The sequence below is a fragment of the Grampus griseus genome (assembly GCF_964374135.1).
Source record: "Grampus griseus genome assembly, chromosome: 20".
NCBI lineage: Eukaryota > Metazoa > Chordata > Mammalia > Artiodactyla > Delphinidae > Grampus > Grampus griseus.
The window spans coordinates 50,672,494-50,731,224 of NC_139014.1; the positions used below are offsets into that span (position 1 = coordinate 50,672,494).

Here is a 58,731-nt window from a genome sequence, read left to right on the forward strand (position 1 = left end):
GTGAAAAGATAATTCAAAAAACAGGAGAAAAATTTTGCATATCATATATATGACATGGAACTTGTATCTAAAATATGTAAATACAACTCAATATTTAAATAGGCAAAGGATCTGAAAAGACATTTATACAAAGAAAATATATATGTGTTACAACAGGGATGAACCTCAAAAACATGCTAAGTAAAGGAAGCCAGTCACAAAGTGACAAGAGTCACTATTCTATGATACCCTTTATATGAAATACCCAGATCAAGCAAATCTGTAGAGACACAAAGTAGATTAGTAGTTGCCTAGGGCTGAGGAGTAGGAGGTGGGAGGAAGTGGGGAGTGAGTGCTAAGGAGTACAAGGTTTCTTTTGGGAATGATGAGAATGTTCTGGAACTAGGTAGAGATAATTGCACAATTCTGTAAATATACTAAAAAACATTGGATTGTATACTTTAAACAGGTGAACTTTATGGAATGCAAATTATTTCTCAATAATGCTGTTTAGAAAATAGTACAGAGAGTTCCTGGGTACTCTTCACACACTTGAGAACTTCTTACATAACGATAGTAGGACAATCAAAACTAGGAAATTGACATTAGTACAATACTATTAATGAAAACAAACATTAGAATTTTACCAGGTTCTAGAATAATGCCTGGCACATAGCGGACCTTATACAAGTGGTAAGGACTTCACTACAGTGACGATGATGAACATCATAAAGATGATGCTGCACTTTCTATTGCAGCCAGGTTGATTGGCTGCCTGTTTTCCTAACATGCCATGCTTGTTTCTCTTTCTAAACTCTAACCCTAGTAGTTACCACCACCTGGGATTCCTTTTTCCTTCCTCTTTCTCTACCTCCTCAAATCCTTCATATCCCCCACCTCCATCACATCTTTAATAATGCTCCTCTCTCTTCTTTGAACTATATGAACCTCCACACCAGTCGGTATTTGCCTGGACTCTCCTTTGCATACTTCTCCTTTTCTCTTTTGAGTCCCAAATTCCCAACTAGATGAAGAACCTGTATGGGTTACAAGTCCTCTGCATCCTCCATAATAAACTTGGTGTGAGTTCAAACAAACTTATCTGTTAAGTCAAAGTTGTTATCAGAAAATAGAGCAAGAGGCATGAAAATTAAAACAAGGAAGGCAGGAGATGGAGGGCAATTCAAGCAGCAAGACATAGACAGAGCCTGAGGGAGTCAAGAAGCATTTATAGGGTATTCATTATACACTTCATAGGGTAGTCGTTGCCAGAGAGAGAAAATAGGAATGGAGATGGAGGGGGAAAAACACCCTGCAAAGTTGTTCCCCAAGGCCTCTTTTACTTTGGTAGGTTCATTGACTAACTCCTCCTTGACATGATAGGCAGGGTTATATACCCTGGCCCCGAATTCCCATCACGGAATATTGTGAGAGCCTGGGTTCTCGTCTACCACTCAGTTTCCTGGGGAGCTCCTTGAGGTTGGCTTCCCCCTCCCACCCCCCCACCCCCGGCGCCCCCACCCCCTTCCCCTCTTCACCGCCCCACCCAACGCTCGATACAATAGTAGGCATTCAGTAAATGATTGTTGAATGAATGAATGAATGCATGAACAAAAGACTGATTGACTCGGAGTTAGTACTGCACCTCAAGTCTACATATATGAGACTAGACACAGAATAAGGTGCAAACTTCGACAAATTTAGTAAAACTCTGGAAGCCTGGGCTTCTGTCGGACGGTCGCCAGTCGCTGCTGAGGCCCCAGAAACAGCTCCAGAAACGCGGAAGGCGGGGCTTCCGCCTATTCCGACCACACCCCCTCGCGTCCAAATATTTCCGCCCGTGGGCCCGCCCCCTCCGGCACGAATTGCAATTCTAACTGGTGAGCTCGCTAATCCGTCTGAATACACCGGCGCCTATTGGGTCAACTGCTGAAAGCGGGTTGCGCACTTCCTGGCTTTAGCAACGCGGAGGGGACGTCGGCTTGCCGCCATTGCCCTGCAGGGAAGCGGCTGTCTGTGTGAAGGGCTGTAGGGGTACGTGGCGGGCTTTAAGGGCCGGGCTGCGGGAGGCGCGGTTGGGGTCGGGCCGAACGGCCGGAGGGATCGGGCCGGGCTGGACGCACTCTGAGCGAGGCGGGACTACAGGCCGTGGGTTTCGACGTGTTCCTGCTGCCCCTCTTGCGGGCCCGGGCCCCGTCGTTAATTTTTTTCTTCCGCTGCTCCCCAGATTCTCCGGGTATGGCCGGAGTATTTCCTTACCGAGGGCCGGGTAACCCGGTGCCCGGCCCTCTAGCCCCGCTGCCAGACTACATGTCGGAGGAGAAGCTTCAGGAGAAAGGTGAAGAAAGCGTGCGGGAGCGGCGCCTAGGGGCGGGTGTGCGCGTGCGCGCAGCGGGTTTGGCTCCTTGCCCCGTTTTGGCAAGTGTCAAAACATTAGGTGTTAGTGCAATTATTGGCCCCCATTTGTTTTTTACATCTAATCAAGTCTCTAAAACCATCTACTTAAAAAAAGTAAAAGCGTCTATTATTTGCAGGCACTGATCCAGACAATGAGGATACAATAGCAATACAGACAAAACCCCTTCCCTTGCAGGGTTTAAGTTGCAATGAGGGAGATGGACAGTAAAAAAAAAAAAAACTTTATGTTATGACAGAAATGGTAGGCAATGATAAATGTGATGAAGAAAAAAAAATAAAGCAGAGCGAGTAGACAAGAGAATTGTCAGGGAGTGCTTCTGCCCGGTGCCTGCCCTCTGTCATACATCCTGACAGGATATTACCCTAGGGCAAGAGGCGGGGGTGGTTAGGGTAAGGGTGTGCCGTTCTTTAAACTGAGGTGTCCTTGTAGCCCGAAAATGGCAGCAATTGCAGGCCAAGCGCTATGCGGAAAAGCGCAAGTTTGGATTTGTGGATGCTCAAAAGGAAGACATGCCTCCAGAACACGTCAGGAAGATCATTCGAGACCATGGAGACATGACCAACAGGAAGTTTCGCCATGACAAAAGGGTGTACTTGGGGTAAGGAACATGCTGGAAGTATTTCATTTGGGGTTTGGCGCCTTTCCCTTCTCCCTGTCTCTTACATTTCAGTCCTGGATAGCTGCTCTATCATTTTGGGACTTTAATGTTCTGTGACAGCTCATCTGAGTGGTTATCAAAGAAAGGAGAAAATAACTGGAATTTCGTCATAATTTCCAGATCTTCCAGTTTTGCTTTTTTTTTTTTTGGTAAATTAATCTTTATTGGAGTGTAGTTGATTTACAACGTTGTGTTAGTTCCTCCTGTACAGCAAAGTGAATCAGTTATATATATATATATATATATATATATCTCCACTCATCTTTAGATTCTTTTCCCTGATAGGTCATTACAGAGTATTAAGTAGAGTTCCCTGTGCTGTATAGTAGGTTCTTTTTTTTTTTTAAATATTTTTAAATTTATTTTGGTTGCGCCAGATCTTAGTTGCGGCACGCGGGATCTTTAGTTGCAGCATGTGGACTTCTTAGTTGCGGCATGCCTGTGGGATCTATTTCCCTGACCAGGGATCAAACCTGAGCCCCTGTGTTGGGAGCACGGTGTCTTACACACTGGACCAACAGGGGAGTCCCAACAGTAGGTTCTTATTAGTAATCTGTTTTATATATAGTAGTGTGTGTATGTCAATCCCAGCCTCCCAGTTTATCCCTCCCCCACTTCCTCTTTGGTAAGCATAAGTTTGTTTTCTACATCTGTGACTCTGTTTCTGTTTTGTAAATAAGTTCATTTGTACCACTATTTTTTAAGGTTCTACATATAAGCGATACCATATGATATTTGTCTGACTTACTTCACTCAGTATGACAATCTCTAGGTCCATCCATGTTGCTGCAAATGGCGTTGTTTCATTCTTTTTTATGGCTGAGTAATATTCCATTGTATAGATGTATCACATTTTCTTTATCCATTCATCTGCCGATGGACATTTAGGTTGTTTCCATGTCGTGGCTATTGTAAATAGTGCAACGGTGAGGATCAGGGTGCGTGTATCTTTTCGAATTATGTTTTTCTCTGGATATACGCCCAGGAGTGGGATTGCTGGATTATATGGTAGCTCTATTTTTAGTTTTTTAAGGAACCTCCATACTGTTTTCCATAGTGGCTGTACCAATTTACATTACCACCAACAGTGTAGGAGAGTTCTCAGTTGTGTTCTTTATTGCCCTGATTTTTTTTCCTGATCTGGGACTGGAGCTTTATTTTATTTTTATTTATTTATTTATTTATTTTTGGCTGTGTTGGGTCTTCGTTTCTGTGTGAGGGCTTTCTCTAGTTGTGGCAATTGGGGGCCACTCTTCATCGCCGTGCGTGGGCCTCTCACTGTCGCGGCCTCTCTTGCTGCGGAGCATAGGCTCCAGACGCGCAGGCTCAGTAGTTGTGGCTCACGGGCCCAGTTGCTGCGCGGCATGTGGGATCTTCCCGGACCGGGGCTCGAACCTGTGTCCGCTGCATTGGCGGGCAGACTCTCAATCACTGCACCACCAGGGAAGCCCTGGAGCTTTTAATTTGTCCTGTTGATGCTTTGATAAGATGTCTCTATCTTTGAGTGGGTTAAAGCCCAGAGCAGGACACGTGTACATTCCTGTTTCCTGTAATTCCTAAGTGACCAGAATCTTCAGGTTCGGGGGTAGTTAACTCCTGAGGTCTTTGTACTCTTGTTTTTCTGTGTCCCCAAGGTGGATGAGTACAGCTACAAATACCTTAGCAGATCCCTTTTCTATTTTTACACAAAAATGTTAGCCACTTGGGCTTCCCTGGTGGCGCAGTGGTTAAGAATCCGCCTGCCAGTTCAGGGGACACAAGTTCGAGCCCTGGTCCGGGAAGATCCCACATGCCACAGAGCAGCTAAACCCGTGCACCACAACTACTGAGCCTGTGCTCTAGAGCCCGCGAGCCACAACTGCTGAAGCCTGCGTGCCTAGAACCTGTGCTCTGCAACAAGAGAAGCCTCCGCAATGAGAAGCCCGCGCACCTCAACAAAGAGTAGCCCCCGCTTGCTGCAACTAGAGAAAGCCCCCGCGCGGCAGTGAAGACCCATCACAGCCAAGAATAAAATAATTAAATAAATAAATAAATAAATTTATTTTTAAAAAAATGTTAGCCACTTAATGAACTGGTCTAAGATAGCTGTGGAAGTTTTATTTCAAAAATATTTTTGAGATCTGTGCTGTGTGCCAGGGTTATAGCAGTGAACAGGAAGTAATGGTCTTTCTGGAGCTTATAGCCTAGTGACATAATAGGCAATGGTTAAAGTAAAGTGTGGTAAATATTTTATTATTTTTTATGGAAAGCTATGGAGAGAATAGACTGTGAGGTAGCCTAAAAGCTGTCTGTTAAGGGAACAGCTGTTGATTTAGAGGGACTGACACCCAGTATTGTGGGACAGTGATGTTTAAGAAGCAAAGTGGCACAGCTGGAGGTGGGGAGGCAGAGTTCCTGGTCACGGAGGGCCTGTGTACTAACTTTGGGGGTTTGGACTGTAAGACTGGTTTTCTGTGGAATGTGATACTGTGCTACCTTGTGGCATCTCTGCATGGTAGAGTGCAAGAACACCTTGTCACTTCGAATCCTCTGTCTTCCTGTTGTTGCAGTGCCCTGAAGTACATGCCCCATGCAGTCCTCAAACTCCTGGAGAACATGCCTATGCCTTGGGAGCAGATTCGGGATGTGCCTGTGCTGTACCACATCACTGGAGCCATTTCCTTTGTCAATGAGATTCCCTGGGTTATTGAACCTGTCTACATCTCCCAGTGGGGGTGAGAAGGGCTGGAACATGGTGTGTGGTGGTGGTGGTTGTGGAGGCAGTGGGTATAAACCGTTATGTGACATTGTCGACTTCCAGGTCAATGTGGATTATGATGCGTCGAGAAAAAAGAGACAGGAGGCATTTCAAGAGGATGCGTTTCCCCCCTTTTGATGATGAGGAGCCGCCTTTGGACTATGCTGACAACATCCTAGATGTTGAACCACTGGAGGCAATTCAGCTAGAGCTGGACCCTGAGGAAGATGCCCCGGTGTTGGACTGGTTCTATGACCACCAGCCATTGAGGGACAGCCGGAAGTGAGTGATGGTTGGAGTTACCACTCCTGTGAGGGTTTTGGAACTGAGTATTTTGGAACTTCAGAAGGGGTCCTGGGAGAGCAATGGGTAGTATGGCTTGGCTAGCTAGCGTATCTACCTGACGTGGGCCTCTTTTTTTCCCTAGGTATGTGAATGGTTCCACTTACCAGCGCTGGCAGTTCACACTGCCTATGATGTCCACTCTCTACCGCCTGGCCAATCAGCTCCTGACAGACTTGGTAGATGACAATTACTTCTATCTGTTTGATCTGAAGGCCTTTTTTACCTCCAAGGCACTCAATATGGCCATTCCTGGAGGCCCCAAATTTGAGCCTCTTGTCCGAGACATCAACCTACAGTAAGTTGGAGAGAGTAGAGATTTTAGGCACCTTGGATTAAATAAAATCTAATCTTTTTTTAAAAAAAGTTATTCATTCATTCATTCATTCATTCATTCATTCATTGGCTGCGTTGGGTCTTTGTTGCTGCACCAGGCTTTCTCTAGTTGAGATGAGCGGGGGCTACTTTTTGTTGCAGTGCACAGGCTTCTCACTGCGGTGGCTTCTCTTGTTGCGGAGCATGGGCTCTAGGCTCACGGGCTTCAGTAGTTGCAGCCCGCAGGCTCAGTAGTTGTGGCTTGTAGGCTCTAGAGCACAGGCCCAGTCGTTGTGGCGCACGGGCTTAGTTGCTCCACGGCACGTGGGATTTTCCCGGACCAGGGCTTGAACCCATGCCCCCTGCATTGGCAGGCGGATTCTTAACCACTGCAGCACCAGGGAAGCCCCATAAAATCTCATCTTGATCCTTGAGATCCAATTGTAGTTTCCAAACTGCCCAACTAGTCTGCTTATCTTTGATTTTGCACCCTAGGGATGAAGACTGGAATGAATTCAATGATATTAACAAGATCATTATCCGGCAGCCCATCCGCACTGAGTACAAGATTGCTTTTCCTTACTTGTACAACAACCTTCCACACCATGTCCACCTCACTTGGTGAGAGCTAGAACCCAGCTGGGGGAAAGGAGAGGTGGGCGTTTAGGTTGGGCCAGGGCAGGAGAACCTTGGCTGACTCTTCTTTCATTTTAGGTACCACACTCCTAATGTTGTGTTCATCAAAACTGAGGATCCTGATTTGCCAGCTTTCTACTTTGATCCTTTGATCAACCCAATTTCCCATAGGCACTCTGTCAAGGTGAGAGGAAGGGACGTTTGACATCAGCTCTTCAAGAGAGACTTCCTGTCCGGGCAGAAGCGTTACTAGATAAAAATTCAGCTAGAGGGAGACGTGTTTTCCATCCTTAAGTGTTCCCCTCTAGCTGTAAGCTAACGTGAGAGTTTGGCACTTGGCTCAGACCACGTTATTGGTATAATTTTGTTTCTATGATTATCCATTTGGGTTTTATCATTTCTTCTCTGGGACTCTGTGTGGTCTTATTCTGGTCTGTTTCCAATGTGTTCTTTTTTTTTTTTTTTTAATCCTTTATTGAGCTGTAATTCACTACCACACAATTCACCTGTTTAAAGTGGATAATTCGGTGGTTTTTCGTTTATTCACAGACTTGTGCAACCATCACCACGGTTAATTTTAGAACATTTTCATTTCCTCAGAGAGAAACCCTGCACCCATTAGTAGTCATTCTATTTCCCTTGAATCTTCCTTGCCTAGGTAACTGCTAATCTGCTTTTTGTCACTGTAGATTTGCCTATTTTGGACACTTCATATAAATGGAATCATACAGTATGTGGTCTTTTGTGGCTGGGTCTTAACACTTAGCATAATGTCTTTGATGTTGATCCACGTTCCATTACGTTCTTAACATGAACAGATCTCCTTCCCCAAGCCCAGTTTTCGGAGCTTGGACAGAAGGTGATTGCAGTGTTCACCTCTTCCTGGTATTGGGGGGTCCCCTAGGAGACGTTCTGCTGGTGAGCCAGTTGGGATGTGAGGAGTGCTGCTTGCTTTCCTGGTTGGCCCTGCCTTGTTCTCTGCTCCCTTGGCCCCCTTTGCCCTGGCCCTTCAGGGATTCTCTTGTCAGGCAGCTCAGCTTCCATGGCAGATGTAGCCACTGTACTTGGCCCCAGAGAGTTTCCCTCTGATCCCAAGTGTCTGCCCAGATCAGCGGGAGCTAAATAAACCCTCGGGGGTTCTTCTTTCAGAGTCAGGAACCATTGCCAGATGACGACGAGGAGTTTGAGCTTCCAGAGTTTGTGGAGCCCTTCTTGAAAGACACACCCCTCTATACAGACAATACAGCCAATGGCATTGCCCTGCTTTGGGCCCCACGGCCCTTCAACCTACGCTCTGGTCGCACCCGCCGGGCCCTAGACATTCCCCTTGTCAAGAACTGGTAAGGCTTCTACCTGGGGGGATAGTAGTGGATGTACAGGAGGAAAGACTCCAGCTGGGTGGGCGTACATCCTTTAGCAGAGCGGCTGGAAGGAGAGATGGGCCAGGCTCTGGTGGGCTTGTTTTTTCAGGTATCGGGAGCATTGTCCTGCTGGGCAGCCTGTGAAAGTGAGGGTCTCCTACCAGAAGCTGCTTAAGTACTATGTGCTGAATGCCCTGAAGCACCGGCCCCCTAAAGCGCAAAAAAAGAGGTGAGGTGCCCTAGGGCCCCTGCTCAGACTTTTTCCATTCCAGAGGTGATCAGGAGTCCAGCTCTCACTCCTTATTCCCACCCCAGGTATCTGTTCCGTTCCTTCAAAGCCACCAAATTCTTTCAGTCTACAAAGCTGGACTGGGTGGAGGTGGGGCTACAGGTTTGCCGCCAGGGCTACAACATGCTCAACCTTCTCATTCACCGTAAAAATCTCAACTATCTGCACCTGGACTACAACTTCAACCTCAAGCCTGTCAAGACGCTCACCACCAAGGTACCTGCGTTGGACCTTAGGGGTCTCCTGGGCTGAGGGATAGACTGGGTTTGCTCTGGCCTCTAAGGAGGGCATACATCCAGTCCAGACTATTGCTGACAAATGTTGTTTCTGTCCTTGGCCTCTTTTCCAGGAACGAAAGAAATCTCGTTTTGGGAATGCTTTCCATCTGTGTCGAGAGGTTCTGCGCTTAACTAAGCTGGTGGTGGACAGTCATGTGCAGTATCGGTTGGGCAATGTGGATGCCTTCCAGGTGAGGCTAGGAATGCCCAGTCCTGGCTCCAGGTGGGGAAGCTGGGTGAAGCCTGGGCTGATGGTGGCTCTGGCTCTAGCTTAAAGCCTGATGGGGCAATTGTGTTGCAGCTGGCAGATGGGTTGCAGTATATCTTTGCCCACGTGGGGCAGCTGACGGGCATGTACCGGTACAAATATAAGCTGATGCGGCAGATTCGCATGTGCAAGGACCTGAAGCATCTCATCTATTACCGCTTCAACACGGTAGGACCCTGCCCTCGTATATTCACGTTCTCAGATCCATCTTAATTTTTACATCGAGTCAGGACTCTTTCCAGGCACCTGTTTAGAGAGAGGCTCTGAGTGTTTCATTACTGCCCTCATCTTGTGAATCTCAACACTTCCCCTCAAAGCCCACTTTTGGGTCTAAATAGAGAATCTCAGTGACTGGTTTCTTCATTTACTCCATTTTAGATATGGAGGTCTCAGAGTTTTCCCATTTTTTCCCTTAACTGCCATATGTGTGCTCTTTGCCTCACCTCTGCCCAATTTTCTGTTGTTGTCTGAATGCATAGTTAACTTGTATTCTTGATTTCTGCTTGGAATCCTAGGGCCCTGTAGGGAAGGGCCCTGGCTGTGGTTTCTGGGCTGCTGGTTGGCGAGTCTGGCTGTTTTTCATGCGTGGCATCACCCCTTTGCTGGAGCGATGGCTGGGTAACCTCCTGGCCCGGCAGTTTGAAGGTAAGTGGTTTTCTCCGTGTCCAGCTTCTCCCATTATCACTTCAAGGGTAGATCACGTGTGTTCCTGTACTGTCCCTTGTCCTTGTTTGAGACTGAGAATCCCTTCCTGTTGGATTGCCTCTAAGACCCAGTCTCCAATGAGTCTGACCTCGTATTCTGGGTCTTGGGCTTCGCTTTGGGGCCGTGAGGCTATCGAGCATTTACAGGATGGAAATTCCTCAGAAGCGTAGTTCTGAATATCTGACGTATCTTGTCTTGCATGTGCTGGGCTTTGTTTATACTTACTGATTTCATTATAACCATGGTAAGCAACGGCATGCAGGTAGAGACGCTTATTAGGAGCAACAAATCTTGCTTTTACTCACTTTCACTTCTAGGCCGACACTCAAAGGGGGTGGCAAAGACCGTAACAAAGCAGCGAGTGGAGTCACATTTTGACCTTGAGCTTCGGGCAGCTGTGATGCATGACATTCTGGACATGATGCCTGAGGGGATCAAACAGAACAAGGCCCGGACAATCCTGCAACACCTCAGTGAAGCCTGGCGCTGCTGGAAGGCCAATATTCCCTGGAAGGTGGGCATCTCCCCAACTCCGAGGAGGCATAGACATCATCTTCCTGGGCTCAGGATTACCACTTCTGGAATGTCTTAGGGGGGCATGTGGCTCCCATCACTTTCTCATTGTGCCTTTTGCACTTTTAGGTCCCTGGTTTGCCAACACCTATAGAGAATATGATCCTTCGATACGTGAAGGCCAAGGCTGACTGGTGGACCAACACTGCGCACTACAACCGAGAACGGATCCGCCGTGGGGCCACTGTAGACAAGACTGTTTGCAAAAAGAACCTGGGACGCCTCACTCGGCTCTACCTGAAGGCAGAACAAGAGCGGCAGCACAACTACCTAAAGGTTGGGCAGAGTAGGCTGGGCTTGGTGTGTGGGGGTGGGCAGGAGGGTGGACTGCGAAGTTGGGACCATACCTTGCCCTGGTGGGATTGGGCTATGGTGGGAAGCTAATTCTCATGTCCACTTTGCAGGACGGGCCTTACATCACAGCAGAAGAAGCGGTGGCAGTGTATACCACCACTGTGCATTGGCTGGAAAGCCGTAGGTTCTCACCCATCCCATTCCCCCCACTCTCCTACAAGCACGACACCAAGTTGCTCATCTTGGCCTTGGAGCGGCTCAAGGAAGCTTACAGGTGAGGAGTAGAGTAGACAGGCTCCTGTGGGGAGGTCACGGGGGAAGAATGGCATCATCGTCAGAGTCCAAAGAAAGAAGGCCTTCTGGGGATGGCTTCCTCTTGGTTTTCCCTTTCACCTTTACTCTTGCCTTGTTAGTGTGAAGTCTCGGTTAAACCAGTCGCAGAGGGAGGAGCTAGGTCTGATCGAGCAAGCCTATGACAACCCCCACGAGGCATTGTCCCGCATCAAGCGTCACCTCCTCACACAGAGAGCCTTTAAAGAAGTGAGTCCGATACCCTCCACGTTTTCCTTTGGCTTTGTGGTTCATTCACGGCACCCGGGTGGCAGGTTGCCTCAGGTGATTGGTGGGTTGGTGTGAGCCAGCTTCCTTGTCCCACAGGTGGGCATTGAGTTCATGGATCTCTATAGCCACCTGGTGCCAGTGTATGATGTGGAGCCACTGGAGAAGATAACTGATGCCTACCTGGACCAGTACCTGTGGTATGAAGCTGACAAGCGCCGCCTGTTCCCACCCTGGATCAAGCCTGCTGACACAGAACCACCTCCTCTGCTTGTTTACAAGTGGTGCCAAGGTAAAACTTTCCTGGGCTTGCACTCGAGGAAGGGAGATGAATTAAGTTCTGTGTGAAATTTCTCATCCAGTCAGCATAATTAGTTTACTGTCTTGGTGCGTGGTACCCAGGAAACGGTGTTGAGGTTATGTTGAGCACAGCTGACTCTCCTAGCAATACAGATGAATGAATAGAGTGGTTGTGTGATCAGGTTATGAATGGGATATAGCTCCTGTAGGCACTAGTTCTGAAACGGAATTTCTAACCTGCTGGAGACCTGTGTTTCCTACTCCTCAGGCATCAATAACCTGCAGGACGTGTGGGAGACAAGTGAGGGCGAGTGCAACGTCATGCTGGAGTCCCGATTTGAGAAGATGTATGAGAAGATAGATTTGACCCTGCTTAATCGGCTGCTGCGCCTCATCGTGGACCACAACATAGCCGACTACATGACAGCCAAGAACAATGTCGTCATCAACTACAAGGTGTGTCTTGGGGGCAGGGTGGCAAGGAATTGGGGGAGGGGTAGTCGTCTGGCCCACTGAGTTGGGATTTGCTGTGGGGAGGGCAAAAGAGGATGGGCCCCGAGAAGCCTGGGACTTGGCCATGGTCAAGAGTTGTCTTTCTTTCTAGGACATGAACCATACGAATTCATACGGGATCATCAGAGGCCTGCAGTTTGCCTCATTCATTGTACAGTACTATGGCTTGGTTATGGATTTGCTTGTGTTGGGATTGCACCGGGCCAGTGAGATGGCTGGTCCCCCTCAGATGCCAAACGATTTTCTCAGTTTCCAAGACATAGCCACTGAGGCTGCCCACCCCATCCGTCTTTTCTGCAGATACATCGATCGCATCCATATTTTTTTCAGGTGAGGGCTTGCCTGGATTGTTATCCTTGCAGGGTGTTGAGGTACATGCCCAGCTTCTGGAAGCAGCTCTTGTACCTTAGTTGACTTGCTGCTGGGTTGGGGCTCTAAAATGGGATGATCCTGTGAGTAGGGTGCATGTTGGGGGTGGCCCCCGTCTGTGGAGCTGTAGGCCTCATGAGGTCGCAGTGTGCTTGGCCCTCAGCGTCGCAACTTGTCTGGTGTAGGTTCACGGCAGATGAGGCTCGGGACCTGATCCAGCGTTACCTGACGGAGCACCCTGACCCCAACAATGAAAACATCGTTGGCTATAATAACAAGAAATGCTGGCCCCGAGACGCCCGCATGCGCCTCATGAAGCATGATGTCAACTTGTGAGTCTAAGTTGGGGCCGTGGGAGCTGGAATCAACCTGAGGGACCCAGAGGACAATTAGAGGGAATTTATAAGGTGGTGTCCTGGGTGGGAGGGTGTACTCTGTTGGGATATCATCAGTCTGGCCTTTGAAGGGAAGTTCCTTCTAGGAGACTGATGTGACCCTATGTTCTCTGTGGGCAGGGGTCGGGCAGTATTCTGGGACATCAAGAACCGTCTGCCACGCTCAGTGACTACAGTTCAGTGGGAGAACAGCTTCGTGTCCGTGTACAGTAAGGACAACCCCAACCTGCTGTTCAACATGTGTGGTTTTGAGTGCCGCATCCTGCCTAAATGCCGCACCAGCTATGAGGAGTTCACCCACAAGGATGGGGTCTGGAACCTACAGAATGAGGTACAGCCTGGAGCGGGACCAGGGGGTAGTAGGAGTAGCATTACCATGCCTGTACATCCTGCGTAGGTGGGGGTGAGGTATACTGCGCACCTTTTCATTGTCAGTCAGTTGAGCTCTGTTGGGAGGGTAGGGCTCAGTGGTGGTTCTTGTCCCTGTGGCAGTTCCAGAGATAGTTAACCTTGAGCTTATGGTTTAGGTTACTAAGGAGCGAACAGCTCAGTGTTTCCTGCGTGTGGATGATGAGTCAATGCAGCGCTTCCACAACCGTGTGCGTCAAATTCTGATGGCCTCTGGCTCCACCACCTTCACCAAGGTACGTACAGCAGTAGTGTCCTTTGTCTGTGTCACATCCTTTTCAGCTCTTCCCTCCTTTGCTCTCCTTTTTTCCCAACTGTGTCCAGTGTACTAGTCTCCATGCTTTATGGTACAGCAGCTTAGAGTGTCAAATCACCTCACAGTTGTTTCCTGAGAATTCCCTGTAGGAAATCTATAGCCTACTTCTGTGTAGTTGTGATGATTCTAAGTTAAGGTCAGGGTAGAAATTGGATTTTTAAATTTGAACAAAAATCAGCATTTTTGCATTGTCCCCAGGCTTGTTATCCAGGTCATACAGTTCATCTTTTGACCCGTAACATAATGTGCATGTTAAAAAGCAAGTATAATGAGCTATATCTCAGTGTTTATTTCCCCTTCAGTTGTTTCCAAAGGCCCAGCTGAAGGCAGCTGGAATTGAAAAAGAGTAATCTGAGGATTTGTTAACTGTGTGTGCTTAAGTTTCTGCAAGGTTTAAAAAGTCGCCTTGCTCTTTTCTGCTGCCTCCCCGTTCCACTAATGGTGCACATGAATGTCCTGGCTGATACTCTCAAGGGCATCAGTAATGCCAAAAAGAGAGGGAAGTGCTAGGTTGTTATTAGGTTGTGTTCCAAAGTCACTGTCCAGTTTCTAACTGTAATAATGAGGCAGGGTTACACTGGTGAATTTGAAATCATTGATGATCACAGAGCGGGCAAAACTGTGAATTTCACAGGCAAGTTAAACAAGTGATGTGATCAGCCCCGGATTTGCTGTGCAACTCAAAGATCTAGAAAAATAGCAGAATATTCTGCTCTTGCCCTATCAGTTTGGTTTCATGTACTGACAACTCAGCTGGCATTGTGGACCACAAAGAAGCAAGACATAAAAACACACAGGGAGTATTCTTTTTCTAGGAACGTTATATATACATAGAAATAAAATGCCTCAGTGGATTAAAAAAAAATCGCATCATCCTGGTTTCTCTTAGAATAACTCTTAGTTGTAACATTTTCTCTCCTTCTGGCCTTCATATCCCTTTAAATATGCAGCATATAAAGAAGGTTTCCAATTTTTTAGTAATAGTTCTGTTAAGGATACTATATTTTGCGGTACACGGGCCTCTCACTATTGTGGCCTCTCCCGTTGCAGAGCACAGGCTCTGGACGCGCAGGCTCAGTGGCCATGGCTCACGGGCCCAGCCGCTCCGCGGCATGTGGAATCTTCCCGGACCGGGGCACGAACCCGTGTCCCCTGCATCGGCAGGCGGACTCTCAACCACTGCGCCACCAGGGAAGCCCAAGGACACATTTTTTTTATCTTAATATTCCTTACCTAAAGTCCCTCATGATACTTTTTTTTTTTTTTTTTGAGTGTAGTGCAGGGAAAAAGTGTTTTGTCTTTTTAGGTTGGTTTATATTGTCTAAGAGTCAGATAACAGGAATTGTGTAACTCATTCATTGCATTTGTGTTTGTTGATAACCACTGCGTTCAAGGCGTTACACACACACTACATGTGACATATAGTCTCTGCCTTCCAAGAGCTCACTACCTAGTTGGAGAGAGAATGCATAGTCCAGAGAACTACAGTACAATGTGTTTATAGAGCTCTTGTGTTACTTGGGAATCTGTGATAATCCTCAGGTTCATGACTGTAGCCCAGTCTGGGAGAGGAAGAGAGAAAGACTTCCTGAAAGAAATAACATGTGAGAGGCAGGTGAGGGAGAGCATTCTTTCAGCCAGAGGTATGAAGAGGTAGCCAGCGTGGTACATGTGAGGCCATAAAAAGTTTGGGTTTACAACAATAAAACTGTGGAGGAGATGGAGGCTGGGTAGGTAAGCAGAGCTAGATCATGGAGGGCATCGCCTGCCTTGTTAAGAATCCCATAAGAGTCCCAGGGGACTTCCCTGGCAGTCCAGTGGTTAAGACTCTGGGCTCCCAATTCAGGGGACACAGGTTCGATCCCTGGTTGGGGAACTAAGATCCCGCGTGCCACATGGCGTGGCCAAAAATAAAATTCCATAAGGGTCTTGAGCATGGGAGTGACTTTTTCAGATTTCCGTTCCGTGTTAGGTGGTTCACTCGTGCAGCTGTGGGGAAGATGGATTCAGAAGAGGAGGAGGAAAGATGAGGTTTGGGGACTACTGCTGAAGTCCAGATAGAGATGATGAGAACCGTGAACATACGCAGAGGGGAACAGATTGGATAAATAGTAGGTACAGTCAGCAGAGCTTCATTTTGGTGAAATGCCAGAGGGAAAGGAAGTCAAAATAACATTCAGTTTTTGGCATGGGTGGCTAGGTGAATGTTGGTGCCATCAGCTGGAAGACTGCAGAAAGAAGAGCAGGTTTAGGAGAGAAGATAAATGAACTCAGTTTAGGATATGAAAAGTTTGACGTTCCTGAGAACATCCAGATAGAGGTTCCAGCGGGCACTTATTTGTATCGTATTTCTTCAGTTCCAAAATACATACATGGGTGTGTGTATTTAGTGGTACCTCTTAGATTTGATGAAAAGCATTATGAGTTTGAAGCTCCAGGAAGAGAAACGAGGTGAGAAAGTAAGAGCGACTAGGGGCAACTTAGAGGTTCCTGTAGGATGTCCAAGTGGAGATAACTTTGGAATCTGAAGCTTGGGGAAGATGTCTGGGTTGCAAATATAGATTTAGGAGTCTGTCAATATAAAGGAGATGGTTGAAAACTCAAGAGTGAGCAAGATTATTTGGGGAAATTGTAAGGAGCAAGAAGAGCAGAGGGGTGAGTTCGGAACCGTAGGGAACACTGAGCAGCATGGCCAGACTGGGAGAGCGCCGGGCCAGGGATGCCAAGCCTGTCAGGAATTGGGATGGGCACTTAACAGTGTCAGTTGCCTAAGTGTGTTTCAGTCAGATAAGGCCCGGAGTATCCATTGGATTTGGCAGTCAGGATGTCATGGATGACCTTAGCAAGAGCTGTTTCAGGAATACGGGGATAAATGCCAGATAGCAGTGGGTGAGGCTTTATGGGAAGTGAGGGAGTGGAGCCAGCAAGCACTGTCAGTTTGCCAGAGCAGGAGGAGGAGGAGGAGGGACATTAGACGCCACCTAGAGGGAGATAGAAGTCAAGGCAGGTATTTTAAAATGGGAGTGATGGGAGTGTGTGTACCGTAAGGAGCCAGTAGCGGTTCAGAGTGCAGCAGAGAATCCTGGTAGGTGATGGAACGGTGTCTGCTCCGCAGGGATAGAGTAAAGGGAAAACAGAGGGAAGCATCTTCTGAACCTAGTAGAAAGAGGTCTGCATAGTTGTGAATATAGATAAGTTTAGTGGGAAGTTATAACAAACCTTGCGTTTTTCAGCTTCACCTGGGCTGGAGTGAGGGGCAGGGGGTGCTGGACTTGAGCACAGTGGTGAGGGTGGGATTCGATTGTTGAAGAAACTGCACTGAGGGTTTTAAGAGAGTGAAGACAACTGTGAGTGAGTGTGGGCTCTTCCCAGAACTTCTTAGCTTCTCAAGCTCTCAGCAACGGGCTGGAGAAGGTGGATAGATTGTAGTGCTGATTTAGGACTAGGGTTTTGCCAGAGGGCTGTTGTGGAGTGGTAAGGGGCTGGATGCAGGGGAATCAAGGGTGCTAGCCCCTATTGGAATCCTGGATATTGGGAGGGAGAGAAGGAAGAGACCAGAAGAGGCCAGTGGCCTTGGGAAAAAATACAGGGATCAAAGGAATATATGTGTGAGAGGTAAGAGCCTGAGTAAAGGAGGACTGTCAGAGGTCAGGTAGGCAGTTTAATATAGTCCTTAGAATAATGGGTTCTGGAGTCAGACTAGGTTTAGTCATAGCTCTACCACATTACTCTTGGGATCTGGGTTAAGTCACCCACCCACTCTGGGCCTTAGTTCCCTCATCCATAAAATGGGGGTACTGATATGCTAGCTAGCTCAGAGAGCTTTTGCGAGAAATGATGCTTATAATAAGCTATATTACTCAACAGATTTTGTAATAAATGTTTGCTGTCATTGATTAGAGGTGTCTCAGAGATTATGATCAGATAGTACAGTATTGGAATTTGTTTCCTGAGGTGTGTTAAGGTAAAGCAGTTCTTGTAATAAAATTTCTTGGTCCTCCAAGGTTGATAATACAAGGGAAATCTCCAGTAGGGCTAGAGGTGGCTGGACCTTATGGCGCTATTCTTGTCCTTCCCCCCAGACTCACTTGTAGTTATTACTGATGGGGGCACTTTAGGTGCTACCCCCATTCTTGCTTTATGTACATGCAATGCAGTAGCCCAGGCTTCGAGCCAGGACTCCTTCAGTCCTAGTAGTAGCTATGAAATAAGACTGGAACATTTAAACAAGACTTTGATATGGGCCAGGAATAACAGAAGGAAAATAGAAATGCACCACATTAGATCATATGACTTATAAGGTGCAGCCTACTTAGCTTTAGCTTATGAAGGACCGTAAGGCCACCTTCCTGCTGAGTTCCCTGTCTTCCCACAAACAGCATTCTCTCTGTCCTTCACCAGGGAATCCCTTTAAGCATGTGTAGATGACTTAAAGTCTAAAGCCAAGAGGAAAAGAACATCTTTGCCTGGCAGTAGATGTATTTCTCTGTTCTTGTTTTGTTTTGATTTTTGTTTTACATTATTTATTTTTTGAAAACTTTGTTTTTTTAGAACACTTTTAGATTTATAATAAAATTGAGAGGAAGGCACAGAGATTTCCTATTAACCCCTGCCCCCACATGTGCAGAGCCTCCTCCATTATCAACATTACTCACCAGAGTGGTACATTTTTTTTTACCAAGGATGAGCCTACATCGACACATCATAACCACCCAAAGTCCTTAGTTTACCTTAGGGTTCACTCTTGGTGGTATATATTCTGTGGGTTTGGGCAAATGTATAAGAACACATATCCATCATTAAAATATCATAGACAGTATTTTTGCTGCCCTGAAAGTCCTCTGTTCTCTGCCTGTTCATCTCCCCTGCCCCAGCTATGTGTTTAGTTTTAGATGGAAAAAATTTGTTGTCTAATGTACCATGGTTCAAAAGGACACAGTAAAAGTTCCCATTAATTTTTTACCAGTTACGTTTTCACTTACAGTAAAAAGAAATTAAATACTAACAGAACCCAGAAAACACCCAGAATCCCATCATCCTAACAGTTTTATTTTCCACATTCCCATCCAAGTTGGTCATGTGCCATGATGGGCAGGTTATGTGAATTGAATTTGTTTTTTTTATGAAGACTTAATATGTGTGAAGTTCTTACCATGGTACCTAGTACATGGAATCACTCAGTGTTATTCTCTTTCTTGCCTCCCCTCATCCCCAGGAACTTCTGCTATTCTTAAAGTAATGTGATAACTCCTTGGGAATTCATACTTACTCCTTAATGGGAATAAAGCACCGGTAACTGCAGCAGAACTGGAGTGTTCTGTGATACAAACCATGCAGCTTGTGATTCAAAAGACCAAATACAGTCAGAGAACTTACTAAGACTCGGAGTTGTCTTACTGAAGTCTATTTGCTTTATTCCCAAATCTAGCCCATTCTGGTCCCCAGCTCTCCGCTCTCGTTGCTATAGGTCTGTTGCCTTGGTTGTCTCATCCTGAGCACAAGCTAGATGCTCAGTTTTGCTTTTGTGATTTGATTCAGGCTGTTACCTCATCCAGGAGTCACTTCATCCTGCCTGTCTGAATACTATTTGCTCAAGGCTAATTCCTGTGATAACTCCAGCCAATGTGATCTTTCACTTCAAGAATTGCCTAGCAAACGTATTCCTTACCTTAAAGTGTTGATTATATCGTTTGGTATTTTGTGGTTGCTCTCTTTTTCAAAGATTGATCTTTTGGTTTCACTGATTTTTTTTTTTAATTTAATTAATTTATTTTTGGCTGCGTTGGGTCTTTGTTGCTGCGCGTGGGCTTTCTCTAGTTGCAGTGAATGGGGGCTACTCTTCATTGCAGTGTGCGGGCTTCTCATTGCAGTGGCTTCTCTTGTTGCGGACCACGGGCTCTAGGTACGTGGGCCTCAGTAGTTGTGACGCATGGACTTAGTTGCTCTGCGACATGTGGGATCTTCCCGGACCAGGGCTCGAACCTGTGTCCCCTGCATTGGCAGACGGATTCTCATCCGCCACCAGGGAAGCCCAGTTTCATTGATTTTTATTTTTCTCTTTTCTGTTTCATTGATTCTGCTCTTTTGCTTACTTTGGGTTTAATTTGCTGTTAGTTTTCTAGTTTGTTAAGGTAAAAGGTTAGATGATGACAATTTTGGACCTTTCTTTTTTTTTTTTTTTTTGCGGTATGCGGGCCTCTCATTGTTGTGGCCTCTCCCGTTGCGGAGCACAGGCTCCGGACGCGCAGGCTCAGTGGCCATGGCTCACGGGCCCAGCCACTCCGCGGCATGTGGGATCTTCCCAGACCGGGGCACGAACCCGTGTCCCCTGCATCAGCAGGCAGACTCTCAACCACTGCACCACTAGGGAAGCCCTGGACCTTTCATTTTAATAGAAATATTCAGTGCTGGAAAATCTCCTTTTAATAAAAGCACTGCTTTAGCTGCATCCCTCAAGTTTTTTTTTTTTAATTAATTTATTTTTTATTTATTTATTTTTGCCTGTGTTGGGTCTTCGTTGCTGCGTGCCGGCTTTCTCTAGTTGCGGCGAGTGGGGGCTACTCTTCATTGAGGTGCCCAGGTTTCTCATTGCGGTGGCTTCTCTTGTTGCGGAGCACAGGATCTAGGCACACGAGCTTCAGTAGTTGTGGCACGGGGGTTCAGTAGTTGTGGCTCGTGGGTTCTGGAGCGCAGCCTCAGTAGTTGTGGCACAGGGGCTTAGTTGCTCCGTGGCATGTGGGATATTCCTGGACCAGGGCTCAAACCCATGTCCCCTGCATTGGCAGGTGGATTCTTAACCACTGTGCCACCAGGGAAGCCCCTGTACCCCTCAAATTTTGATAGGTTTTCATTTTCATTCAGTTAAAAATGTTTTCTAATTTCCCTTGTGAGTTCTTTTTTGTCTTTTTTTTTTTTTTACTCAAATTATATATGTATTTTTAAAATTTATTTTATTTATTTATTTGGCTGCATCAGGTCTTAGTTGCGGCACGCAGGGTCTTCAGTCATGGCATGCAGGATCTTTCAGTTGCAGCATGCAAACTCTTAGTTGCGGCATGAATGTGAGGTCTAGTTCCCTGACAAGGGATCAAACCCGGGCCCCCTGCACTGGGAGCGTGGAGTCCTAGCGACTGGACCACCAGGGAAGTCCCTCTCTTATGAGTTCTTATTTTACCCATAGGTTACTTAGAAGTATGTTGTTTAATTTTCAAATATTATTTGAGGGGTTTTCCAGGTGTTTTTCTTTTATTAGTATCTAGTTTAATTCCATTATGGTCAGAAAACACTCTTTATGATCTTAGTTTTCTCAAGTGTATTTAGACTTGTTTTATGGTTTAGCATATATAGTGACTGCCTTCGCGTGTACTTGAGAAAGAATCTGTATTCTGCTTTGTTGGGTTTTACAAATGTCATTTAGGTTTAGTCAAGGGATTGTGTTGTTCAACTCCTTGTATGTCTTTTTTTTTTCTTATGTCTATTTCTATCAATTACTGAGAGAAGATTGTCATAAGTCGTGGATTTATTTCCCTTTTCAGGTTCCTCTTTTTATTTTGACTTTAGAGACACCATTCACTTTGTTAAAGACATCCAAGCTTATAACATAAAGACACATGACATTTTTTCAGAAATTTATGTCTTTTTTGAGTACAGAAGAATGTCTGAAGTTCAGACTGCTCTGGTAGCTTTTAAATATTTAGTCAAGTTGGGCAAAGCATAATTGGCTTGGCTTACAGGTGGAAAACCAAGGAAGAGTCGTCAGGAGGTTAGCAGGCTTAGGGGAGTAGGGAGCCATCTCACTGAGACCAAAATGCAAACTGACAAACTTTTTGTCCAAGAACCTGCATATGGGTGATGACCAAGGAGTTGTGCCAGGTGGAATGCTGTATCATGTACCTGAAGATACAGCTAGAATTAGAAATGAACTTTACAACTGATGCACACATAGACATTTCAATAGATAGAAGCAACTCTGTTGACACCCCAGCAAGAAATATGTATTGTTCATACTGTTGGGCATAATTATTTAATTTTTTTTGAATCTTATGCTTAAACAGGTCCATGATATTTTGCTTCATATATTTTGAAGCTCTGTTATTAGGTATACAATATATTTATTATTTTTTTAAAGATTTAATTTTATTTATTTTTTGCTGCGTTGGGTTTTGTTGCTGTGCATGGGCTTTCTCTGGTTGCAGCGAGTGGGGTTGCTCTTCGTTGCCGTACACAGGCTTCTCCTCACAGTGGCTTCTCTTGTTGTGGAGCATGGGCTCTAGGCCTGCGGGCTTTAGTTGTGGCATGCGGGCTCAGTAGTTGTGGCGCACGGGCTTAGTTGCTCCATGGCACGTGGGATCTTCCCGGACCAGGGATCAAACCCGTGTCCCCTGCATTGGCATGCAGATTCTTATCCACTGTGCCTCCAGGGAAGTCCCTAAGTATGTAGTATATTTAGAATTACTATATCTTCTTAACGAATTGACTCCTTTATCATCATGAAATATTCCTCTTTATTCCTTGTAATATTCTCTGTTCTGAAGTCTACTTTGTCTGATATCAGTAGTGCCCCTCTAGCTTTGTTTTGTGTGTGCATGGATGTCTTTTTCCATCCTTATATTTTTAATCTGTGTCGTTATAATTAAAGTTAACTTCTTATAGATTGCATTTAATTGGTTCTTGCTTTTTAAATTCAGTTTAACAATCTTTACCTTACAAATAGTCTAAACACTCCAATTAAGTTTAATATGACTGTTAATGTCATTGAGTTTAAACCTGCCATCTCATCCTTTGTTCTTTATTCTGCTTTTTTCCTCTTTTCCTGCCTTCTTTTTAATTTATTTTTTAAACAGGAGAAAATCAAACGAAAGTTTCATAACATATATATGTGGGAGAGACCCAGGAAAACTGAGTAACTCATTTTCCTGCCTTCTTTTGGATTGAGTGGGGTTTTGGTATGATTTTAATTTATCTCCACACTTCACTTATTAACTACACTTCTTTGTTTTTTATTGGTTGCTCTAGGGTTTACAGTATACATCTCTGACTTACTGTGACCACTAGTCTAGTATCACGTTACATATTGTACGAGAACCTTTCAATAATGTACTTTCATTTTCCTCCTCATTTTTTGTAGTGTTTGTGTTTTTTTGGCCACGCCCCACGGCATGCAGGATCTTAGTTCCCTGACCAGGGATCAAACCCGTGCCCCCTGCAATGGAAGTGAGAAGTCTTAACCACTGGATGGCCAGGGAAGTCCCTGTAGTGTTTTTGTTATATGTTTTAACTGTACCTGTATTATAAACACAGTGATACTTTGTTACTGTTTTGGCTTTAAACAGCCTTTTTATCTTTTACAGAAATTACAAAATGAAAAAAAAAATGTCTTTTACATTTTACCCACATACTTACTATTTCTGGTGTTCTCCATTACTTTATGTAGGTCCAGGTTTCCATCTGGTATTGTTTTCCTTCTGCTTAAAGAATTTCCATTAACATTTCTTGTAGTAAAGGTGTACTGGCAGTGAATACACTCTGCTTTTGTTTGTCAGAAAAAGTGTTTATTTTGCCTTCATTATTTTTTCTGCAGCTTTACAATGTTGTTAATCCCATCTGTACATTTTAAAATTTCAGATATTGTAATTTTTATCTCTAAAAGTTTCATTTGGGTCTTTAACATCTTCTGTTTCTTTCCTCATTATGTTCATGTTTTTCTTTATATACTCAAGCATAATTATAAAATGTTCAATAGCTGTTGTAAGATCTTTGTCTACTAATTCCATCATCTGTTGTTTCCAGGTCTGTTTGTACTGATTGATTTTTCTTCTGTTTATGGGTAATTTATTCCTACTTCGTTGTATGCATCCAATATTTGATTGGATGCTAGAAATTGTGTAATTTATATTGATTTATGGATTTTGTTATATTCCTTTAAAGAGTGTTGGGTTGTGTTCTAGTGTACAGTTCAGTAACTTGTGGTTTAGTTTGATCCTTTTGAGGCTTGCTTTTAATTTTAAGCTTCTTAGTTATAGTGAATCCAGAGCACCCTTTCTTCTGGGGCTAATTTATCTCCACTACTAAGTTGATAACTTTCTATGGACTATACCTAATTCCCATTTATTATGAAGTCTCTGTATGGCTGGTGGGAACACAAACTGTTGTCAACCTTATGTGAGCTGTGGGACTTGTTCAGCTTACTGATCTGGTGGTGGTTCTTTCTTTGACCTTAGAGGTTTGTTTTTTTGTTTTTTTTTTTAACATCTTTATTGGAGTATAATTGCTTTACATTGTTGTGTTAGTTGCTGCGGTATAACAAAAAACTATGAAATGCTTCACGAATTTGCGTGCCATCCTTGCACGGGGGCCATGCTAATCTTCTCTGTATCGTTGTAGTTTTAGTATACGTGCTGCCGAAGCAGGCATGACCTCGGAGTTTTATAGCCTGCAAATGGATCCCTTCGTGGGTCTTCAGAGATCTCTCTCTCTCTCTCTCTTTTTTTTTTTTTGGTTGCGCTGTGCAGCTTTTGCAGTATCTCAGTTCCCTGACCAGAGATTAACTGGCGCCACAGCAGTGAAAGCCCAGAATCCTAACCACTAGACCACCAGGGAACTTGCAGATCTCTTTCTCTTTTTTTGAAGTATGACTGACTTACAATATTATGTTAGTTTCAGGTAAACAATATAGTGATTTGCTCTTTTTACACATTACAAAATGATCGCCAGGATAAGTCTAGTTACTATCTGTCACCACACAAAATTATAATATTCCCTATACTGTACATTACATCCCCGTGACTTACTTATTATAACTGGAAGTTTGTACTTCTTAGTCTCCCTCAACTATTTCACTCATTCCCCCACCCTTCCAAGTATCTGTGTTGTTGCAGATGGCAAGATTTCATTCTTTTTTATGCCTGAGTAATATTTCTGTGTGTGTGTATACATACCACATCTCCTTTATCCATTTATCTATCAATAGACATTTAAGTTGCTTCCATACATTGGCTATTTCAAATAATGCTGCAGTGAACATGGGGATGCACGTATCTTTCCGAATTAGTGTTTTTGTTTTCTTCGGATAAATACCCAGGAGTAGATTGTATGTAGATTGTAGTAGATTGTATGTAGATTGCTAGATTGTATGGTTGTTCTATTTTTAATTTTTTGAGGAACTTCCATACTGTTTTTTATAGTGTCTGCACCACTTTACATTCCCATCAGTAGTACGGTAGTACACGAGGGTTCCCTGTTCTCCACATCCTTGTCAATGCTTGTTACTTGTCTTTTTGATAATAGCCATTCTGGCAAGTGTGAGGAGACATCTCGTTGTGGTTTTGATTTGCATTTCCTTTATGATTAGTGATGTTGAGCATCTTTTCATGTGTCTATTGGACACCTTTATATCTTCTCTGGAAAAATGTCTCTTCAGCTCCTCTGCTGAAAAGACATTTTAAATCAGGTTTTTGTTTTGTTTTTTTTTATGTTGAGTTGTATGAGTTCTTTGTATTGGGTTGGCCAAAAAAGTTCGTTCATAAGATGTTATGGAAAAACCTGAATGAACTTTTTGGCCAACCCAGTATTTTGCGTATTAACCCCTTATCAGATATATCATCTGTAAATATCACCTCCTGTTCAGTGGGCTTTCTTTCCATTTTGTTGATATTTCTTTTGCTGTGCAAAAGCTTTTATTTATTTATTTATTTTTGGCTGTGTTGCGTCTTTGTTGCTGCGTGAGGGCTTTCTCTAGTTGCGTCCAGCGGGGGCTACTCTTCGTTGAGGTGTGCAGGCTTCTCACTGCAGTGGCTTCTCTTGTTGAGGAGCATGGGCTCTAGGTGTGCGGGCTTCAGTAGTTGTGGCTCGTGGGCTATAGAGCACAGGCCCAGTAGTTGTGGCACACGGGCTTAGTTGCTCCACAGCATGTGGGATCCTCCTGGACCAGGGATCAAACCTGCGTCCCCTGCATTGACAGGCGGATTCTTAACCACTGCGCCACCAGGGAAGCCCCTGTGCAAAACCTTTTTAGTTTGATATAGTCGCATTTCTTTTTTTTTTTTTTTTTTTTGCGGTACGTGGGCCTCTCACGGTTGTGGCCTCTCCCGTTGCGGAGCACAGGCTCCAGACGCTCAGGCTCAGCGGCCATGGCTCACAGGCACAGCCGCTCCATGGCATGTGGGATCTTCCTGGACTGGGGCACAAACCCGTGTCCACTGCATCGGCAGGCAGACTCTCAACCACTGCGCCACCAGGGAAGCCCCGTTTGTTTTTTTTTTTTTCTTTTCTTTTCTTTCTTCATTTTATTTATTTTTTTCCCCATTTCTTAATTTTTTGTTTCCCTTGCCTGAGGAGATATATCCAAAAAAGTATTCCTAAGACTAAGGTCAAAGAGAGTACTGCCTGTGTTTTCTTCTAGGAGTTTTTGGGGTTTTTTAATAAATTTATTTATTTTATTTTTTGCTGCATTGGGTCTTCATTGCTGCGTGCTTTCTCTAGTTGTGAGCGGGGGCTACTCTTCGTTGCAGAGCACGGGCTCTAGGCATGCGGGCTTCAGTAGTTGTGGCTCGTGGGCTCTAGAGTGCAGGCTGAGTAGTTGTGGTGCACGGGCTTAGTTGCTCCGCGGCATGTGGGACCTTCCTGGACTGGGGCTCGAACCTGTGTTCTCTGCATTGGCAGGCAGATTCTTAACCACTGCGCCACCAGGGAGGTCCCTCTTCTAGGAGTTTTATAGTTTCAGGTCTTACATTTAAATCTTTTATCCATTTTGCCTTTATTTTTTGTGTATGTTGTGAGAAAGTCCAGTTGGATTCTTTTGCATTAGCTGTCGCTGTCTTTTCCCCAGTGTATATTCTTGCTTTCTTTGTTGTAGATTAATTGACCATAACAGCATGGGTTTATTTCTGGGCTCTCTATTCTGATCCATTGACCTATGGGTTTGTTTTTTGTGCCACTACTATACTGTTTGAGTACCGTAGCTTTGTAATATAGTTTGAAATCAGGAGGTGTGATACTTTCTACTTTGTTCTTTATCAGGATTGTTTTGGCTTTTCAGGGTCTTTTGTGTTTCCATACAAATATTAAAATTATTGGTTCTAGTTCTGTGAAAAATGTCTTTGGTATTTTGATAGGGATTCCATTGAATTTGTAGATGGACTTGAGGGTGTGGTCATTTTAACAATATTCTTTTTTTTTTTAATGTATTTATTTTTCTCTGTGTTGGGTCTTTGTTGCTGCGCACGGGCTTTCTCTAGTTGCGGCGAGTGGGGGCTGCTCTTCATTGCAGTGCATGGGCTTCTCATTGTAGTGGCTTCTCTTGTTGCAGAGCATGGGCTCTAGGCACATGGGCTTCTGTAGTTGTGGCATGTGGGCTCAGTAGTTGTGGCTCGCGGGCTTAGTTGCTCCGTGGCATGTGGGATCTTCCCAGACCAGGACTCGAAGCCATGTCCCCTGCAGTGGAAGTGTGGAGTCGACCACTGGACCGCCAGGGAAGTCCCTCACCAAGTTCTTACAGTTTTCCAAGTACAGGTCTTTTATCTCCTTGGATTGAGTTATTCCTAGTTGTTGTTTGGTTTCGTTTGGGTTTTTTTGGTTTTTTGTTTTTTAGATTTTTTTTTTTCCCTTGGTCGTACCGTGCAGCATGTGGGATCTTAGTTCCCCAACCGGGATTGAACCTGTGCCCCTTGCATTGGAAGCATGGAGTCTTAACCACTGGACCACCAGGGAAGTCCCTGGTTTGGTTTGGTTTTTTGATGCAATCATAAACGGGATTGTTTTCATAATTTCTCTTTCTGATAGTATTCAGAAATGCAATAGATTTCTCTACGTTAATTTTGTATCCTGCCATGTTACTGAATTCATTGATGAGTTCTGGTAGTTTTTTGGTGGTGTCTTTAGGATTTTCTATGTATAATATCATGTCATCTGCAAACAGTGACAGTTTCACTTTTTTCCAATTTGGAATTTTTTTTTAAATATATTTATTTATTTATTTTTGGCTGCATTGGGTCTTCGTTGCTGCGTGTGGGCTTTCTCTGGTTGCAGCGAGCGGGGGCTACTATTTGTTGTTGTGTGAGGGCTTCTCATTGCGGTGGCTTCTCTTGTTGTGGAGCACGGGCTCTAGGCCTGCGGGCTTCAGTAGTTGTGGCACGTGGGCTCTGGAGAGCGCACGCTCAATAGTTGTGGCACATGGGCTTAGTTGCTCTGCAGCATGTGGGATCTTCCCAGACCATGGCTCAAACCTGTGTCCCCTGCATTGGCAGGCAGATTCTTAACCACTGTGCCACCAAGGAAGTCCCTGGATTTCTTTAATATCTTTTTCTTGTCTGGTTGCTGTGGCTAGGACTTTCAATAATGTGTTGAATAAAAGTGGTGAGAGTGGGCATCCTTGTCTCATTTCTGATCTTAAAGGAAATTCTTTCAGCTTTTTTTTTTTTTAATTTTTTGGCTGTTCCGCATGGCATGTGGGATCTTCCCTGCGCCACCAGGGAAGCCCAACTTTATGTTTTTATTGAAATGAAATTCACACTTTTAAAGTATACAATTCAGTGGTTTTTATTATATGCATAAAATTGTGCAGCCATAACCACTAATTCCAGAACATTTTCATCACCCCACAAAGAAACCCTATACCCATTAGCAGTCACTCACTCCCCATGTCCCTCCCTGCCCCAGTCCTCTGGCCACCCCTAATCTACCTCCTGTCTGTATGGATTTGTTTCTTCTGGACATTTCATATAAATGGATCATGTATGTGACCTTTTTCATCTGGTTTCTTTCACTTAGTATAATGTTTACAAGGTTTATCCATGTTGTAGCATACATCAGTATTTCAGTCCTTTTCATGGCTAAATAATATTCCATAATATGGCTGTACACCATTTTGTTTATTTGTCAGTTGATGGACATTTGGTTTTTTTCTACTTTTTGGCTATTATGAATAATGCTTTTGTGAACATTTGTGTACGTATTTTTGTGTGGACATATGTTTTTATTTCTCTTGGGTATATACCTAGGAGTAGAATTGTTGGGTCATATGGTAACTCTTTTTAACCTTTTGAGGAGCTGCCAGGCTGTTTCAATGTGGCTGCACTATTTCATATGAGAGTTCCATTTTTTCCACATCCTTGTAACTATCTTATAGCCATTGCAGTGGGTGTTAAGTAGTATCTCATAGTGATTTTGATTTATACACACTTCCCTAATGACATTGAGCTCAAATCTTTCTTGAGAACTAGGGAGAATATGACTAATTGTATCTGGTGGTTCCTAGCCACACACCCTGTCCCTGCAATGACTTATCTATAATTTACTTCTTTTTCACTATCTTCAGATTGTGAATAAGTGGAACACAGCTCTTATTGGCCTTATGACATACTTTCGGGAGGCTGTGGTGAACACCCAGGAGCTCCTGGACTTGCTGGTGAAGTGTGAGAACAAGATCCAGACACGAATCAAGATTGGCCTCAACTCCAAGATGCCGAGTCGCTTCCCCCCTGTCGTGTTCTACACCCCTAAGGAGTTGGGTGGACTTGGCATGCTCTCAATGGGCCATGTGCTCATCCCCCAATCTGACCTCAGGTAGGACTTGGCTGAAAATCTTGCTAGACCCTGAGGGAAGGAGATGTTTCTTTATTTTCAGTTTTTATTTTTTATCTAATCTTGGTTGTGTCCCCAAACAGGTGGTCCAAGCAGACAGATGTAGGTATCACACACTTTCGTTCAGGAATGAGCCATGAAGAAGACCAGCTGATTCCCAACTTGTATCGCTACATACAGCCCTGGGAGAGTGAGTTCATTGATTCTCAGCGGGTCTGGGCTGAGTATGCACTCAAGAGACAAGAGGCCATTGCGCAGAACAGGTGGGCATCCAGGAGGGCATAGCAGTCCTTTTGAGTGGTGTGACCTTTGAGTCCTGCCTGGAGGTCAGGAGTAGAGCATGCCGTCTTTTTATGGAGTCAAGGAAGTAGGTTGTATGTCTGACCCTGTTTATCCTTGGCCAGGGAGGAATGCTGGACTCTTCATATGAGTATTTGTTTTAACTTTGATCTTTTTTCCTTGGCAGACGACTGACCCTAGAAGATCTAGAGGATTCATGGGATCGTGGCATTCCTCGAATCAACACCCTCTTCCAGAAGGACCGGCACACACTGGCTTATGATAAGGGTTGGCGTGTCCGAACTGACTTTAAGCAGTACCAGGTACGTGGAGGGGATAGTGGAGAGATTTTCCCTGAATCAGGAGAGTCTGTGGCCATGCTGGGAACCTGGAGCAGTGGGCACCCAGAAGCTTCACCGTACCTACCTTGCCATCTAGGTTTTGAAGCAGAACCCTTTTTGGTGGACACACCAGCGGCATGATGGAAAGCTCTGGAACCTGAACAACTACCGTACAGACATGATCCAGGCCCTGGGTGGTGTGGAAGGCATTCTGGAACACACTCTCTTCAAGGGCACTTACTTCCCTACCTGGGAGGGGCTTTTCTGGTGAGGATTCTGTTCTCCCCTTACAGTGACCTCTCACATGTCACAGCCCTCTGAGCTCATCCCTCATATGCTTTTGTGTTCTACTGCGGTGTTTCCCACACAGCCACCCCAGGAGGTCAGCAGTGCTCTGGGGGATGGCAGGACGTCACTTTACCTCGTCTCTTCTGCTTCCCAGGGAGAAGGCCAGTGGTTTTGAGGAGTCTATGAAGTGGAAGAAACTAACCAATGCTCAGCGATCAGGATTGAACCAGATTCCCAATCGTAGATTCACCCTCTGGTGGTCCCCAACCATCAACCGAGCCAACGTGAGTGTGATTGATAGACATGGGAGATGGGAAGCTAAAAACAAGAGTTTCTACTTCCTTAATTACATCCTGAGAACCTCTCGGTCTCTAGTGTCGCTCTTTTTTTCCTGTCAGGTATACGTAGGCTTTCAGGTGCAGCTGGACCTGACAGGTATCTTCATGCACGGCAAGATCCCCACACTGAAGATCTCTCTCATCCAGATCTTCCGAGCTCACCTGTGGCAGAAGATCCACGAGAGCATCGTTATGGACTTGTGTCAGGTGGGCTAGAATTGAGGGGAGACGATGCCACAAAAAGTCAGGTCTGCTCTCTCTTTTGGGTATGGGAAATCCACCCTCAGAGCTCCAAGGATGAGACTTCTGTTGAGGTCCCAGGTGCCACATTATCTTAAGTTCTATAAGCCCTCATTCTAAGTGGGCTTCCATAACCAGTCATAACCTTTCCACCTTTGCCTCCAGGTGTTTGATCAGGAACTGGATGCACTAGAAATAGAGACAGTACAAAAGGAGACAATCCACCCCCGAAAGTCCTATAAGATGAACTCTTCCTGTGCAGATATCCTGCTCTTTGCCTCCTATAAGTGGAATGTCTCCCGGCCCTCATTGCTGGCAGACTCTAAGTAAGTGCCTTACGACCCAGCCCTAGGCATCTAAGAAGCTTAGTTTTACTATTGTAGCAGCACTGCTTTAGAAATTGTCCCTGGTTGCCTTTCTTTCTAATTTGAAACAAGTTCTACCCATGATTCTGTTAACACCCTCAGCGAGGTCTGCTAATTCTCTGGTGGGTCTTCTGATCTGGAACAGGCAGAGGGGTTGGTTTTGAGATTCAGACGTAGTGATTGAGAGTTCTTGTGGCTCTGGGGATATTGGTTGTGCCAGTGTCTTCCTGGAAGCCTAGACTCCTGACCCCTTTCCACCCTCAGGGATGTGATGGACAGCACCACCACTCAGAAGTATTGGATTGACATCCAGTTGCGCTGGGGGGACTATGATTCCCATGACATCGAGCGCTACGCCCGGGCCAAGTTCTTGGACTACACCACAGACAACATGAGTATCTACCCTTCGCCCACAGGTGTGCTCATTGCCATCGACCTGGCCTATAACCTGCATAGGTAAGTTGAGGCTCAGAAGCATGTATTGATATTTTTCATCAGCCCCACACTTTATTGTATTTATTTGTTTATTTTTAAAAGATTTATTTATTATTTATTTTTGGGTGCGTCGGGTCTTAGTCACGGCACGCGGGATCTTTGTTGAGGCATGCAGAATCTTTTGTTGTGGCACACGGGCTCTTCGTTGTGGCACGCGGGCTTCTCTCTAGTTGTGGTGTGCGGGTTTTCTCTAGTTGTAGCATGCAGGTTCTAGAGTGCATGGGCTCTGTAGTTGTGGCGTGTGGGCTCTGTAGTTTGCGGCGTGCAGGCTCTCTAGTTGAGGTTCGATGATGAAGATGGCCCCATTGAGAGGCTTGGTGGTCAGGTTCCCTTCAAAGGTCTAAGGAATGAGTGAGAGCTCAGTAGTTGTGGCGCACGGGCTTAGACACCCCGTGGCATGTGGGATCTTAGTTCCCGGACCAGGGATCAAACCTGCGTCCCCTGCATTGTAAGGCGGATTCTTTACCACTGAACCACCAGGAAGGAGGTCCCTTAATTTTTATTTTGCATTGCAGTATAGTTGATTTACAATGTTGTGTTAGTTTCAGGTGTACAGCAAAGTGATTTAGTTATATGTATACATATATCTATTGTTTATAGGATATTTTTCCCGTATAGATTATTACAGAGTATTGAGTAGAGTTCCCTGTGCCATATACAGTAGGTCCTTGTTGATTATTTATTTTATATATAGTAGTATGTATATGTTAATCTCAACCTCCTAATTTACCTCTCCCCCCTGCCCCGTACTTTAATATACACGTTTTTTTTTTAGTTTGCCCAGGTGAGGTGAGGTTGGCCGTTTCCTCCACTGGTGTCACTGACTCTTTCTTCCCTGCCTCTATGTACATGAACAGGCACTCATTCTCAGCCTGACCAACAGCCTTTTCTTCCCCTGTAGAGTCGCAGTTTGCCTTGTTCCTGGGACTGCCAGCCTGGTCTTGACCTTTCTTGCCTCTTCCACCCTCACAGTGCCTATGGAAACTGGTTCCCTGGCAGCAAGCCCCTCATACAGCAGGCCATGGCCAAGATCATGAAGGCAAACCCTGCCTTGTATGTGTTACGTGAACGGATCCGTAAAGGGCTGCAGCTTTATTCCTCTGAGCCCACTGAGCCCTATCTGTCCTCTCAGAACTATGGTGAACTCTTTTCCAACCAGATTATCTGGTTTGTGGATGACACGAATGTCTACAGAGTGACTATCCATAAGGTGAGAGTTAGATGCAGCATGTGGGTGTGGGGTTCTGTATATGCCTGTGGGAGGGTGGCCGGGCAAGTGTGTGCATATTGCGAGGAAGGCAGGCTGGTTGTGTCTAGACTGTGCTAACTGATGTAATCATTCCTTAGACCTTTGAAGGGAACCTGACCACCAAGCCCATCAATGGGGCCATCTTCATCTTCAACCCACGCACAGGGCAGCTGTTTCTCAAGATAATTCACACATCTGTGTGGGCTGGACAGAAGCGTTTGGGGCAGGTGAGCATGTTAAAGGGTAGAGAGGCTGTAGAACTTTGCTGCCTCTTACTCTTTGGTATGTGGGGGGTGTGTATGTGAGAGAATCTCCCGTTTCTCTCTTTGTAAGGTTCAGGACATCTCATTTAAACTTTTTTCCTGAATTACTTAACTTGGGAAGTGTTCTTCTATAAGAGGTCCAAGAATATTTGAGGTCCTTCATTACCTACAAGCTGGCATCTCTGCTTCTTGAATCTCCCATCTCTAACCTATCTTGAAGAGGGCTATGAAAAATCATCTTTCTAAAGGGAACAAGCACTCTTAAAATGTCATTTTCACCAAATCTCTTCTCCTCCTCAAAGCCTTTGGTAGCCCCTTTCTTTTTGCTGAATTAACTCTTTGGTTTCCTAGATGCTTAACATCTGGTTGGCCTGTAACCTGTCCGGCCACAGTTCCTCTTCCTCGTAGCAGTCAGTCCAGGATCCTGGTATCCCAAACCCTGATGAGCATCTCCACCTCTGTGGCTTTGCTTATAGGTCTTTGCTTCTAGAATGAACTCTTCTCTTCTGTTAATCACTGTCTTACTCATCCCTTAAGACTTCTTTATTTGTGCAGCTTTTTATGACCTTAGCCTTAATTTCTCTTGTCCCTGACGTAGCGTGTATATAATCAAATACTAGCTCGTGGCATTGTGTGAGCTTTGTCTGGCCAGCGAGGTTGAAACACCCTTCGGGGCAAGACCATTGGACGTTTTTTCTATACCTCTGAAGTACCTAACATTCAATAGCAGTGTGTGATAGAGACATAGTCTAATTGTTTTAAGACTAGAATTTTTAGTTCTAGTTGACCTGGGAGGTTGGAGACTCAGTTTCCATGTTCTTTTCTCTTGCTTTTTAGTTGGCTAAGTGGAAGACAGCTGAGGAGGTGGCTGCCCTGATCCGATCTCTACCAGTGGAGGAGCAGCCCAAGCAGATCATTGTCACCAGGAAAGGCATGCTCGATCCATTGGAGGTGAGAGGTGGTGAATGAGGTAGAAGGAAAGAGGGCTGAGACCTGCTGGTTCTGTTTCTAAACTTGGACTTGATCTTGTCTCAGGTGCACTTGCTGGACTTCCCCAATATTGTGATCAAAGGATCAGAGCTCCAGCTCCCCTTCCAGGCTTGTCTCAAGGTGGAAAAGTTTGGGGATCTCATCCTTAAAGCCACTGAGCCGCAGATGGTTCTCTTTAACCTCTATGATGACTGGCTCAAGACTATCTCATCTTACACGGTATGAAGCCACCTCACGAGGAGGGAGGGCCACTCTAAGAGGAGTGGGTTTGGGGTCATAGGAAGGTTCTGTGCCTTAGGTTTTCCCACAGGCCTCTTATGGGGCCATTTTCACATCTTCAGCCTGTGCATGGGCTAGTGACTCTGCATATCAAGTTGACTCATGGTGAGGGGAGCACCGTAGGGTTTGAAATGGGTTCTTGGGTCTCCTGAAAGGATAGGATGGAGGCGAGGGGAAGAACATCAAGTAGCCGACCTCCTCCCATGCTGCCACATCTCTCCCTAGGCTTTCTCCCGCCTCATCCTGATTCTGCGTGCCCTGCATGTGAACAACGACCGGGCGAAGGTCATCCTGAAGCCAGACAAGACTACGATCACAGAACCACACCACATCTGGCCCACTCTGACTGACGAGGAGTGGATCAAGGTGGAGGTGCAGCTCAAGGACCTTATCTTGGCTGACTATGGCAAGAAAAACAAGTGAGCAGTGGTGGGGATACAGATGAGAGATCCAGAAAGGGTAAAATGGGTGGCTCAGTATATGCCTTCTTGGTTTTTTGCAACATTTTAAGCTCAGAAGTTTCTCAAGAAATTGTCCTAGAGATGCCTATAGAGGAGAGGTAGGTAGGCAGTGTCTTCAGATGGTATAGGAAGTGTCCATGTCTCAGGGCTCAGGCTGACACTTGGGCGCTATTCCTTAGCAGAGGCACTGTTGCCATTTTGAGCAGGACGTTTCCTTACTGTCCATACATTGCAGGAAGTTCTAACATCCCAGACCCCCAGATACCACAGCTAATAACACACACACACACACACACCTTCCTTCTCTCTCCTTCCTTGTCACTGTGGCAACCAAAAATGTTCACCCAGTAAGGGTGCGGACACACCACCTGTGATTGAGAACTTGTTCTAGGATTTCCGTTTTTGAGAGTTTTCCGGTTCCAGGGCACTTTTTGTTGAGGAAAAGTGGGAGGTATGGATGCTGAGCAGGTTTGAGCATGGCTGAAAGGTGTACGGGCACAGGGCCAGCCTGGGATGTGACAAATCTTATCCGTATTAGTGTATTTCCACTTCACACTTCAAGTGTCAATTGAAGATTATCTGGGGTCAGAGTATGGGCTCCCCTGTCCCACCAAGTTACACCTTGCCATTGGGACGTAAGTGACCAAGGGGAAGGGATCCTTGTGGTGTGACCCACACTGTCCCCACAGTGTGAATGTGGCATCACTGACACAATCAGAAATTCGAGACATCATCCTGGGTATGGAGATCTCTGCACCATCACAGCAGCGGCAGCAAATAGCTGAGATTGAGAAGCAGACCAAGGAACAGTCACAACTGACTGCAACCCAGACTCGTACTGTCAACAAGCATGGTGACGAAATCATCACCTCTACCACCAGCAACTATGAGACCCAGACTTTCTCATCTAAGACTGAATGGAGGGTCAGGTAGTATAAGGGGCAAGAGGGGTAGGGCTGGAAAGGCCTCTGGTGCTACCTGAGGTGCTTGAGTTGAGAAATGCCAACATTCCCTACCTGTTTTTAGGGCCATCTCTGCCGCCAACCTGCACTTAAGGACCAATCACATCTATGTTTCATCTGATGACATCAAGGAGACTGGTTATACCTATATTCTTCCCAAGAATGTGCTGAAGAAGTTTATCTGCATATCTGACCTTCGGGCCCAAGTGAGTATGTTTGTTCCACTAGGCCACAGTGTGCCAAACATTTTATGTGCCTGAAACTCACCTGAGATTTCCTGGAACTGCAGGTGCTGGTTTTGAAATTGATAGATGAGTAAATATACAAGGAGAGCCAAAACAGGGAGGGAGGAGGGTTTCGGCCCCCACCAGATACCGAGACATTATAAAGCTATGGCAATTGAGAAATGATGTATTTCCTAGAAGTTATTGGAAGAGGATATATAGAGACAGATTCACGTGTGTATAATAAATGTGTTGTGTCACCTGAGGACCCGCTGCATCTGTGGGATTAAGCGCGCCATGACCCTGAACAGTCGGCAAAAGGAGGCTCGACCCCCGCCTCAGCGCTTAACAGGACTCAAATCCAGGTGCAGCACAAATCTGAACGTGAAATACTAAACTGTAGTAGACTATTAGAAGAAAACACGTACCGTCTTAAAGTTAGGATAACCTTCTTAGACAAGACACAAAGCCATCATCAAAATTAATAATTTGTGCGTGACAAAGGGTACCACAAAAGACAAACTAAAAACAGGAAGAAAATATTTGCGTAACTCTTAAGATGCAGTGGGACCTAGAATAGGGAATTCCCAGAAGTTGGTTTTTGTAGAAGATAACTGTAGAAGAACGGTGCGGCAGGGGAGTGAGAAGGTAGTTCAGAAAAGGGGCTGAGGTGGGGAATACGTGAAAAGATGGTCAACTTTACTAGTAATCGGGGAGGATCATATTTTATAAAACACCAACTTGTGGCCTCAGTCTGGTGAATTTGAAGATTGTTAGTATCCTGTGTTGGGTGAGTTTATAGGAACACAAGTTTTCTTACTTTGTTCATGACAATGTAAAATTTAAAGTACTGCTGAGTGCTGATTTTATAGATGTGTTCAGTTTGTGGAAATGCATGGGCTCTGTGCTTGTGTGCTCATTTGTTTATGGACACTGTACTTAAATACTTAAATAAGCAACTGGGGAACGTGTGAGCAGTGCCGATTCCTGGACCCCACTTGAGATTCTGATGTGCTGAGTCTGAGGTGAGGTCTGTGTTTAACGTTTTGAATAAGCACCCCTGGTAAGTCTGAGGTGAGGTCTGTGTTTAACGTTCTGAATAAGCACCCCAGGCGTTTTTGATGCAGGAGATTCTGGCCACATTTGAGAAACTCTGTCCTTGTTCTTGGAGAAGGGAATTAAACACAGGGCTGACGGCCCCAACTCTGGGCTGGTACTAAGAATCTCTTTGGCTCTTGACCCCCTTGTCTCCAGATTGCAGGGTACCTCTATGGGGTGAGCCCACCAGATAACCCCCAGGTGAAGGAGATCCGCTGCATCGTGATGGTACCACAGTGGGGCACTCACCAGACTGTGCACCTGCCTGGCCAGCTGCCCCAGCATGAGTACCTCAAGGTTAGCGGGGCTGTAGGAGAACCGGGGCTTTCTGCTCTCAAGGTGGTGGAGGGAAGGCAGGGGTGTTACTCTCACGGGTGGGATTCCTGTCTGCAGACGGGGCTCTAAATAGCTTTTCACTGCTCTACCCATAGGAGATGGAACCCTTAGGTTGGATCCACACTCAGCCCAATGAGTCCCCCCAGCTGTCACCCCAGGATGTCACCACCCATGCCAAGATCATGGCTGACAACCCATCTTGGGATGGCGAGAAGACCATTATCATCACCTGCAGGTGGGGTTGGGCCGCCTTGGGAGGAAGTACGATGGGGCAGGCGTTGCAGGCCAGGGCCCAGGAATGGTGGCCTGAGCGCTGACTCTGTCCTCATTCCTCTTCCAGCTTCACACCAGGCTCCTGCACCCTGACAGCCTACAAGCTGACCCCCAGTGGCTATGAATGGGGCCGCCAGAACACAGACAAGGGCAACAACCCCAAGGGCTACCTACCCTCGCACTACGAGAGGGTCCAGATGCTACTGTCAGACCGCTTCCTTGGCTTCTTTATGGTCCCTGCCCAGTCCTCGTGGAACTACAACTTTATGGGTATGTGAGGCAGGGTGTGGGGTGGTGGCGGGGCACACAGGATGGTGGGCTTGGGGTTAGGCCATCACCCTTAGCACTTGGGGCCGGACTCTGGTTTGGAGATGGCCCAGGACCCAGCAGGGTGAGGCAGGTGGACCTTGTCAACACTGGCCCTTTCCTTCTACTCCAAGGTGTTCGGCATGATCCCAACATGAAGTATGAGCTGCAGCTGGCAAACCCCAAAGAGTTCTACCACGAGGTGCACAGACCCTCCCACTTCCTCAACTTTGCTCTCCTGCAGGAGGGCGAGGTCTACTCCGCGGACCGAGAGGACCTCTATGCCTAGTTGTCTCCTCACTTCCTGCTTCAGACTTCCCAGAGGCTAGAGCCTTTTACCCTCACAGACAAGCTGGTGACATTCAACAGCTTGGCCCCATTTTCCTCTATTTTGTGCTTATGTTGTTGACCTCGTGGTGACTTGTAATTCTGAACAAAGTATAATAAATTTTGTATAAATAGGAGTTGTTGAGGTGTTTTTTTTCCCCTCAGCTCGAATTCTGGGTGTAAGGGTGGCAGAGGCCAGACTTGTTCACAGCAAGCTGCTGGACTGATCCTTGAGGCCCCCTCATATTCAGGAGCTGTGGGGGTAAATATTCTCTAAACTCAGAGAACTGAAGGGGACTTGGGCCTTCACACTCCTGCTGCCATGACGACATTTGCCAATTTCCCTCCAAAATGCTCGGGAACACTCCCCGCTTTCCAGCATCTCTTGGAGCAGTCTGCAGCTGTGGTGCCCAGCCTAGCCCTTTAAGCTTCGTGTCACTCTCAGTCTGTCTTGGAAACAGGCACATGGCTGGACAGTCGGCTGCCTCTGGTTGGGGCCAGTGACAGCTCTCCTACCTCTCACCTCTTGCCCGGAGAGTTGGCAGCCAAGTCAGGCCCCATGACTCCAGACACAGGGGTGGAGCCTGGTGTGGGCACTGTGGGGAGGGCTTGTCGAAAGTGACCACTTACAGCCCTGAGCCTCAGCTCCTGGACACCTGGCTGGAAGTTGGCTGTCCTGCTTCCTGTGACCTTGGGGGCTTGAACGGGACAGGGAGCAGGGCACTGAGACTCTCCTTCCCCAGCCTTTTTCCCTTAATCGCTACCCCGCCCTCTACCGTCCTAGACTGCTTCCTGGGCCAGGACTGGTTGGCCTTTTCCTTCCCCAGTTGTGGGGAGGAGGGTGTAGCAGCCCTAGTCGCCTTCGGGGGACATGGAGCCCAGGAGGGTGGGGCCTGGGGCGCACTGCTGGGGGCCTCGGGTGGCCGCGGGGTCGGGGACGGCTGCGGAGCTCGTGTACCACCTAGCGGGGGCCTTGGGCACTGAGCTGAAGGAGCTGGCGCGCCGCTTCGGGCCGGAGGCGGCGGCCGGGCTCGTGCCGCTGGTGGTGCAGGCGCTGGAGCTCCTGGAAAAGGCGGCCGTGGGGCCCGCCCCGGACTCGGTGAGTCACGGCGCCCTCCCGTAGCCGCCCGCGGGCTGGCGGGGCCCGGCCCTGACGGCGCGGCCTCTCCAGCTGCAGGTATCCGCGCAGCAGGCCGAACTCGAGCTGCGGCAGCTGCGGGAGGAGAACGAGCGCCTCTGCAGAGAGTTGCGCTCTGGGCCACAGGGTGAGTGCGGGCCTGCCGGGGACCGGGGGCGGGGAGGCTCAGAGCCTCTCCCCGCGGGCCGCCGCTGAGAACGCCCCTTCCTCAGAGGAGCGCGCTCTGCTGCGGCAGCTCAAGGAGGTGACCGACCGCCAGCGGGATGAACTCCGGGCGCACAACCGCGACCTGCGGCAGCGCAGCCAGGAGACTGAGGCGGTGAGGGCAGGGCGGGGCGATGTGCGGGGACGGGGCTTTCCCGGCCCTCCGGCGCCCCGCCCACCAGCCCCCTTTGCTCCGCCCACAGTTGCAGGAGCAGCTGCAGCGCCTCCTGCTGGTGAATGCGGAGTTGCGGCACAAGCTGGCCGCAGTACAAGCCCAGCTGCGCGCCGCGCGGGACCGCGAGAGCGAATCAGAGCGGCGGCGCGAAGCGACCTTGGAGCCCGCGCCAGAGCAGGCGCACGGCCAGGCCGCGGCGCCCGGGTGCGAGCAGAGGCAGGAGCCCGAGACGGCAGCCACGGGCACAGGAGCCCCGGGGACCCCTGAGGACCGGGTGAGTGCCTGATGAGGTCAGGGACCGGTCCAGCACTCGGGAAAGGTTTGCTGTGCTGCGTAGTTAGGGCCACCGGGAAGTTGGAAGGTAGCACGAGTGTGCGCCCCCAGCCGACCTCCGCCCCCAGTCTCGGCCAGAGCACCGGTCTGGCATCTATTGTAGCGCCCTGGCCTCCCAAGTCTCCCTGCCAGTCACCCTCTAGCGTCCCTCTCCAACCGAGGCGCCCCCCTGACCAAGCCTGTCCTTCCGCAGGCGGATGCCCTGCCGCCGCCAGGACGCCCCCCCAAGGTAGGGCAGTGCGGCTTCAGTCGAGAGGAGGTTGAACAGATCCTTCAGGAGAGGAATGAGCTCAAAGCCAATGTGTTCCTGCTGAAGGAGGAGTTGGCCTACTTCCAGCGGTGAGGGCGCAGGACAGGGGTGGGGAGGCTCGGGGGCACCACTTGCACCTGTCCCCAGGCCTCGGTTCACCCTCCTCATTCTTTGGGTCATCGATATATCCACCCTGTCGTGTGCCGGGCACTGTGCTGGGCACTGGAGGACGAGAATCGCAAAGCCCCTGCCCTCCTGGAACTTCTTCCACATGGGGTGGGCCGTTGCAAAGGGTCACAGCCGCCATCAAGGAAGTATTCCTAGGAGGGGTGACATCTAAACTAAGGTCGGGACGAGACCTACTCTTGGCATCCCCACTGCTTTTTCTCTGCTCCTCCCCCTCCTCTGTAGGGAGCTGCTCACAGACCACCGGGTCCCCGGGCTTCTGCTCGAAGCCATGAAGGTGGCTATCAGGAAGCAACGAAGGAAGATCAAGGCCAAGATGTTAGGGACCCCAGAGGAAGCAGAGAGCAGGTAAGTCCCTGCCTCCATTCCCACTGAGCCTGGTCACCTTCTGAGCCTGTTGCCTCAGACTGTACCTGTCACCCCAATCTAGTCACACCTTGAGCCTGTCACCTAGCTTAGTCACTTCTAGAACCTAACCTGGCCTGGTCATCCCCTGAGCCTGCCGTCCTGAGCCCACCACCCTTCTCTCTGGATCGCACTGCTCCCACCTGCCATGCTCCCCGTACATCCTGCTGAAGAAACCTGCTGATTCTGCTTCTCCACAGTCAGTTTTCGGTTTCTTGTCTTGGCCGCATATCTGTTTGTTCTCAGATGAGTAAGGCTGTATCTGCAGTCTTGTCAGGGGCCTGCTGTATGTCAGGCTAGAAAATAAAAGCCTCAGGAGGGGGCTTCCCTGGCGGGCCAGTGGTTAAGACTCCGTGCTTCCACTGCAGGGGGCACGGGTTCGATCCCTGGTCGGGGAACTAAGATCCCGCATGCCGTGGGGCACGGCCAAAAAGAAAAAAAATCCTCTAGTTGTCCTCCGTCTCCCCTGCTCTTCCTTGTCTCCAGCTTTGGGGCCCCTGAAGTCTCTTTGTCTTCCCCTGCCTGCTCCTGGGGGCTGCACAGAAGGCTGAACATAGCTGGAGTCCCACTGTCCCTCAGGGCCTTGACAAATGACCCTCACAACTCCTCTCTCCTCTGCCTCAGTGACGATGAGGATGGCTCATGGCTCCTGCTCTCCAGGGATAAGGGAGACCACCTCCAGCCCCCACCCCCTGAGTCCAGAATACAGAGTTTGTATGTCCGGGGAAGAGGAAGGACAAATGTGGTGGGAGTGGAGGGACCCCACCTTTCCCGCTCCACTGCGGCTCACCCAGCCGCCCTGAGCTCTGAGCATGCCCGTCCCCTCCCACTCCTCTGGTGGCCCCTTTACCTCCCCCTGCCTCATGCTGCCCTGTCATCCTCTTGAGTCCCCTTTTTACAGCACCCCCTGCCTTCGGCCCCTATCCTTGACCTCCCTGGCATCCAGGCTCACAGCACCTCTTGGCTCTCCCCCCAGCTTGGGCCTGTGGTGTCAGGGTGGAACAGAGGCCCCTGAGGCTGAGGCCAGCATTGCGGCTACCAGCGAGAATACGGGGAGGAGAGGAGGCTCCACAGCCACCCCCGTGGAGCCTGTGGGCAGCCTGACAGCCCCCAACTCCTGACCGGCCCTGCTCTGCTCTCGATGAATATCTTCATCTGGGGTCTCAGCTGCCCCAGAGGCCTGCCTGACTCCGGAGTCTGTCTGGGGGTGGACGTGTGACCTCAAATGAGGACAGGGCTCCCTCCTTCCCCGCCCTCCCCAGGCTCTTTTCTAACCCTGGCCTGAGCCAGGGTGTGACGGGGAGCTCAACCTACCTTCCTTCCTATATCTCTGTGCCAAGCCTCCAGGGCCAGACAAAAGTGCTGCTTCTGTGAGTTTCAGTTTCCCCATCCATGAAATGGAGAGTTGACTACCTCCCTCCCAGGTGTTTGTACGGATGGCCTAAGCTAATGTAATAAAGCAACTGCCCATGATACCCAGGAACTGCTCCATGTCTGTCTGTCAGTGGTCTGCCCCTGCCCAGCTCTGCCAGGAAGTTCCCCTTGGTTGTCACTGGCTGGGGAGGCTTCTCCCAGCGTGGACCTCCACTGGGGAGTGTGACCTAGTGGATATCCATGGCTCAACCTCTCGCCTATCCCAGTACCCGTAACTTACAGCCTCATCTTCCTGCCCCCCGCCCAGACTGAGACCAGACCCTGAAGCCCCTGCTCAGCCCTCGCCATTGGCCTTCCTTTTCCTTTCTGTACGCTGGTGTCTGGTCCTCTCTGCGCCTGCCCACCCTCTCAGGGAGGTGCCTCATGGCAGCCCGCCCCTCCGGCCTGGTTTCCTCAGGAAAAGCCTTGGGAGGAAGCAGGGAGGGGGTTGGGAGCTGTGGGGGCCAGACTAACCCAAGCCCTCCCACTGCACTGGCCGCCATGGGGCTGGGGCTCCTGTTCCTTCTGCTGCTGCTCTGGACTTGGGGGACCCAGGGGTCTGAGCTGGACCCCAATGGGCGGCACGTCTGCATGGCCAGCAGGTGGGTCTTCTGGGGGTTTCATGGGGGGGAGGAGGACACGAGGAAAGAGGGGCTAAAGCGAGAGGGGCTCGGGGACAGCCTAGAGGGTGGTGGGTAGTGGCGGCAGATGGTGGGATGGCCAGGGACAGAGCGGGAAGGGGTCGGGGACACGGGGGCTGTGACCCTGGGCCAGGCCTGCCCGATGGGGCTGAGGCAGCATCCCATGTCTCAGGGAGACAGTGATCCACCTGCGGAGCCAGGCTGCCCCCCGGCTGACCCCTCTCTGCCCCACAGCCCCTCTGCTGAGCTCCACTGCTGCCCAGGCTGGAGGCAGAATGATCGAGAATGCACCACCCGTGAGTAGCCAGGATGCACCCCCCCACCGGAGGAGAAGGGAGGACAGAGCCCAGTGACCCTTCCTTCCTACCCTCCTGGGGTCTGTTTGCCCTCCTGAGCCCTAGAGCTAGGGTCCATGCCGTGGCCCAACCCCCCAGCCCTGAGGAAACAGCTCTTGAGGGGGACAGGCCACTGGGAGTCAGTGAAAAGGGCAGAGTGTCCCCTGGCCGCACCCCAGTCCTTCCAACCTGGGTGGGGTGTTTTTCAGCCATCTGCGAGGGGCTGGACGTCTGCCGGGAAGACGAGGTATGTGTGAAACCAGGCCTCTGTCGATGCAAACCTGGATTCTTCGGGGCCCGGTGCAACTCGCGTGAGTCCTGAGTCTCTCCTGAAGGATGAGGTTGCCGGGCAGGACTGGGGGAGAGGGGAGGCAAAGCTTGTAGGAATGTAATCTTAGAACAGCAGGGCCAGAATCCCTCCAAGCTTCGCTGAGGAGACTGAGGTCGAGACAGGAAGTGACGCACTCTAAGGGGATGTCCTGAGTCATCTGGTTTTTATCCCATCCACAGAGCCCTCCCACAGGTTCAGTTCTGGGCCATTCATCTTCCCTTTCAACTTCCGGAAAGATGCTGTGGATCCCCGTTAACTGCAGAATGGATGCATTCTTGGTCTCCCCGTATGCGCGTGTGGAGGGTGACTGGAATGTCCTCCCTCTCTAGCAGAAAGTGGGGCATGGGAGAGGGGTTGGTGGGCAGCTTAGCCAGAGGGCAGCCTGGCTAGGAGTCAGGGTTGAGAGGAGACACTGGGGGGAGTGTGGCTTCTTCTTCGACCCGGATGGGCAGCATTCAGGCGGGGGAAGACACAATGGGGGAACCCAATGAGAGGAAGGAGGGGCATAAATGAAGGCACACCCACTTCTGTGTGACTCTGGGCAAGGCCCTTTGCCACTAGTGATCTTTTTTTTTTTTTTTTTTAATTTTTTTGCGGTACGTGGGCCCCTCACTGCTGTGGCCTCTCCCGTTGCGGAGCACAGGCTCCGGACGCGCAGGCTCAGCGGCCATGGCTCACGGGCCCAGCCGCTCCGCGGCATGTGGGGTCCCGGACCGGGGCACAAACCCATGTCCCCTGCATCGGCAGGCGGACTTTCAACCACTGCGCCACCAGGGAAGCCCATCCACTCGTGATCTTTAAGTGTGTTCTGGAATGTGGAAGTGGGAGGCTGGGCCAGTGGTAAAGATTTGTGTAGTTCAGAGTCTGGGGCAGGAAGTAAGCTGTGCCCCAGGAGGACAGGCTGTCCCCGGCTCTTGGAGGGCGGGCCCGGCCCCCCCACCTCTTCCTTGTGGAAGGGGTCGCAGGGCGAGGATCCGTGGTGCCTGACCCTGAGCCCGTTGACCCCCTTCCCTTACCCCGACCCCGCAGGCTGCCCGGGCCAGTACTGGGGCCCCGACTGCCGGGAGAGCTGCGCCTGCCACCCGCACGGCCAGTGCGAGCCGGCCACGGGCGTGTGCCACTGCCAATCCGACCGCTGGGGCGACCGCTGCGAGTTCCCGTGCGCCTGCGGCCCCCACGGGCGTTGCAACCCCGAGACCGGCGCGTGCCGCTGCGAGCCCGGCTGGTGGTCGCCCACGTGCCGCCGCCCGTGCCAGTGCAACCCGGCGGCGGCGCGCTGCGATCAGGCCACCGGCTCCTGCCTGTGCGAGCCGGGCTGGTGGGGCCGCCGCTGCAGCTTCCGCTGCGCCTGCCACGGCTCGCCGTGCGCGCAGGAGTCGGGCCGCTGCGCCTGCCGGCCCGGCTGGTGGGGCTCCGAGTGCCGGCAGCCTTGCGAGTGCGTGCGCGGCCGCTGCAGCGTCGCCTCCGGCCTGTGCACATGCCCGCCCGGCTTCCGCGGCGCGCGCTGCGAGCTGCCCTGCCCCGCAGGCCGCTACGGGCTTCAGTGCCGCGACAGGTGAGCCGGGGCAACGGGGGATGCGGGAGAGAAGGGAGGGAGGAGGGCGTGAGAAGGAAGGGGAGAGAACGGGAGGGAAAGGGGATGAGCCGGGGGCGCAGGGAGAATGTTGCGCAGAAACAGACAAGGATGGGGTGAAAGGGGAAAAAGAGTCCCTCGACGCCCTAAAGGCCAGCCTCGCCCACCACTTTCATCCGCTTACTGTTAAACAAAATACTACTACTAGCAAGCCGTAGAAACAGATAAAGAATCAACATTGTGGCAAAAGGATTGCAAGTCCCTCTGAAACTCAATGGTTTTCAAACTTTGACCAGTTCCACCCACAGTAAGAAATGTTTTACCTCCCATTCATATATAATATATGATGCGATATATATATTAACTGAAGTAAAAACTTAACCAGACAACACACATATGTACACCGAAATGTTTTCTATTCTCTCTCTCTCTCTCTCTCTTTTAATACTGGTCAGGATCTGCTAAATTGCTTTTATGAACTCCCTTCCTCACCCTACTAATGAGTCTGATCCAAGCTCGTGATCCCAGATAATTAAGTCTCTGGAGGGAAAAACTTAAGGATCAGTGAGATATTAAGATAAGATAAACCTTATTGGAAAAGTTGCTAAAAGAGTAGATCCTAAGTGTTCTCATCACAAGGAAAAAAACTTCTTTTTTCATTTTTTGGTATCCATATGAGATGATGGATGTTAACTAAACTTTTAGTGGTAATCATGTCACAGTATGTATGTGAGGAGGTCATTATGCTGCACACTTGAAACTTATACAGTGCTGTATGTCAATTATAACTCAATAAAACTGGAAAAAATGTAAGATAAAATTCTAGTGGTGAAAACAGACATTTTATGCGTTTTCATAATGCATAAAATGGCATAGAGGATACACTACTGAGGACTGCTCATGCCAGACCTCCGAGATGGCATGGGTGGAATGGGGGAAGGGGAAAAGGGGAGGAGGGGAACCCTGGGCAGAAGGGAAGCAGAGGTTGAGGTCGTAACTTGGCTTCCCTGGCTGGGCTGGGAGCTCCTGGTGACCCTGGGACCCAGGGAAGGATGGGGCTCAGAACCAGGGGTTAGGAAAAGGCTGGAATCCTACTAGAGCCCACAGAGATAGTCTGCCCAGCCTCTTTGTTGTACAACACGGGGCAGCTGAGGCTCGAACCTGCCTGAGTGGCCCAGCTGGCACCGGGAGGCTCTCCTAGTGTTGCATGTACTCTTTCTCTTCCCAGCTGTGGCCACTGCAAGCAGAATGAGCCATGTTCTGCAGACACAGGTAGCTGCGAGTCCTGCGAGCCGGGCTGGAATGGGACTCAGTGCCACGAGCCCTGCCCTCCTGGCACCTTTGGCGAGAGCTGCAGGCAGCAGTGCCCCCACTGCCGGCTTGGGGAGGCCTGCCAGCCAGACACCGGGCACTGTCGACATTGTGACCCTGGCTGGCTGGGGCCCAGGTGAGGGGGCCAGCCTGCTCAGGGTGAGGGTATACCTTCCTTCTAGATCCTCACCGCAGCGGCTCCCTCAGGGAGAGCGGCCTCCTCCCGCAACGCATACATTCACACAGCCCTGGGGGCCCGCCTGAGGTGCGAGAGTTGGGTGCTAATGGGGCCCTGGGCACAGTTTTCCTCCAGCTCCCTCACCACTCAGGCTTCCCGCCCTCTTCTCGTCCAGGGATCTGTAGTCTGTCACCTACTGGGTCTGGCCTCAAATTCAAGGCCCTGTTTGCACCTGAGCTTCACTGCTGAAAAGTAGACAACTGGGTCTCTGAATCGACAAGTGTGGGCAGATGGGTGAGGCCCCTCTGTGGGGTGCAGGCCTGCCCTGCTCCCCATTCTGAGTCTTGCCTCACCTCAGGTGTGAAGACCCCTGCCCGATTGGCACCTTTGGGGAGGGTTGTGGCTCTACCTGCCCCACCTGTGTCCGGGGGGCCTGCGATGCTGTGACTGGGGAGTGTGTCTGCAACGCCGGCTACTGGGGGCCCAGGTGAGGACTGGGGCCCTGGAAGGAGGCAGGGGCCTAGGTCGGGCCTCTGTGCAATCCGCTTCCCAAACTTCCCTTCCTGGGCTTCTCCATCTCCCAGATTCCCACCCAGCATCCTCATAACTAAGAAGTTATTCCTCTTGTTGTGGGGTCTGCATCTTCCAGAGGAGGGTCAGAGTGATGCTTAATCTAAAAGGCCTGGCTCCTGAACTAGAAGTTACTTAGGAGGAGGGCGCCAAACCCCACTGCTGTTTCCCTAAGGTCTTCAGGTGGCAAAAACATAATCAGTGTCACTATCTCCAATGTCAGGTTTTTCCCACCTATAGGATAGAATGTAGTATCAACTGGAAGAGACCTCATTTTATAGAGGAGAGGACCGAGGCCCAGAGAGTTAGGGGCAGGGCTGGGGATGGCTCAGACCTCCAAACCCTGAGGAAGTGTCTCCGGATTCCATTGGCATCTTGCTTATCTCACATTAGCGCCAGGTGGGCAAGGGATGAGGCTCATGAGAGGTGGGCCCTGACTGAGGCTTCCACCCTGGGGGGCCTGGGAGCCAGGGGGCAGTTTGTGGGTGGTCTCTCTGGAAGATGGGCTTGGGGGCTAAGGGATTCTTCCAAACACTGCTAGGCGTGCTTAGAATGTGGCTGAGAGGTCAGAGGAATCTGCGTGGGCATCACCCAGGGAAGTCTGTATGGCAGGGGGTGGGAAGCAGTGCCCAGAAATGTACCCTCCCCTGTGCCCTGCCCACCTCCATGCCTTCTCACCCAGCCTTCAGCCTGTCTCTCCTGTCACCCCAAAGCTGCAACACTTCGTGCCCATCTGGCTTCCACGGAAACAACTGCTCTGTTCCCTGCGAATGTCCAGAGGGAAACTGCCACCCTGTCTCTGGGGCCTGCCAGCTGGGTAAGGTGGAAAGAAGGGTACAGGGAGAAGTAACTGGGGAAAGAGTGGCCCTTTACATGGGCTCCGGGGCCTCATTACTTGCCAGAGAGGCTGGGCCCTCTTCAGAGATGTTCTCTTTACTGGAAATTTGTATGGGTGCTTTGGGGCCCCCTGAAGATGTGACAGAGCCTCTGTCCCCTGGGAAACCAGGCTAGCACCCAGGAAATGAGCGGACAGGGCCGGACACCGGGATGTCTCATCAGGCCCGAGAACTGAGGGCAAGAGTTTGCGGAAGAGGCCGTGGACCATCGGGAGAGGACCAGTGGGGAGGCTGCCTGGAGGAGGGGGCCTCCAGGCTGAGCAGAGTCTACATCTCTTAGAAGAGCGGGAGGGGCCCACAGGTGGAAGGTTCCCAGGATCTCCCCAGAGTAGGCAGTTCAGAGCTAGAGATGAGACGTGATGTATGGGAGACAACATGGCCCTGAAGAGTCGCCCGTCCCTGGCTCTCCCTAGGATCCCATGGTCAGGATGCCGCCCTCCTTGCGGGCATCCTTGTGCCTCTGCTGCTTCTCCTCCTGGCCATCGCCTGCTGTGCTTGCTGCTGCTGGGCTGCCCGGCTGGATCCCAAGGACAGGTGAACCCTGGCCCCTTCCTTCCCGATTCCACAGCTCAGGCCATGGGTGGAAGCAAGGTGGCATCTGGTTTCCTCTCAGGGGTGGGGAGGGGCCTTGTCACACACGTAGGTCAGAGGTAACGAGGTAGCTGGCAGTGGCTGTGGCCTGGAGACACCAGGTCAGCCATCTGCCCTCCTCAGAAGCCTTCAGTGGGGGAGGTTCTGAGTCACACGTGAGCAGGGGGCCCCGGGCACCAGGATGGCAGAAGGCAGAAGCACCGGGACAGCTCTGGGCAGGGAGGGGAAGAGACCAGGCCTCAGAAGGGAGAGTTGCCATAAAAGCCCAAGCAGTGGTTTAGCAGAGAATGTGGCTTTTCGAGAAAAGGAGGCGAGGAGGGATTTGAGCTCGCAGGCTGCTGCGGGGAAGCGGGGAATATTCCTTGCACAGAGCTTTGTTCCTTTACAAAATCTCTTCGTACTTCTCAGCACCTTGGAGGCTCACAGCAGCATGGAGGTTTGGAGCGGGGCACGTGGGGCAGGAAGATTAGCATTCTCAATTCCCAGGAGGACAAGGTGACCCAGCTAGTCACTGGCACGCACAGAGCCCGTGGCCGGTTCTCTGGACTCTTTGTTTTGTCCTGTGTGCTCGTATTAGTTCACGCACTACCCCTTGATCATGTCCTCCTCTGTGCTGTGGGGCATCCTCAGACCAGCAGACCCAGTAGCCTCCCCGCAACCCCGGGGCATAGAGCCTGGAGGTGGGGAGAAGCCCCTCACAGGAAGACCGGGACATGTGCACAGACTGTCTGAGGAATGGTAATGATTGAAGCTGTCACTTCCAGCTTCGGGGCGGGGACAAGAGTGGGCTTCCTGGAGGTGGTGTCACTTCCAGAAAGATAGGTGAGCTGGGCTCAGCTGGGATGATAATAACACACTGCTGTATTTTGGGGCAGCCCCACCAGGTAGCTGGTGCTGTGCTGGGTCCTGAAGTTCTGAGATAGCAGTTGTCCCCATTTTACGGATGAGGAAGCTGTGGCCCAGAGAGGCAAAGTCTGAGCCACAGTTGCTGCCTCGTGACTCTGGAACCATGCTGCCCTCTGCGACAGGCCCAGATCTCAGGGTCAGTAGTTTGGACTTTACTCTGTAGTCATAGAGAGTCACTGAAGTAGACACAGTCACTCTGTCACACGAATCCCGGGACTAGAATGGTCCTGGCCCTTTACTGCTGCCCCCGCCCCGCCCCAACCGGGGTCTCCCTCACTGACGACTCTCCCGTGCCCTCAGGCCAGCGAGAGATGGGACCGCTATGTCCAGGATGAAGCTGCAGGTCTGGGGGGCACTGACCTCCAGCCTGGGCTCTGCGCTGCCCTGCGGTTCCCTCAGCAGCCACAAGCTTCCCTGGGTGACGGGTAAGCGGGTGCTGAGGGTCAGGGGCTGCAAGGGGACAGGGCTTCCCCTGGGGCTCTGCGCCTGACCTAGAGCCTCCCCCTGCCGCCTCAGTCTCGCACCATGATCCGGAGATCCCCTTCAACCATAGCTTCATCGAACCGCCCTCGGCTGGCTGGGCCTCGGACGACTCCTTCTCTACTGATCCCGAGTCTGGAGAAGAGGACGAAGGTCCTGCCTACTGCGTGCCACCCCAAGAAGGTAGCCCCCAAACAGCCCACTCAGCCCCTGAGCAGCCCTGCTCATCACAGCCTCTCCTTTATTCCTTCAGCAAACGTGTATCAAGCTCCCGTTCCGTTCCATGCCCTTCACAGTTCCTGGCAGTGGGATGCAGCAAAGAACAAGATAGATTCCTGTCCTCCCCAAGCCTGTAGTCTGGTGGGCAGTAATCAGACACATGTGGGACAGAGTGATACATGCTTTCATGGGGGACATGCAGGTCGGGGCTCGGAATCCAGCCACGTCAGGGATGACTGGAGTCAGGGAAGATGTCTCGGTGTTAGTGGTATTGGAGTTGAGCCTGGCAGAATCAGTAGGAATTAGCCCTGGGAAAATTAGGGAGAGTTGGGAATGATGTTTCAGGAAGAGCGAACAGTATACCCAAAGGATCAGAGGTAAGAGGGACATGGCCATGTGGCGCTGAAGGAGTTTTAGCATGGTTAGAGTGTGACATGAGTGCAAAGTAGGGTGGGTGATGAGAAAAGAGGGTAGAAGCAGTAGCATCTGCCTGAATAGGCCCTTCCCCTGCCTCTCTGCGTCCTCACGCTCTCCCTTGCCCCATTTGAGGGGCCTCCCAGAAGATGCTGAGCTGGGTAAGCAGGATGGATTGGGGTAGCCAGCCCAGGTTTGGCCAAGCTCTTCTGTCTCCTTTGCCAGGGGTGGTCCCTGTGGCCCAAGCAGAGTCACCAGAGGCCAGCCTGACCGGAGGTCCCTTCCCTCCCGCTGAGGATGCCTCCACGCCGTTTGCCATCCCGCGCACTTCCAGCCTAGCTCGGGCCAAGCGGCCGTCAGTCTCCTTTGCCGAAGGCACCAAGTTTGCACCACAGAGCTGCCGAGGCTCCGGGGAGCTCTCCAGCCCTCTCCGTAAGCCCAAGAGGCTCTCCCGGGGGGGCCAGCCAGGTCCTGAAAGCCAGGAGGCCGAGGAGTCCACAGGCCCAGAGCAAGCAGAAATGAACGGGGCCCCTCCAGGTGCCGCCAGCCCCAGGGATTCAGCCACTGGCCGCCGCCGGCTCCCGCTTAGTGGCCGGACGGTGGCTGAACGTGTGGAAGCCATTGAGGGCAGTGTCCAGGAGAGTGCAGGCTCTGTGACCACAATCTACATGCTGGCAGGGACACCCCGGGGATCTGAGGGCCCCGTCCGGTCTGTCCTCCGCCGTTTTGGTAGCTTCCAGAAAGGCCAGGCAGAGCCTAAGGTCAAGAGTGCCATCCCTAAGCCTCCACGCCGGGCCCTGAGTCGGAACAAGGGCAGCCCCGGGCCGGCCTCTGGCTCTGCCGATCAGAGCTCCAGCTCAGCCCCAAGTGAGGAGCTGACAGGGGCCTTGGAGTCTGCAGGGACTGGGCCAGAGGAAGTGGCCAGGGGGCTAGGGGATGGCATCAAGAGCTCAGGGAGGGGCCAGGAGCTGGTCCCTGAGGGTGGTCCCCTAGAACAGGATCCCCAGAAGCTGGCTGACGAGGAAGGGCAGGAGGAGCCCCAGTATGAGAATGTCGTACTCATCTCTGGGCCGCCAGAGCCCTGAGGACCTTGAATTTCGTGAGTGGGAAGACTGGATGGTGCTTAGGCATCCGAACTGCCCCGAATTAGATGGTGTTTTGTGCTGGGAAAAGATCCCAGGGCCAGGAAAGACACGCTGGAGCCCCTGCACTTCCACCGGGACATGTCAGAGCTGGAGGCCAGTTGGCTCTGGCCCTGGCCATGCTCTGGGAGTGGGTCTGGAAGGCCTGGGCAGAGACCCCACAGGATGGGGTCAGGAAGGGGAAAGAGATGGCTGCAGGGACTTTTTCTCTGTTGTCCTGTACTCTGTTTGCCCCCAAAGGCTATTCTTTCCTTCATTTGCAAAACATTTTTCTGAAATGGGAAACAACCTAAATGTTTGATGCTGAAAGATTAATTAAAGAGCTATTCCTTATGAAAGGTTCCTAAACAACCATAATAAATCAGGTCGTGTAAGAATATTTAATATGGGAGCATGTTCACACTATCCTGTTACGTGTAAAAAGTAAGTTTTCTTTTTTACAAATTTCATTCCTTTTGGCCTCAGAATACGTTTAGAATTCTTCCATTTTTTGTTTATTTTGTGACCCTTTTACAGACTTTTTAAAAAAAGATGGATGTGCATAAAAAAGATTTGAAGGGGCTTCCCTGGTGGCGCAGTGGTTGAGAGTCCGCCTGCCCATGCAGGGGACGTGGGTTCGTGCCCCGGTCCGGGAGGATCCCACGTGCCGCGGAGCGGCTGGGCCCGTGAGCCATGGCCGCTGAGCCTGCGCGTCCGGAGCCTGTGCTCCGCAACGGGAGAGGCCACAGCAGTGAGAGGCCCGCGTACCGCGAAAAAAAAAAAGAAAAAAGAAAAAAAAAAAAGATTTGAGGGAAAGGCATCAAATGACGTTTTTCTCTGGGAGACGAGATTGTGGCAGATATTTATTTTCTTCTTAAATTTTTGCATAATTTGCAACTTTTCTACAGTGAACGTTCTTTTCACTTTTCTCACTAGGTTGAATATTTAAAATTATAATAGGCAATATTCTTCGTTAAAAATAAAAAGTACTGGGCTTCCCTGGTGGCGCAGTGGTTGAGAGTCCGCCTGCCGATGCAGGGGACGCGGGTTCGTGCCCCGGTCCGGGAAGATCCCACATGCCGCGGAGCGGCTGGGCCCGTGAGCCATGGCCGCTGAGCCTGTGCTTCCGGAGCCTGTGCTCCACAACGGGAGAGGCCACAACAGTGAGAGGCCTGCGTACCACAAAAAAAAAAAAAATAATAAATAAATAAATAAATAAATAAATAAAAAGTACTAACATTATAGACATGTCTAGAGTAAAAATGAGATTTCTCTTCTCCCCAGAGGATTCTGGGGGATGAGGGAGGGGCCAGACTTAATTTTCACGGAGTGCCTGTTGGTCTAGTTCTGAATACTTTCCTCACATACTTGTATTAGCCAGTCAGGAAATAAAAAGCAAGTCCCTCCGTCCCAGTGTGCAGAGAATCTCATGAACAGGTTAGATGCTTCCTTTCAAATGTTTTTCTGTGCGCGTGAAAATAAAACAACATACCGTTCTGCAATTTGCTTTTTTACTTAACAATATAACCTGGCTATCTTTTGATGTCAGTAAATATAAAGCTACCTCTTTTTATAAAAAATGGCTGCATGGGATTCCATCATGTGGAAATAACACAGGTTATTTAAACCATCCCCTGCCTATGGGGATGTGGGTTGTTTCTAATTGTTTTGATACAATAAATGATGCAGTGGACAACTCGGTCTACATTTCCTTTTGCATTAGTGCTAGGTTTTCTGTAGAAGAGCTTCCTGGAGGTGGAATTGGTGGGTTATGGGGTAAGAAAATTAAACATTTGAGTATTTACTCCAGTTGGCCCTCCGCAAAAAATTGAATGGCTTTGTGTTCTCATAAATTATGTTGACATCTATTTCCCCACACCCAATCTGATAGGTTAAAAGTGATATCTCATTATTTTAGCACGCACAAAAAATAACTAAAGTAATAACATTTTTAATTATTAAAAAGTTAAACTCTTTGTACAGATAAAAGTTTTGGGTTTTGTTTTTTGGCCGTGCCAAGCAGCTTATGGGATCTTAGTTCCCCGACCAGGGGTTGAACCTGGGCCCTCAGCAGTGAGAGCGCAGAGTCCTAACCACTGGACAGCCAGGGAGTTCCCCAGATAAAAGTTTTTTGTTTGTGGGGTTTCTGTTGTTGTTAAGTATCTTCTTTTTTTTTAATATATAATGTTAATTTTTTTCTTTTTTTTATTATTTTTGGCTGCGTTGGGTCTTCATCGCTGTGTGTGGGCTTTCTCTAGTTGCGGCGAACTGGAGCTACTCTTCCTTGTGGTGTGCAGGTTTCTCATTGCGGTGGCTTCTCTAGTTGCGGAGCACGGGCTCTAGGCACGTGGGCTTCAGTAGTTGCAGCATGCGGGCTCAGTAGTTGCGACACGTGGGCTCAGTAGTTGTGGCACATGGGCTTAGTTGCTCCACAACATGTGGGATCTTCCCAGCCTGGGGATCGAATGTGCGTCCCCTGCATTGGCAGGCAGATTCTCAACCACTGCGCCACCAGGGAATGCCTGTTTGCGTTTTTTAACTATCAAAAATGGTACCATTTGTGCACCCAATGTTCACAGCAGCACTATTTACAATAGCCAGGACATGGAAGCAACATCAGTATCCATCAATAGATGAATGGATAAAGAAGGTGTGGCCTAGGACTTCAGGTTCGAGCCCTGGTCTGGGAAGATCCCAAATGCCATGGAGCACCTAAGCCCATGAGCCACAATTACTGAGCCAGCACTCTAGAGCCCGTGAGCCACAATTACTGAGCCCACGTGCCACAACTACTGAAGCCCGTGCGCCTAGAGCCTGTGCTCTACAACAAGAGAAGCCACCGCAATGAGAAGCCCACGCACTGCAACGAAGAGTTGCTCCCTCTCACAGCACCTAGAGAAAGCCTGCACACAGCAAGGAAGACCCAACACGGCCATAAATAAATAAATAAATAAATAAATTTTAAAAAAAGAGGACGTGGTCTATATACAATGGAATATTACTCAGCCATAAGAAAGAATGAAATATTGCCATTTGCAGCAAAATGGATGGACCTAGAGATTATCATAGTAATTGAAGTAAGTCAGACAAAGAAAAATATCAAATGAGATCACTTATATGTGGAATCTAAAAAAATAATACAAATGAACTTATCTACAAAAGAGAAATAGACTCACAGACATAAAGACAAGATTAAGGTTACCAAAGGGGAGGGAGGGAGGGATAAATTAGGAGTATGGGATTAATATATATACACTACAATATATAAAATAGATAAACAACAAGGTCCTACTGAATAACACAGGGAACTATATTCAATATCTTGTAATACACTGTAGTGAAAAAGAATCTGAAAAAGAATACATATATATATTGGGAATTTTCTGGCGGTCCACTGGTTAGGGATCCACGCTTCTACTGCCGGGGACAAGGGGTTCGATCCCTAGTCAGGGAACTAAGATCCCACATGCCGTGCTGCACAGCCAAAAAAAAGAATATATATATATATATATATATATATATATATATATATATATATATAATTGAATCACTAAAAAAAGTGAAAAAAATAAGATTATTAAAATGTGAATTCTATGATTATTCTAAGACTGAGCTTCTTTTCATATCTTTAAAGTTATTTGTATTTTTCCTATAGATGATTTGGTTATATTCTTTCCCCAATTTTCTTTTTCTTTTTTTTTCTAAATTAATTAATTTATTTATTTTTGGCTGCATTGGGTCTTCGTTGCTGTTCACGGGCTTTCTCTAGTTGCGGCAAGCGGGGGCTACTCTTTGTTGCAGTGCACGGGCTTCTCATTGCAGTGGCTTCTCGTTGCAGAGCACGGGCTCTAGGCGTGCAGGCTTCAGTAGTTGTGGCATGCAGGCTCAGTAGTTGTGGCTCGCGGGTTCTAGAGTGCAGGCTCAGTAGTTGTGGTGCACGGGCTTAGTTGCTCCACGGCATGTGGGATCTTCCTGGACCAGGGCTCGAACCTGTGTCCCCTGCATTGCAGGTAGATTCTTAACCACTGCACCACCAGGGAAGCTCTTTCCCCAATTTTCAATTGAGATGTTCATTTTTTTCTCATTGATTTATAAGTGCCTTTATATCAAGGATATTCTTTTTTATTTTTATTTAATTTTTTTATTGGGATACAGTTGTTTTACAATGTTGTGTTAGTTTCTACTGTACAGTGAAGTGGAGTTCCCTGTGTGCTATACAGCAGGCAGGTTCTCATTAGTTATCTATTTTATATAGATTAGTGTATATATGTCAGTCCCAGTCTCCCAATTCATCCCACCCCCACTTCCCCACTTGGTGTCTATACGTTTGTTCTCTACATCTGCGTTTCTATTTCTGCTCAAGGATATTAATTCTTCGCCCAGTTTGTAATTGGTCTTTAATGCTGTTTCTAGTTTCTTTCTTCTTTTTCTCCATAGAAATTAAAAGTTTAAATTTAGACAGGTCTTTTTCTTTTTGACTTCTGGGTTTAATGTCACGCATAATGGAAAGATGGAAAGGCTTTCTCTACCTTAAAATCAGTGAAATAATCTTCTACATTTTCTTTTAGTACTTTAGTGGTTTTATTTCTTTATGAATTTTTAATTGAAGTATATAGTTGATGTACAATATAGTGATTCACAATTCTTAAAGGTTATGCTCCATTTATAGTTATTATAAAATATTGGCTACATTCCCTGTGTTGAGCAACATATCCTTGTAGCTTATTTTATACATAATAATTTATTTCTTTATGATTTGCCAGCAGTGCTGGTGTGTTGCCTTTAACACTGCTGACAAAAAGACTGAAAAAAACCCCAAACCCAGAGAATTCCCTGGTGGTCCAGTAGTTAGGACTTTGCACTTACACTGTCCTGGCCCGGGTTCAATCCCTGGTTGGGGAACTAAGATCCCACAAGCCACAGGGCTCGGCCAGAACAAACAAACAAACAAAAACCCAGAATTTCATTCAAATTAGACTTGGATTCAAATCTCAGTTCTGACATACTTGTTTTGTGACTTTGGAAATGTTACTTAAAGCTTGTTTTTTCATCTGAAAAATGCGGATATGGCTATATCCCAGGTTATAGTAGGGATTAAATGACAAAGTATGTAAAGCACCTAGTAAATTTTTGACTCTCAATAAAGGTTCATTATTATTGGCATTACATCATTCTCCCAGCTTTGAATCCTTTGTCCCTAGAAGCTGACACCTTTCTCCTCTTCATTTATTCATGTTTTCATTCAACAAACTCATATTGTGCATCTGCTTTGTGCTTTCTTCTGTATTAAGGGCTGGTTAATACAGAATACAATATAATACAATACAAAGCTGAATAAGACACAGTTCGTGCCTCCAAAGAGTTCATAGTCAATGGGAAAAGGGAGAGACAAACAGATGAACAGATTGTAAAACAAAGCAATCAGTGGACAAAGATAATGGAGAATATCGTGAGTAGTAGTTAGGGAAGGCTTCCTGGAGGAGATGCTGTTCCAGAAGGGACTACGTTTGAGGGTCAGAGGTGAAAGAACAGCACCTGCAGAACTACAAGCAATTCCGTGTGACTGGAACATCTTAAGCCAGCCAGGGTGGGGGAGGAGCCTGTGTAGGTCAGGTTGGAGAACTTGAACTTTATCCTGCAGGACAAATGGTAAAGAGTTCCTGAAGCATTTTAGCAGAGGTCAGATTTACATAGCTCACTGGGATGGAGTGCGGTGAAGAGATGGATTTGAGTGGCTGAGATTGGAACCTGGATGAACAGCAGTTGCAGTCACAGACATACATGGGCAAATTAGATAAGCACTTAGGAGATACGGATTGTCTGGGTGGGGTGGGGTGGGAGGGAGAGGGAGAATAACAGCAGGTACCCAACAAATATTTGTTGAAAAGGTGGTTCACGGTATCTGACTTCAGTAGGTAGTGATGCTATTATCTGAAAAAGGATGGGAGGAACAGTTTTGGGGGGTGGGGGTGGAGAAAGTGAACTATTTCAGAGATGTGTTTGAAACAGTTTAGAAATGTGTATGGAACAACTGCCTGGAGACAGCCCTCAGGCAGGCGGCTCTAGGAGGGAGGGAGGGAGGGAAAGACTGAAGTTAGTCAAGAGACAGTTACAACCCTGTGAGCGGGTGAGATTAACGGGATAGGTAACCAGACAGGATCCCCCAAACCCACAATGTCAGGCGTGGTCTGAGCAAGGTTGCCAACGGTGGGTTCACGGCGGCAGGGGGCGCACTCGGACTCAGGGACGTGGAGCAGGAGGCTGCTGGGTCTCCCACAGCCCTGGGATGACAAGGCCAGCTCCCAGAGCGTGCCAGAGAGACCAAGCGGAATCTGCGGGAGACCGAAGGCCCTCCGAAGTTGTTGGCCTAGTGCCTTCGATGGGGTAGATCCTCCAAATGGAGCTGAACCTCCAGGGCCTAGGTTCCATCCCCCTGCCCTGGCAGTTCCTCGGGGCATGTCCAGGTCGCTGATCAGAGCAGGAGCCTGGAGCCCTCCCGACCACGCGCACTTTCCGGGAGACCTGACTTGTGCTTTGCAGTTTGGCGCTGCCCACCGCGTCAACCTGCAGGGAGAGCCCTAACCTGAAGGAAATGTCAGGGAATGGGGAGTAAGGGGGTGGAGGTGGTGCCGGGCAGTGGGAATGGGGTGGTCAA

The 58,731-nt window shown here is 48.7% G+C and overlaps 3 protein-coding genes across 3 annotated transcripts; all 3 read left to right on the top strand.

The window, feature by feature from the left end:
* Positions 1–1,932: 1,932 nt before the first annotated feature.
* On the top strand, positions 1,933–38,527 carry PRPF8 (pre-mRNA processing factor 8). The gene is made up of 43 exons (XM_082678416.1): positions 1,933–2,013; positions 2,207–2,317; positions 2,828–2,996; positions 5,606–5,770; positions 5,857–6,075; positions 6,221–6,433; positions 6,946–7,071; positions 7,165–7,270; positions 8,236–8,426; positions 8,557–8,676; positions 8,763–8,952; positions 9,086–9,205; positions 9,316–9,450; positions 9,798–9,927; positions 10,305–10,501; positions 10,630–10,836; positions 10,965–11,128; positions 11,268–11,394; positions 11,512–11,704; positions 11,981–12,168; positions 12,317–12,555; positions 12,780–12,926; positions 13,110–13,320; positions 13,517–13,633; positions 29,027–29,274; positions 29,376–29,555; positions 29,759–29,894; positions 30,010–30,179; positions 30,355–30,484; positions 30,599–30,745; positions 30,944–31,104; positions 31,408–31,599; positions 32,611–32,848; positions 32,986–33,114; positions 33,988–34,101; positions 34,186–34,359; positions 34,645–34,838; positions 35,570–35,809; positions 35,907–36,048; positions 37,321–37,461; positions 37,596–37,735; positions 37,841–38,043; positions 38,214–38,527. The coding sequence occupies exons 2-43, from the start codon at positions 2,218–2,220 to the stop codon at positions 38,366–38,368; spliced, it is 7,008 nt and encodes a 2,335-aa protein (XP_082534542.1). The 5' UTR covers positions 1,933–2,013; positions 2,207–2,217; the 3' UTR covers positions 38,369–38,527.
* Positions 38,528–39,081: 554 nt separating this feature from the next.
* RILP (Rab interacting lysosomal protein) lies at positions 39,082–42,572 on the top strand. Its single transcript, XM_082678457.1, is given in 10 exon segments — positions 39,082–39,505; positions 39,578–39,671; positions 39,757–39,863; positions 39,952–40,197; positions 40,450–40,595; positions 40,918–41,040; positions 41,722–41,811; positions 42,074–42,124; positions 42,126–42,175; positions 42,178–42,572. Coding segments are annotated over 10 exon segments (1,176 nt in total). The 5' UTR covers positions 39,082–39,277; the 3' UTR covers positions 42,219–42,572.
* Positions 42,573–42,950: 378 nt separating this feature from the next.
* Positions 42,951–53,284, top strand: SCARF1 (scavenger receptor class F member 1). The gene is made up of 11 exons (XM_082678456.1): positions 42,951–43,112; positions 43,386–43,447; positions 43,696–43,797; positions 44,847–45,372; positions 46,619–46,837; positions 47,238–47,366; positions 48,163–48,266; positions 48,759–48,879; positions 50,143–50,267; positions 50,359–50,505; positions 51,181–53,284. Exons 1-11 carry the CDS (start codon positions 43,012–43,014, stop codon positions 52,038–52,040), a joined length of 2,496 nt encoding a protein of 831 aa, XP_082534582.1. The 5' UTR covers positions 42,951–43,011; the 3' UTR covers positions 52,041–53,284.
* The last annotated feature ends 5,447 nt before the right edge of the window (positions 53,285–58,731 follow it).

Bases quoted from the DNA above. Each gene is read 5' to 3' on its own strand.
- PRPF8 (XM_082678416.1), top strand. From the start codon at position 2,218: ATGGCCGGAGTATTTCCTTACCGAGGGCCGGGTAACCCGGTGCCCGGC. The intron at 11,129-11,267 runs GTGAGGAGTAGA...TTGCCTTGTTAG, and splicing joins CGGCTCAAGGAAGCTTACAG to TGTGAAGTCTCGGTTAAACC. The intron at 12,927-13,109 runs GTGAGTCTAAGT...CTCTGTGGGCAG, and splicing joins ATGAAGCATGATGTCAACTT to GGGTCGGGCAGTATTCTGGG.
- SCARF1 (XM_082678456.1), top strand. From the start codon at position 43,012: ATGGGGCTGGGGCTCCTGTTCCTTCTGCTGCTGCTCTGGACTTGGGGG. The intron at 43,113-43,385 runs GTGGGTCTTCTG...TCTGCCCCACAG, and splicing joins CACGTCTGCATGGCCAGCAG to CCCCTCTGCTGAGCTCCACT. The intron at 50,506-51,180 runs GTAGCCCCCAAA...CTCCTTTGCCAG, and splicing joins CTGCGTGCCACCCCAAGAAG to GGGTGGTCCCTGTGGCCCAA.